A 72,089-nucleotide genomic window follows, 5' to 3' on the forward strand; every position below is an offset into this window, starting at 1 on the left:
GACGAGCACGGTGAAGAGATAGCTTTGCCTGCCATATGTCTCGGCCATGTACGGAAATTCAAGTCAGGGGTTCGGGTGACATATTTCATGATGGCATCCAGTGAAACTCGTCGTCAAGACAGGCGTGTGGCCAAACCACAACATTTGTTGTATATGACAATGAAAGTTCATCGCCTTAGAGTTTCCGAAGGCTTGCAATTCACTTTTAAGTGCACGGGGACCGCAAACTTTACACGTGTCAACCTTAAGGACCGCCTTATTCATCGAGCAGTGCATTGAGCGAAATCTATCCTTCCTCAAATCAATACCGATGTCAGTACAGAATTGGCAACAAAGGAAGAGAAATTTGTTCACCATGATGCGACAATAGGGAAAGCCTACGATGTTCCTCACACTCAGTGCAAATGAGATAAAGTGGCCCCATTTTTTGAATCTCCTACATCGATTGTCTGCACTACAAAGAGCAACTCTGGTCAATGATGATCCAGTATGCTGGTTGACACGATTGAATTTCAGCACCGTGGAAGTCCTCACGCGCACATCTTGCTATAGCTGAACAAGGATCCCCGGGAAGTAATCAGTGAAAGTATGCCAAAAACTACAGGTGCAACAGTATCATGGTATTCATGCCTGTACTGCCATCGGCCCTTTTCAGGGCCACCAAGATTTTCCAAAAGAGTTAAGTTTCTGAACATGTCCCAACTAAAATTCATATCAAAGGCTTCTTTTCAGGGCAATCATAGTCATACTATAGTATAAACAGAGAGAACCCCGCTCAAATTCCTATTCCAACACAAAACACAAATTCCTGCAAATAACATTTATTATATAAGATCAATTAGTCCTACGTCACCATTGCGTACAACCCAAAGGGCTGTCCCTACTTTTTCAAAAGTTCTTTCATCGATTTATCATTGAACGTAAAAAAAAATATCACCTCCGACTAAAAAAATCCGTAGAAATCCGTAGATTTGAACAAGTCTACGGAATTGCGTAGAAATAAATCTGGCATCTCCGCATCTTTTCCATCGAGCACTGGTACGAAACGTAAAACCCAATGCTCTTGGTGGTGTGTTTGTAGACAAAACTGTCACCCGTGCAAGTGTTCAGTGTTTTTACCATGGCTGGTATGAAGGCGGTTCTTGTCAAGCGCGCAGCGTTCGAGTTTTGCACCTCGTACTTTCCGCGTCGTTCCCGTCGAGATCACTGGCTGCTGGTAGCAGCGTCGCCTCGATGGCGCAAGCGCTCCTTGGCTGAATGATAACTACAAATCTCGATTACTTTTTCGAAAGGACATGTCAGCTTTTGTAAACAACGCATTTATCGTCGGTTTGGCATAACTAATAGCTCACCCCACATACTAACACCACTATATCAGGTAGGGGAAAATTTCCTCTATCTCATGGTAGTGTTAGCATGCGTGGGTGAGCTACCCGTTACGCCAAATCGACGATCAAATGCGTTGTTTACAAAAGCTGATACGTTCCTTCGAAAAAGTAATCGAGAAATACTTCGTGGGCTGTGTACCAATTGCCGAGTTTTTTATCGAGACATTTCGAAAGTTATTTTCAATGTTCGAAAATGCCGGAAATTGATAATTTTTCAAACAGACCTCAGCCACGGTTACCAAAATTTAACTTCTAGTCAGTCCGAAATAACCACGCTCGTATAGCATGGTTATTCGATAACTCATCTGTCACTTTTAACCACGAGTTAAATTCAACTCACCCATTGCGACACAGCCTTGGAAGTAAAATTAGGGCCATCCATAAATTACGTATATTTTTGACCAATTAACCCCCCTTCCCCCTCGGAGCGTGTTTTGCAATACACCTAATACATGGCTGGTCCCAACTTCTGAAACCCCTCTCCTTCCTCAACTACTACGTTATTTATGAAAGTTCCCTAATAATTGGGAAACACTGAAAGACAGCAGCACACACCACACAAAACGGGTTGGACATTAATGCTAAATTTCGGTATTGATAGTCAATATTTCGGGATCAGAACATTTTAGCTTGAAATCCCTCCATTTAATTCTAGGCACATCTTTAATCTATTGATTGAATTAAAAAAAAAATCTCAATATGGTTTTTTTAAGATTTCGTGCGTTTTGTGAACGCACATTCATTATTTTGCATAAAAACGGGAACGGGGTGTTTCTGTGGTGATAAAAAGGATTTTCCTACACAGATTACAGTTTTCTGTACCAAGCACTGAAATTATCTGACGGTATCTCTATTTATGCTCTTAGATTAGCTATGAAAGTCCCTCCTACTTTGAAAATTATGCTATAGAACGGTTTATACAACCCGTTTTTTTTTGCATAATTCTTCAAGCAGGAGGGACTTGCACTGCTTATCTCTTAGCATAAATAGAGGTACCGTCGAGTTTTTTTCAGTGCTAGGTTCTGAAATTCGACAGTAAGCGTTCAAAAGGGCCTACTTGTAATGTTCGATTCTCTTCATCGATTTTCTGTTTACACCTAAGCGAAACAATTAATCATTTTGTCAAGCTTCTGCATTCATGTTCCATCAGATGTCACTGCTGTTATTTGCAGTGACATGTATCGGACACTGCACACAATCTGTTTTCCGTTAATTGTTCACAGAGGACACTGCAGTGCAAAACATGTCTGGTACCTCTATATCAACTTGGTCTATACAAAGTGTGGAGATCTAGCCCTCACGTATGTGTTGGTAGAGGGAAAAAGGTAAACATTTCGGGAGAGGATGACCACGACGTCATAGCAGTCGAAAACACATTTGTGAAATCTAGATAGAGCTGGAATTAGGGCGTAACAGCTTTTGTAAACAATGACTTCTCTCGATGAGTTCTCGAAAGTTATGGCTCTCGCTGGCAAATCGACATTACCATCGAGTAGGGGAAGACTTTCCCTACCCGATGGATATGTTGGTTTGTGTAGGCGTTTGTGTAGTTTACAAAGGCTGTTACGCCTTAATTCCAGCTCTACCTAGAAATATGAAGTACAGCAAATTCTAGATATGTTTGCATGATTATTGCGCTTGCTTGTATGCTTTTGTAAAGTATCCGGGAAATATCAGTAGGCGTTTTGTATTTTTATAGTAACTCCTTGCTTGGAAACGGGCAAAAACTCACCAGCAGGCTGCTTTTTCATGGTTTACAGTGTGCTAATAAAATAATCAATACATTATCTGAACATTCAGTGGAAAAACATTCATAAATTTTTGTTATGACGTAACTACGAGCGTGTTTGAGCGTACGAAAGAAGCAAATCGTGCGAAGCCGACTGAAAGCCGAATGAAATACGAACTGCACCAATACGTACAGGCCATCAATTCCACACCTTGTATAGACCAGGTTGCCTCTATATATCCATTTAGATTAATATTCGAAGTCCCTCTTTTTTTACACATTCTGCACACAAAATAGCTCACCCCTCACAGAATTTCCCGCCAATTTTTATGAATGGGGCGGGGCAGAAAGTATCTTTTGCGGAGAATATGTAAAAAAGGACGGACTTCAAATGTTAAAGTAAATGCGTATATAGAGGTACCATACATGTTTTGTAGTGTCAGGTACTTTATTTTGTAATCTGTGAAAGGGAAATGACAAATCGAGTGTCATCAAAATACAGGACATGTTGAGAGATTGAGATCGTGAGAGCAAATTTTCTCTCTCAAATTTGAATGTTTTGACTCTCTGGGGACTGGTAGGAACGCAGGTAAAACTGTATGGGGAAAAATAGTTTTTTTTAGTTGTAGCTTGTTTAACAATAATTTCCGGGAAAAAAGTGAACGACTTTTTTGAACTCAATATGCACCGAAAGCGAATTATTTCCACTTCTCTCAATTTCTATATGGGGATTTTTATCACTTCCTACCAGCAGAACAGCGCCATCTCTGTGGAAAGTGTTCGGACGAAATGATTAATTCAAGTTGAATATTGCATTAGGTCCTAAGTAACACTGACAAGATTCTCTTCGTCGACTTTCTCCTTGAATCCACTCGGCCCAGGTATTTTCAGTACACATATCGATAAAAGAAGTTTTTATCTAGCATCTAATACGACAAACACAACAAGAAACGATTATGTGCTCAAGTTATTAAGGCTGTGTTCCATTTGGTGAATTTTTACTTAAATTTGACAGATGGAATTTTTTTTTAAATAAGCCTGCTATTCTAGCAGACTTATTTCTGACAGACAAGGAATCAATTTGACAGACGCTTTCTTGAAAATCGACCGATCTACAACAGAGGGATTTTCGAAAATCTTAATTTATTTTCGAAGTGTCAAATCTAAGTGAAAATTTTTCAAATGGAACATAGTCTTAGTATTTTTTTTTATTTGTTCAATCGGTACATAAAAGATGTACCGAGAATTTATTGGCTAATTGATATTCCGATCAAATATGAAATTTTGGATAAAATTGGTGCAAAATTGTGCACTCCGTTTAGCGTTTTGAAGTTGAATCGCTGAGGAACCCTTATTTCTTATTTCAATTTCTTCTACCACATAAAAATTTCAAGAGTACAGATATCAGCTCTCACAAAGCTTATAACAAAGAATCTGGTACTTCACGTTTGTTGCAGTCCAGTACACAAGGAGTTTCAATTTCATGAGTGATGTCGCAACCGTCCAAGATTTGTGTCCTAGAAATCTTGAAGTGCTAGGGAATATCAGCCATCATGACGGTCATTGTTGGACGCTTCAATGAATCACCTGAAGAAAGCCTTACTCATATCTGATTTTTTTTCCTCTTTAACGCTTCAGAAAAAAATAGTAAATACAAAGAATTTGTAGATTTTATATGTCATTCCTCCAATGAAAAAGGTTTCTTTCGAATGGTCCAAGGTAGAAGTCGTTACATTGAACCGTTTTCAAATGAGATTGTACCATAGAGGTAACTCTAAGACTAGAAGGTCTCGAAATAACGTGCTCAAATATTTGGCTCAGCTCTGGTACTCTCTTCGGTCCCAAGCTAATCGATTCACCCCTCGAAACATAGGAAAAACCAATAATCCCTCATTTTGTCTGTCAAACTTTCATAGCGAATCAAAACAAACATTGAGTAGTACTAGAATTTCGACTAGAATGGGATACGTTAATCGTTTGCTTGGGACCAATAGGCTAGTCAAGTAGTGAGCCAATTTAAAATCGTTAGTTTCGTATTGATTGTTGGTACAATCCAGTAGTAGTGGTGTTGCCATGTGGTACGCTGAAAAATTGCAATAGCAGGTGCGTCACCAAAGTTTTCGAGCCGCTCCGTCTGTCACTTCGTGTGTGGTTCCGGAGTGTTTGGAGGGCTCAGATCTTTCGGCACGAAATCGAAATCATTTGCCTTATACCACTCTAGCACGTCCTTCATGTAGTGGAATGATGCCAAATCCGTCCAGAAGATCGTCGGACCGTCGTCGTGAGCCTTCAGGAGAGGGAGAAATCGCTTTTGGAGACACTCTTCCAAATACAGCTGTCCATTCATGGTGCTTGCGGTAACGAAAGGTGTACTCCGCTTTGCGCAAGTACAAATCGCTTGCCAAATTAAGAACTTCTTGGCAAACTTCGAAATCTTCTGTGTCCGGAGGTTCTCGGAAACATCACACTTATCCTTGGCAGTCACATAAAGGTTTCCTGGTATCTTGTTGAAGTCCGCCTTCACATATGTCTCGTCATCCATTCCGGATACGGCTTTTTGCGACCGTACTCTGTTTCTCGCCACGGTTTGGGGACTTCTGAACCATAAACGTACGTAGCCCAGCTCGAGTTTTGGTATTCTGCTCACGTGCAACTTTTTAGCCACAAGGCGTTCAGTTTGCGTTTAAAGGCCCCAACCACGCGTTTGTGATCGTTCTCGTTAACCTGACGGTTTTTTTTTTCCCAGATCTTCGCTTCCGATCAACAGTCAGACGTTCTACGAACCGTTTTATAATACCAGACACCGTGGAATTCGCGATTCCCAACTTTTTTTTCCGATGACACAATGCGACAGATCCTTATTCTCAAAGTACTCGTGCAAAACTTTTTCGCGAACGAACTGTTCTTTCGTCGCCATTTTGAAAACTTTTGCGCACCTGATGAAATCAAAATTTTCAAAATTTCAATTAATTTTACCCAACGGATCAAAAGTTAGAGCAATTTGAGTGTGCGCGGATTTTAAATGTACACCCTTTATATCAATAGATTATAATAGATTTATAATGTCTCTAAATAATATTACGAAAACTTTTTTTTTCTTATTCCAATCGGCTTTCATTTGACAAGTTTAGAATTTTTGGCGACCACGTTAAATTTTTCCGCTAGTTTTTAAACCTGCCTTAATTTAAGGATAATAAAAAGGAGTTTTCTTCCATAATAACACTGCCGGACAGTGGGGGTTAGATTGTACACACACACACACACACCACGTTAGGATTAAGGGGAGGTTCTCGTTCAAATGGCCAAAAAGTAAGCAAAGTTTGGCATTTTTGTGGGACAATGAAAAAACACAGAAGGACGCGGTTTTGAAATTCAAAAAGCTTAGAACCAACCGGTGAAAACTAACGTTTTTAAATTGGCTCACTACTTGACTAGCCTATTGGTCTCAAGCAAATCGATTAACGTACCCCAGTCTAGTCGAAATTCTAGTACTACACTATGTTTGTTATGATTCGCTATGAAAGTTTGACAGATAAAATGAGGGGTTCGTGGATTTTCCTATGTTTCGAGGGGTGCATCGATTAGCTTGGGACCGAAGAGAGTATCAGAGCTGAGCCAAAAATTTGAGCACGTTATTTCGGGACCTTCTAGTCTTAGAGTTACCTCTATGCTCATACCTTTAAAAAAATGCAATAATCAAAAAAACGAATTTTTGAAAATTTTGGATGAGAACCTCCCCTTAATGCTTCTAATATCAACCAAAGTTTCCCTACTATTGGGTCCATACATAAGGAAGACAAGAATTTCTTATACATGTACTAACTGATCATCATTTACAGGGGATACTCAAAATAACTAGGATAGGCAATTTTTTGGTCAACTTTCGAGTATAGTACCTTCGTCAAATATGGTCATATTTTAATTCTTCTAAAAGCATACGGCTGGAAAACTAATATAGTTTGGTGTAGTCACAAAAATAACCGTGGTCACCGGATACCGGAGATATTAAGGCTTGTCCAATTTGCTAAATTTATGATGAGATTTTTTATAGGATGCCGGTTGAAAATCGATATTTTCGGTCAATATATAGAAAAAAGAAAGCGAATGATATGCCAAAAACTAGAATCAGCCTATAAGGGCTGACTGAAAGTAAATTGGTACGTACACAAAGACCTGTAATTCGTGATACAATAAGTTTAAAAAAAAAGTCCATTAATAGTTAGTTGCTTTACAGTACTTTTATTAAAACTTCAAAGTTACAGCATTAGATGGTTACATTTCTCCAGTTCGAACGAAATCTCAAACCTTCCTCTTGATGGAGCTCATCAGCGCCCGCACAGTGGAAACGGACGCGGAATCAGAGCATTTCTTCCATTTTGCTCGCATTTGCTGGATGTCCTTGACTGCCCCGCCGCTTCGTCAATGTCGCTGCTTTGAAAAGGCTCAGTATTTTTTCGATTGGTCAAAATTCCGGGCAATTCAGAGGATACATTAGTTTGGGAACAAAATCGATCTTGTTGGCAGCATACCACTCCAGAACCACCTTGGAGTAGTGGCAGCTGGCCAAATCGGGCCAAAAGATGACTTTGCCCTTATGCTAGCGGATGAACGGCAATACACGCTTTTTCAGGTATTCATCGTCGAGGATGTGACGAATGATTTCGTTTTCAGGCCACAACTGCAAATAGCTTGCCAAATCATGGCCTTCTTCGCGAACTTGTCGGCAAACACGAACTTCCCGGCGCATCCCCACGTCCAGTCGCGATGTAAACTTTTGACCGGGAAGCTGCGTAAAATCGAGTTTGACGTATGTTTCGTCATCGATCAAAGTGCAGCCAACCGGTGAACACTCGTGTTTATTTCACTTATCGTGGGGACGTAATTTGTGATTAGCCCCGGTCCCTTTCAAATTGTATCATTATTTATGTACGGTCCTTATATTTGAGATGACGATTCACATTCATCTAGGGATGGCCGATTTTCATTCGAATAATTGATTAATCGATTAACGAACCGAAAAGTAAAATATATGTAATCGGTTATATCGTGCCGATATAAGCATTAACATCTCCATAGGATCATCACCACCGATCGTTTCAAACATGTGCTGCACTCTCATTGGTTGAAAAATGACAGCACAGCGAACAAAAAATAATCGATTAGTTGTTAATCGAGTAATTGAAAAATGGGACATCTCTGATTTTGGTGTGTTTGTTTTGATAAAAATGAGCGCAAAATTTCATCTCTACCAAGGGGGCAGCAAAACCAAAAAATTACCTTGAATACAGGTGGTATTCATGGGATGAAAGGGACCGTGAAAGAGGACACTAAAATAGAACGTTTTTCTTCCGACAGTTTCATCTTAGTATTCATCTTTGGTGCAGCTCTTGTGTTTCATCAAAACACGATCGTACAAGAGCCTTGCACGCTTTTTGGCCACGGAATTCTGCTTCATGTGCCGGTTCGGATGTTTACTAGCTTTGTACGACTTGCATTCTTCCCTGGCAAGGATGTTCCGCACCGTTTTAAAATTGGCGCTGTACCTTCTGTCTACATCTCGGATCGACAGACCGGAATTGGCTTCAACGCACTTCAACACCTTGCTGCGCAACTAGCGATCCCTGGTTCCAGTTTTTTGTAGGTCCGCTGATGCCTTTTGATGTAGGTTTTGAGCACTCGACAAACTGTTGTTTTCGGCATCTTCAGCACTTTAGCCAGCTTGGAACCGGACCACTTCGGATTTTCCAGTTGTTTGTGCACAATATGTTTTCTTCTTTCGAGTTCAATTTGACGTTATTTCTGAACGCGATCGACTACTTTGATCAAACTTGCACTAGGTGTTCTCTATAGAAGTGTAAACAAACCGCTGTCAAAAAATTTCGATTCCCAACTCTAGAGACGTGCTAGCGGCGCGCGAGGGGCGCACAAATTAACTTTTAATCAGTCTTTAATCAACCGAGATATGGTCATTTCTCTGGAAACAGTTCCGATGGAGCGTTCTGAATGCGGTTAGTAATCTTTCAAAGCATGCCGTGCGACCGCTCTTTCTTCGTGGTTTTTAATCAATAGGCTTTCGATAGACTTTAAATGCATTATTGACCCTATACGTCGCTCTCGGAACCTCCGGGATGCAAACGGGGGAACCTGTAGCATTCTTCATAATTTTTTTTTTCTTGAATAGGCTTTCCATAAACTTTAAATGGATCATTGACCACATTGACCGCTCTTAGAGCCACGAGATACCCCCGGGGGAACCTGTAGCAGGAGGCAATTGCAAGCTCAACAAACAGTTTGAGCTGAATAAAATATTAAGCTGTAGAAGTAAATTGTTGCCTGAATAAGCTCTTATTCTGCTTTCATTGTTTGTTGGGAGTCTACGCCAAAACATGCCTTGCAACAGCTCATTCTTCATGGTTTTTCATCAATACACTTTTCATAAGCGCCCATTACATGTATCAATTTATTGACAAACATCGTATTGTCAATTTTCCTTACAATATTATCAATACATAAATATTGACAACATGAATGATAACACGCTTGAGCGCTCATTACACAGATCAATATATTGACAATAAATTGACATACTGGCAATATTATTGAAAAGGTAATATTGATGACGATGGATTGCTGACGAGTATTGTTGAAAAAGTTATTTGCATTTCACTTAGTCAATATTCTTCCCCTCCCCAAGAGGAGGGAGAACGTACGTCATTTAGATCGACTGACTCACAAAGCAGCTTCGTGCATGCAGTGTTGCCTTTTGTTTAAATCTTCTTGTGTGATATCAAATCGATTTTAAACTAAATAAAAAATGCGAGGGCGACACATCTAAATCTCAAGTCTAGATGCTCAACAAATCTCACACTAGTGAATCAATCTTCGAAAAATCTTCTTTCATTTCTCGCATCTACTTGCATCGCGAATCATCTTTTTGCAGTAAATCTTCAGAATCGTCATAAATCTTCTTTCTATCTACTCAGCGTGCGCACAGCTAGCCACAGCAAAACACAATCTTTTCTGCATCGTAGATAGAGTCGTCTCCCTCGAAAAAATGTATCTTTTTACAGTCACCGATCACCCAGGCTTCGTTTATATGGATGTACATTTTCTACAAAATCACAAGCATAATCATGTTATTTTTTTACTTTAAAATAAAATAAATACTACCAGCGTTTCACATACTTACACGTAACGTAAATTAATTATTATATGCATGATTTTCATTTATGAATGTTTACCAAAACATCAGCATGATAGTTTCTATTTGGGAAACTGCGTACCGTGAACGTGGGTTATTCAATTGTAGTAATTCCGCGCACTCGACAATCGATTTGATTAAATTCGAACTATTTGGAAGTACATGTCATGTGATCTGTGGTTCTGTGCATTTTCTGTGTCCTGTCAAACAGTTACAATATTTGGAATTATTTATTATTGGTTAATTTGCTTAACGACGTGTTCTGGGTATTATCCAAACCATTTATGGAATAGTTCAATGATTTGGGTTATCGTTCGTTTATGGTTATTTTTTATTAGGGGATCCATGTTTCTTGTGTGGGGAAATTGAGACAGATAATATTGACATTAATACATGGAGGTAAAAAGGCTTCTAACGTATTGCCATTAATGTTGTCAATATTCGTATATTGATGATATTGATGGCGAAATTGACTGTTTTTTGTCAATTCATTCTGAGTATTGACAAAGTGAAAATTAAAATCAACTTTTCGTCAATACTTGTCATCAATCATCGTCTTCACTATCACCTTTTCAATAATATTGTCAGTATGTCAATTTATTGTCAATATATTGATATGTGTAATGGGCGCTATAAACTTCAAATGGATCATTGACCTTATTGGCCGCTCTCGGAACATCCGGACTGCTCCCGAAGGAACCTGTAGCAGAGTAAACTTGCGTTTTTACACCAAACCATGCCGTACGACTGCCGTACCACTTATAAGTTGGCCAAAAATTGCCTATCCCAATTATTTTGAGTATCCCCTCTAGGTGTAGGCGCTCACAACCTGCATCGCTAGTTTGGTTTGCCGGCTCAGAGGCATGTTTTTCTTTTGTTGATTGATACAGTGCTGCTACTGACCAACCTCTCGATTATCTCGAGTGCGTAATCAAGGAGCGTTTTAAAACAGAAGGATAAAGTCGTCGGTCGTGAGCGCGAAAGCAAATGATCAACCGACAGGCGTATACCGGACGAGTAAGATGAAGGTAAGCTTGTCACGGTATCTCTGACAGAACGCCATTAAAAAAAATCAGTACCGCGGATCTGTACAATTTCTTTTTCATTTGAGCATAATATCAAAATTTTCCATCATTCTATCTAAATTTTCCTTAAATTTTGTTGGGCCTAAAAATTAGTGTTGGAAGTGATTTACACTAAAATATTCAAACATATTAAATATCTTTCTACACCCTACGATAGACCGAAATATGAAAGGGTGAGCCTACGCTTTCGTTTGGTAGGTGTTTCAGCGAACACAGATTTTTTTAATACGGTTCTCTTTGAGAGACACCTTGCTTGCGCGATGGAATCGAGAAGAACTCGAAGAAGATAATCGAAGGTAGTTGATTGAAAAGATTTTAATATTGATTCAAAACTATTGTTGATTCAATAGAACGGTTTGTAGAATCATCAAACGATTAATTTTTTCTACAACCGACGTTTTGGTTCATCGACTGTAATTAAATGAATTCAATTAATTACCGCAATCATTACTTTGATTACACACTAAGAGTACGTTCAATGCTCTTTAAGTTCATTGAGGCGAGGTTTCGTTATTTAGAACAAGCGTTCCGGAACGCCCGCACCAATGTTTAAGGCAACAGAAGTGATACCATTGAAAGAGACCTGGAATGTCTTGTCTGAGAGATTATTTTCAATGATCTTCACAAGGAAGATTTGAAAACCGTATCGTTGTAGTTTGTACACGAGCCCATCATTGTCCAAATATCTCATATTTTCATAATTTCGAACAGTAGTATTTTAGCTGTAATGAATATGCTCAGCCCTGCTTGAGCGTGAAACAATCGATAGAACTGTTTCCGCACATCGAAGGTACGTGAGCAAATTGGCGATTATCTCTCAACAACAGGTCAACAGGCATTTTCAAACTATATACTATGAATCGACTTCAGAGCTATTCGATTCAGAATACAAGTGTTCAAAAAATTGAAAACTAGACACTCTAAACACCGGATTAAACCGCTCTCAAAACAGCAGAAAGTCAACATGAGCCAAAAGCACTCACCACGTACAACGAATTGTCAAAATTATCCCCCTAGTCCGACCGTAATTCAATACGTCTTACTTTCAAATCCAGCTCCATCGCCAAAGGGCATACCGAGCTTTGTTTGGCCGTGGACTTTAATCTGCGCTCTCGCTATCTGCCGCAATTACAAAGTTCCCAACCACGGGCCCCAGCTCAAAGAGAGTGATTGTTTTCATTTAACCGGAAAATTACTCCCAAGAAGCAAACAGCGAGTGCTACCGCTGCTGCTATCACTCGCATTCACCGCCATCGCTTGATCGGTTGCTGGCGGCCTTCAAGACCAACAACCAACTTCTGTGATAAGTGACCCCAAGGAACGAAACATACCGCACACCAAAGATCAGAGCAATGTTTGCAATTGCTTCTTCTACCATAGAAATTAAGGTCAACATCCCTGCCTGGAAAAGAAAAAATAAAGAAATACGGGTATCTTACTCTCTTCCCGGCAATCTCGAGTGCGCGATCTTTAAAGTTTAAAGCCCGCGGGGAGTGTGTTTAATTTCCCGCAATTATTCTGTGGAAGTGAAGTTTAAATCGTTTAAAAAAAACTATACTCAGCGCGTTTACCAGTAGCAGAAAACGATGAAAAGCGGACAAAATAAAAACCAAAGAAGAACAACATAGCGAAGAGGAAGAAGATAGGTCTAGGTATAGGAAGAACAGGAATAAAATTAGGCGAAACTGATGCGTAATCTGGAAGATGAAAAGAAATGGATGGAGAATCTGGAGTCGTTTTTTTGTTTAATCATCTCGCACGTTAACCCTCGGTAGGATACCTATCCCGTTCCGACGGACCATCTGGTGCTGCGTGCCCAATTCGTCCCCAAGAGTGGCTGCCAACGCCAAGATGCGTCTGTACATTATAAAGATCATTAATCATTAATCCGTTGCCCCGCCTCATCCTTCTTCTTGTTGTTGTTCTTCTTCTTACACTCCTGCCACAAATCCGAGATCCCGTGGTTGATCAGCAGCATAGAAGCATCCCTCGGGCACACGAAGCACTAGAAGAAGGCAAAGCAGAGAAAGAAATTGGTCATGTTCTCCCCTCTGTGGGTTTCCTATGCTGCTGCCACGACATGAGCAAAACATACAACAGAGCAGGAAAGTTGATTAAACTTTGAGAAGACGCTCCTCTAAGCAAAGCATCTCTTCGGTTCAGTCGTAAGGGTTTTCCTATGCGTGATCATCCTAGTCTTCTAAGATCCACCATTGGCAATGCGAGGGGGGTTGGCGGGTGTGCGTGCGGTGCGGGAAACAAGTCGTGCGACTAGATTTCAGCTTCTTTGTTGTGGTTCTTGCTTCTTGCATTCTACTACTATTCACAGCTTTCATTCGCGTAAAACCGCTTATGCGCGAAAGCCGAGAAGGTTGATGAACCCACGTAGGGAGTTGTGTAGTTGGTGCTGGCAAAGAAGCGGCCCAGGGCACTATTCCATGCGACGACCGTGCGTGTGTTTGACGACTGGTACGCATAGAAAGAGGCCCTAATTCGCAATCCGGTTCTCCGTTTGGCCTCTTCTGAAGGTTTTTCTTTCTTTCTACTCTCTGTAATTACTAGGTTGACCTTTCGGACTACAAGATGAACCGAACGCATTCGATTGACCATTTTTACAATCATGTTACGTTTTTTTTTTTATTCACATCCGCTGTTTGAGATGGTAGAAGCGGTATTTGGAACTGAAACTAAAAGGCTAGATTTTGAGTAGGTATTTTTGCGGCCGAAACATCGATTTGAAATCCGGTCGACTAGCGAATTGGCTGCCAGGGCTCGAAAACGTCGGCGTACTTTTTGCGTTCTGTAACGAAAGATAGAGCAAATTTAATGGTAAGTTTTATGCTTTAAGCCAAGAAAACAGAAATAGGACAGTACATACTAAAATAATATAGCGTTAATTTTTCGATTGAAATTTGTATTTGAGGAGGTTAGAAGGAAAGGGGTGTGAGTGACTTTGATCGATTCTCTTCGCCGACTTTCTCTTTCGTTAATAATTCAGCTGCAAACACATTCCTTGATTCGTGTGCCATTCTGGATGCTAGATGAGAACCTCCTATATTAAACTATGTGGCAAAAATAGCGAAAAATCTGTGGCTATCAAAAGAGAATGTCGATGAAGAGAATCGATCAAAGTCACTTACACCCCTTTTCTTCTAATTCATGATTTGGCCGGGTTTTCCAAATCTTAATATAAGACACAATTAAAAGAGGTGGAATTTCTTTCGAAATTCTCGGTTCACAATATATCTGAAACCGTGATTTCCCTGGGCAATATTCAGATTAGCGGGAATGCCAATAATTGTAACAATTCAAGCTGAACATTGCATTAGGTCCTAAGTAACATTGACAGATTCTCTTCGTCGACTTCGGGGCTGGTAGCAGGTCACTTTTTAGTGACTTGGTTACTATTTTGAAGCCAGTCACTGCTCGAAAAAGTCACTAAAGTCACTATTTCCCTAAAAATAGTCACTAAAGTTACTTTTTCAAAAATATCAACAGAATGTTTAAATTGGGTATGTACTTGGCACTAAGAAAGTCTACAGTAGCTTTAACAAACTGTACATATCTGTTAAAAGATTGAAAATTTGAACCAGGGTGACCAGTGATCCGCAAAACTTCAGAACACCAGGAAAACTATTGAGAAATGCCTTCAATTTTGATTAAAAATCGGGGAAAATATAAAGGGTGTCCACGATGAAATTGCCACACACAAAATTGATTCGCAAAATTCGAGTTTTCATCCGATTGCCATCAAATTTTCAGGGATTGAGAAATAACTATTAAACTTCATTTTACCATTTTACTCGTATTTTATTTACAGTCCATACGCAAATGCCTGCACCTTGGCCTTAACCCCGGCCATAAGATTCTGCACAACCTGTGAATCAACCGTTTTTTGCATGTAAACCCATACTTTCTTCAGTTCCTCGACTGTCTTCACTACCTTAGGTCGTTTAAGAAGGTGCTGCTTCATAATCGCCCAGTACTTCTCGATGGGGCGGAGCTCCGGAGTGTTGGGAGGGTTGAACATTTTCGGCACGAAATTGACCTTATTGTCCGCATACCACTTCAGCACGTCCTTGGAGTAGTGGCATGAGGCCAAATCCGGCCAGAAGATTGTTGGGACGTTGTGGGCCTTCAGGAGAGGAAGCAGCCGCTTCTGGAGGCACTCTTTTATGTACACCTGTCCGTTCATCGTGTCCTGGGTCACGAAAGGTGCACTCCGCTTCCCGCACGTGCAGATGGCTTGCCAAACCAGGAATTTCTTCGCAAATTTGGACATCTTCTGAGTGCGGACATGCTCCGGAACGCTGAACTTATCCTTGGCCGTGAAAAACAGGTTGCCGGGGATCTGTTTGAAGTCGGCCTTCACATATGTTTCGTCGTCCATGATGCAGCATTCAACTTTCGTCAGCATGTTGAGGTACAACTTCCTGGCACGGGTTTTGGCGGACTTGTTCTGCTTCTCGTCGCGATTAGGGGCCTTTTGTACCTTGAACGTTCGAAGCCCAGCCTTAGTTTTGGCCTTCTGGACAAAACTTCGGCTTAGGTGCAGCTTCTTAGCCACATCCCTAACGGAGGCGTTCGGATTTCGGTTGAAGGCCCCAACTACGCGGTTGTGATTTTTGGTGTTGTACGGAATACTTTTTCCTTCACTTCTGGGCTTCCGATCGGTGGTCAACCGTTCCTCGAACCGCTTAATCACTCGCGACACCGTGGAATTCGCGATTCCCAACGTTTTAGCGATGGAACGATGCGAGAGATCCTTGTTCTCGTGATGAATGCGCAAGATTTTATCACGCACGAGCTGTTCTTTCGACTCCATTTCCGCGAGTTTGGATCACAGGACTTTAAAACTTGCAGGATGTAAATAATGCACTATGAACTAAATCCACCCAAATTTTCATTAAATTCTACCCAACGGTTAAAAAGTTAGAGCAATTTCATAGTGTGGCAATTTCATTACCTCCTTTGTGATTGATTTTCAAAAGTCTTTCAAGGATGATTCAGAACTTTAAAAAATCCAAAGTAAGAGAGAAGAGAATTTTAAAGGATTCTAGGGATGACACCAAGATATATCATATATATCAGAAAAGAATACCAAAGTACAGACTACGAAAGTCTCATGTAAAATTAAGTGCTCTGAGGACCGATTTCTTCATCTCCGCTTAAATCTTAAGCCAGGTTTACCTCTATGTATGGTTAAACTTGGCTTGCACATACGAGCGTCGCTTTTGATTATTGTTTACATTATTAGAGACGCAAAATTCAGCTCCGAAACAATTTTGTGAATAAATCCAATAGAATTGATAGAGAATTTTAACGAGAGTTCTGAGAAGAATGATTGAATGAGGATTCTAGGTCTAATTCTAATAAGAATTCAAAATTAGTTCTGGAATGATGGAAATTACATGAAAACTCCAAAGATGGTCTATGCGGATAGTTTTAAAATAAATCTGGAGTGATTTCTGAAGATACTTCCAAGAGAATTCTTAGGAGTTCGAAATAAATTCCGAGAAGAATTCCAATTGAATCGAATTTTGAGGGTTCAATCTCAAAGGAATTTTGAGAAGATTTTCAAATTTATTCTGAGATGGATTTTTGCTTTGAGGATTCTGATGAGAATACGAATTGTATGTCCAATTGAATGCAGGGGAGCAGTCCAAGATTATTCTAAGCAGAAATTTATGAAATTTCTGAGGTCAATTGCATGGAAATTCTAAAGAGAATTCAAATAAATTTAAAATGGATTTATGGAAGGAGCCTTCAGGGAGTTTCTAGAAGAATCAATAAAAAAGAAAATAATCTAATTAAACTAATCATGTGTTATTACTTCATGTGTGAATTTAACGATTTACATAGTCCGAGATGCTTAACGTCAAATATCAAACTTAAAGTGGAGATTTTATGCGATAGATGAGGAGATTAAATTATAGAGTTGATAGTTCTGTTATAGTACGGCAGTGTGAAAATTGTATATACAAAGTAGAAAGCAAGCAAAAGACAATTTTAAGGAAGGTACGAATCGGGTAGTTGTTTACGTCAGATGGCGACTTGAGTGTGAAACAATCGATAGAACTGTTTCCGCACATCGGAGGTACATGAGCAAATCGGCGATCATCCCTTTGCCAGTGATGGCAGGGGGAAACACCCCTCATCATCCCTCATTAACGGATGAGCTTGGTAAAAGAAATGCTCTACCCGATTCGTACCTTCCTTGCTTTATACTTTCTATATACAAATTTCACACTGCCGTACTATAACGGAACTACAGGGCTGTTACAAGATTTTTTTAAATTTGATCCGCGAAATTCGCAATTTCTCAAAAGAAATCCGCGACTTCAAATACTAATCCGCGACAAAAAAAAAACTGTTTTCATTGTCTAAAAATAGAATTTGTATACTACTACATGGCATTGCAAACCTATTGCTTATTCAGTAGCATATTAGATTTTTGCCTGCTCTCAAGTTAGTGTTCTTTGAAGTACTTTCACATTTTAATTGAGAGCTTTCTATGCCTGTACCATCCTATGCCAAAGAAAGTAGAGACATTTTCCAACCCGAAAAATTAATAGACCGGACGGGAATCGAACTCAGTCGCCTCCAGCATGGACTTGCTCTGTAGCTGCCCCTTTACCAACTGAGCTAAAGGAGTATCGTTTGTGACCTTTGATTTTTTTTAATAGCATTTATCATCTTCAGTTATTTATGCATAGTTTAAATTCTGAGTAATTAGTGAACATAATAAAACACCCTTACATTATGAGATTTTATTGAATAATACCGGTCTAGATTTGATGAAACATTATTTAAAAAAAAATGCATTTTCATTTGCAATGCATTTTTTTTTTAAATTTGCGTCTCTGACGTATTTTACTGTTCTAAATGTTGTAGTTAATTTGGCTCTAGTTTTCTCAATTTTTGACCGATTCAAACCATATACGCTGCACATAACCGAGAAATTACCAGAGTTTCATAGGTCACACATGTTGTTCACGTCACGTATTGCGTTGTGTATTTACACGGATATTCCTTGGGTTCTGTTCAATGGTGAGACATTTTCATGACTTTTTTTTTATTTCTAATGTGAACCTAGTACTTTTTGTTGTCAAATAATAACCGAATCGTATATATGTGACTTTATGGATCATGCACGACTTATTACTATGTATACCGGAAAGTATAGGTTTTCCAAATCGTCCAGGACATCAGTTGATTTGTTCTACTAGATCAACCAAGACTACAATAATGTCTGTAGTATCGAAAAATGTCCATTCATATTCAAAGTGTCTATGTGGATCATGCATGATCTATTTCCGAGTAATCCAGATGTTCAAGGTTCTTCAAATCGTCCTGGAGTTCAGATAATTTGATCTAATAGATCAACCGAGATTGGGACAATGTCTTTACTATCGAAATATTTCCAGACGGATGCACAGTAGAGTGATGCAAAATTTGAAATTTTCACTCCACAATAGATAAACGATTCCAAATCGGATCCTGACTAACCTCTCAAAATTTGAACCCATTTGGTGAGAAACTGAGATGGCACAAACCATTTGAAGTTTGTATGGGAATTACTATGGTAAAACCAAGATTTTTGTTCATGTCTATCTAATAATTCACCATATCAGTCTGCTTCAAAAGCTTTTAACTGCACTTGTAGGAAATTTTCTCAGCTACAACTTTGCTGAAGGCCACTTTTTGATTAAATGCAAGGATCGAAAGTTATCAATGGTTCAATGCGCTGATGTCTTATGATCATGCTCAATCAACTGCTCAGCAGGCAACATTGGTGTTTCTGGGGCGTTGAATAGGAAACAAAAATCATGGCTACTATGCCACACTGCAAAATACAGTGTTGCCTACATAGCAGCTGCTTGATCATGTAATAAGTTTACCAATCTCTTAAATAATTAATAACTTTTTCCTGTCTCGTTTTACATAGAAACGATCTTCAGCAAAGTTGTAGCTGAAAAAATTTTCTATAAGAATGGCTATCGAACTGTTTCGCAGCTCAATATGGAAAAAGATTAGAAGGCAATGAACAAAAAGTTTAGATTTCCCATAGTAATTTACATGTAAACTTCAAATGGCTTGTGCGAAGTCTGTTTCTAACCAAATGAGTTGTAACTTTGGGAGGCTAATCAGGACCCGATTTGAAACCATTTAAGCACTGTGGAGCGAAAAAGTCAAAATTTGCATCAGTCTAATGCACAGTGTATATGAGGATCCTGCATGAACTATTGTCATGTATACCAGATGTTTTAAGTTCTCCAAATCGTTCTGGAGTTCAGATGATTTATTCTACTAGATCAACCATGACTGTGATAAAGTCTGTAGTATCGAAAAACATCCAAACAGATTCATAGGGTCTATATGGATATTTTTTAATTATTTCCACGTATACCAGATGATCTAGGTTCTCCAAATCGTCCTGCAGTTCAGATGATTTGTTTAACTAGATCAACAAAGACTAGGATAATATCTGTAGTATCGAATTATCGATTTGGAAATCCTAGAACATTTGGCATACACGGAAATAGGTTGGCATGATCCACATAGACACTGAAAATTTGTTTGGGCATATTTCAATACTACAGATATTGAATTAGTCTTGGGTGACCTAGTAGAAAAATAATCTAATCTCCAGAATGATTTCAGAACCTATAGCATCTTGTATACGTAACAATAGGTCGGATACAATCCACATAGACACTTTGAATCGGTTTGGACATATTTCGATACTAGAGACATTATTGCAGTCTTGGTTGATATAGTAGAACAAATCAACTGAACTCCAGGACGATTTGGAGAACCTAAAATATCCGGTATGCATAACAATTACTTGCATATATACCGTGAAGGTACCATATTGTGCGCAGTTAAGATGTTTTTGTGATTTAAACATTACATTAGACATTTTAAAGTGACATTTAAATTAATTATTTAGTAGAATGTATTGCTAATATCTATAACAATCGAAACAATATATTAATATTATAGGTAACCCGACCATTGTGTCAAAAGCGATCATTTTATACACCGATGTTGGGTGCCTAATTATGCGCACTTTATTGCGCATGTTCCTAATTGTGCGCACATTTGTTCCTAATTGTGCGCAGCTAAAAAATAGCAATAAATTGTTGGAATATAATGGTTATTGCATGTAAAAGGAAAACAAAATGTAATTACACTGTATATTGAAGAATTTTACAGATTCTTTTATGGGCACAAGTCGAATTGATGTTTCATCCATATTGAAAATTCGGGTCGGATGCTTCATGACATCTTTCAAGCTAGCTTGTTCAATATGCCGGTCGACTTCTTCAAACCAGCTCCTAATTTTACCTTCAGTGACATACATACTTGTTTCGAAAGGGCACCTGGGATTTTTCGGGAAATGTTGGGATGCCGTTTCAAAAATAGTGTTAACCATTTTCGACCAGGAGAATGCATTTTTTGGAAACTTGAATGTCCTGTGGATTTAAGGTAATATGCGACCAACGTTTTCAGACATTGGGAGTCCACCGGGAAGCCAGCCCTAGCCATCTCGATTATCCACTGGATGATGCGGTCCTCCTCTTGCTTATTTAAAACGGTTGGTCTTCCTGGACGCATTGCTTCCGAAGTGCCAAGGGCAATTTTTTTTACGAAGAGTGCTCTCAGGGATTCCATGGACTTTGGCGGCTCGACGAACCGAAAATCCTCTTCTGACCATATCCATGGCCAGAACCATGTGATTTTGATTGTACTGCACATTCTTCCGGCCACGATTCATCTTGGAGCACTCTGCGCATGATTAGAAACATAAATAAAAACAATGGTGCCTAATTCTGCGCAATAGTAAATCGTAATTTTGCACAAAAATTATGTATGTAACCGCTAGTTTTTGAGTAGGATACGATTAATGCAAATATATCTTACCAACTGCGGTAAATATTCCAATTCTTTTACTGGGTTTCACTTCGAAATTTAAAACAACACTTCGAACGCGGTGCAAACGTTCAAGCTAACGGAGCTGATTTTTTAACGTTTTCAGTGTTGTAGATTGCGTTTTTTTTTTATTTTGTTCACTTAATTTCTGTAAAATACAAATATTATTGTGAATTCAGATATGTTATTCAACAGTGCTTCAAAGAAAAATAATATTGTGGTGATAACAATGAGTAATGTTCGTAAAATGTAGAAAGAATGCTTGAAATGCGCACAATTAGGAACTGCGCACAATAAGGGGCGGTCACGGTACGATTCGTTTATGATTTGACCACGAAAAATGCTATGTTCATATTGAAAAAAAAAAGGAAAATGTCTCAGATTGGACAGACCTCAGGGAATTTCCGTGTAAATCCGGTGTGACTTATGGAATTGAGATAATTTCTCGATTATTTGCAGGGTGTTTGAGAGCCAAGTGAACAACAAAATTGATGACAGTAAAATAATCCGGGACGGAAAGGTTACAATGACTTCCACAATTTTTGTGACAGCACATTAGCCCCTTCGCCATTTTCGCGGCATCATTTAATGTTTCCGCGATTTTCGCGACTGAAAGTTCAAATCCGCGACAAATCCGCGCCTGTTGTAACAGCCCTGCATTTCCTGTTGCTGACGTGACAGGCATGGTCAATTGATAATGGCTGGTAAACCACATGGAGGAAGTGATCGATCTGTATATTTCAGAAAACCATGTAAACAATAACTAGGCGGCTTTGTAGTACCATATTGGCTAAGGTTTTTGTTATTGATTTACTATAAAAAAAAAAGTTTGTGGAAGTTATGAAATCATTAAATCTTCAGAAGATATTTTGCACTTGTTAAAAAAAGTTAAAAGAAGAGATTGTATAATAAGTGGTTGACACATGAAACCTGTCAGTTTCACTTTCAGAGAGTGACAATTTTATGATCGATGAACATTCATTCTTCATGAAGAGAGTATATTTACCAGGGTTGTGGCCATTCGTTTTCTATAAAAACTGGTTTTTTAGCACAATGAAATCAATTGATTTTATGCTTGTAATTTACAAGAAGAAGTTGTGATTTATATATTTGGCACATGATAAGAACTGTTCATATAAAACGTTCATTTTTCATTGCATCCGTCTTTTTTAATCAGTATTTGTATTGATTACGATAAAACATAAATTCGTTGCTTTAAATAATGATGACCAGCCCCATAGCTTCAGAATGAACCATCAAAGCAAGTATTCTAAAAAAATGCATTTTCAAAATACAAAAAAAATAATAATCCATCTTTTTGTTTTTTCGCGTAAACGAACAAGGTTATTTTTCATTTTCTTTTCTTTTTTCAATGAGGTCCACTTTATGCACTTACGTTGAAGTTTTTGGGTACAAAATAATAACCATTACATTTGTCAGATCATTTAATTGGAACAAAATGTGATAAAAGGTATGTTGACAAAATTTATAATCAGAACGAAATTTATTGTATGTGTTTCAAATGATCTGCTTCAAAAATATCGTGTATTATTGTTGCTATGTTGCTTATAAGAAGAGTTTAAAACATGCCGATGAAAGCTTTAAACTAAGTAGTCAAATAAAAAAAAGTTGGGACTGGTAGTGTGTGTCCGTTCTATAACTTGAACAATCCTTAGTCTCACAAGAAAGTAGGTTGATCCGCAATTATTATTACAATGAACATCAAAAGATCATATACATGTACTTGGTCTCTGGTTATTTCCTGTTAGTAACTTATGTTATGAAGACCTCTAAATTTTCAATAAATCCAGTCATGTCTCTTGGAAATTCTCGCAAGAGTAGGTTGATCTGTATCTAAAGGAAGTAAATGCATCTAAAGACCTTCAGAAGATCATACACCTGACCTATGGTATCTAAATATTTTGTGAATTCACCTGGTTGATGGATTGATGATGCCCAGCGAATCCAAACACATAAAGCAATCAACGATACAGACAAAATCGGTTGCTACGACTACCATGACAATCTCGCTCTGTAACATAACTAGATCGGAGTGGTAGAAGTATAATGATCAAGGAATCAAAAATATCTCCAAATGACAAAATGACAAGCGATCAACGAACCGAATAATAACGCTATGTTAGAGAAGTGGAAAGCAATAATGATATAATCTTCTTCGTTCTTTTTCATGACAAGCAGCCCGTGCGACACAACTCACTCGGGGCGGTAGAAGGAAACGAGCAAATTGTTGGCAAGCTGCTTCACGAAGTAAAGCCGAAGATGATACACGTATGTTAATGGGAATTTTTTTTTGTTTTGTCTTTTCTCGATTCATATCAAGCTATGTCCTCATCCGCCTATATTGCAACAAAGCAGGCAAGCAATATATCATGGTCCTTCTACCACTCGGATCGAGCTATGTTACAGAGCGAGTTTGTCATGGTAGTCGTAGCAACCATTTTGTCTGTATCGTTGGTTGCTTTATGTGTTTGGATTCGCTGATAATTATATAATGCTTGCCTGCTTTGTTGCAATATACACGGATGAGGACATAGCTTGATTTGAATCGAAAAAAGACATAACAAAAAAATAAATAACATTTGAATAAAAAAAAAAAGAAGAAAGAAGATTATATCATTATTGCTTTCCACTTCCGACATAGCGTTATCATTCGGTTCGTTGATCGCTTGTCATTTTGTCATTTGGAGATATTTTTGATTCCTTGATAATGCCTCCTTATATCTGGAATAAATTGAACAGGAATTGTTTCAAAGACCTTCAGAATATCATGGACCTGGATGTTTAGGTAAATATTCTCGAGATCTCTTATTGTGCAATATATGAACTCATGACTCTTAGATATACTAGCATGAAAGTAGATTAATCAAAATTATTCCAAACCACTTGCTGATCTGCATCCATCTGCACTTAGGTCTATGGATATTCCAAGTTCGTTATTAATTATTCTGAAAACCTCTAATTTCTCAATAAATCACACCAGGACTGTAAGAAATTCTCGCAAGAGAAGGTTGATCCGGATTTTTTTCCAAAGACCTTCAGAAATTCATTGGCCTGCACTATGGTCTCTGGATATTTTGAAAATTATTCTGGTTGATTGATAATTCTCCTGAAATCTCTTTATTGTTCAATAAATCAAATCATGCCTCTTAGACATTCTAGCAAAAAGGAAGTTTCATCAGAAATTATTTCAAATACCTTCAGAAGACCCTAGACCAGCATTATGTTTTCTTAATATTTTGGCAATTTTTATGGTTGATTATTAATTGTTTTGAAGATCTTTAAACGTTAAATAAATCAAATCATGTCTCTTACATATTCTTGCTAGAAAAAAAATGATGATCCGAAATTATTTCAAAGAAGATCAGAAGATCATAGATCTGCTATGGATGTTTGTTTGTGTCTGGATATTTCTGGTTAGTCACTTAATATTCTGAAGACTTCTAATTGTTCAATAAATTAAATAATGTATCTTAGATATTTTCGTAAGAGTAGGTTGATCGGGAATTATGCCAAAGACCTTCAGGAAATCATAGACCTGCACTATGGCAATTCTTCTGATCGATTGGTAATTATTTTGGAGATCTCTTATTGTTCAATAAATGAAATCATGTCTTTTAGACATTCACGCAAGAAAGTAGGTTGATATCTTTTTTTTTCATATATACTTTCAGAAGATCATAGACCTGCACTAAGGTCTCTCGGTATTTTAGAAATTCTTCTGGCTAAATGATAGTTATTCGGAAGATCTCTAAATGTTCAATAAATCCAATCATGACTATACGATACTCTCGGAAAATAGTAAGTTTATCAGAAATTAATCATAATCGAGAAGATCATAGACCAGCATAATTTTCTGTGAATATTTTAGGAAATCTACATGTTGATTAGTAATTATTCTGATAATCTCTTATTGATCAATAAAGCCAATCAAGCATCTTAGTCATTATCGTAGAATAGGTTGATCATGAATTTGACCAAATTTCTTCAGGAGATCATAGACCTGTCCGATGGTCTCTGAATATGTTGGCAATTTTTCTGGTTATTTGGTTTTTATTCCATAGATCTATTATTCTTCAATAAATCAAATAATGACACTTAGATATTCTCGACGGGCCTCCCTTAGCCCAGACAGTAAAAGCGCAGCTACAAAGCAAGACCATGCTGGAGGTGGCTGGGTTCTATTTCCCGGTCCGGTCTAGGAATGTTTCGGGTTGGAAAATTTCTCGACTTCCCTGGGTATAGAGTATGATGGTACAATATACACACAATTATACTAATGCGAAAATGGTACAGGCATCGAAAGCTCTCAATTAATAACTGTGGAAGTGCATCTAGAAAACTAAGTTGAGAGCACGCAATAAACTAATAAACAATATGCTTGAAATGCGAAGAAAAAGAACATTATTTTCTAAAGAATTTTAGAAGATCATAGACCTGCACCATGGTATTTTTTTTTATATTTCTGGTTATTTACTTATTATTATGAAGACCTCTAATCTAATCTAATATCGCTCTCACTCTTTCGCAAAAGTTGGTTGATCAAGAATGTTTCCAAAGACTTCCAGAATATCATAGACCAGCACCAAGCCGAAGGAGTGTTCCACCCTAATTATTCTTAAGATCTCTAATTGTTCAATAAATATTCTCGCATGAAAGTAGGTTAATTATAAATTTTCGCACAAGCACAGCAATCATTTTTCAAAGCTGAGCGATATGGTGATATGGTCAGAAGGATATGAACAAAAACATGTGATTTGCCCATAGTAATTTCCCTATGAACTTCAAATGGTTTGTGACAAGTCAGTTTCTTACTAAATGAGTTCAGATGTTGGGAGGCTAATCAGGACCAAATTTTGAACAGTTTGAATACTGTGGAGCGAAAATTTCAAATTTTGCATCAGTCTAATGTGAACGTTTACGTCAAACCGTTTTGTCTGCTTCATAAGGAATAAGTACACCGAAGAGAACAAATGCCATTTGACTTAACCCAGGGCTGATAGCACCAAATATATCCAAAAATAGTGATTTTAGTGACTAAAATGAGTAAAAAAGGGACCATTAAGTGACTAAAATGAGTAAAAAAGTGACCATTAAGTGACTTTTAAGGCACAAAAAGTGACCAAAAAAGGAGACCCAAGTAGAACTTATTGAGCTCCAATTTAAAAATGTATAAGAAGATTTTAAGCATTTTGTCAATATTAGTAGTATTTGTTCTTGTATGATCGGTATCTGTTGTAAACAGACATGAGTGATTGATTTTTACACTAGCCTGCTGCTGGCTACTCTTTCATTTTGTTCAATTTTCAAGATAAATCCTTTTTTCAGTAAACCTGTTCCAATTCATAATTGTTGCCCAAAATGTGTGTTACATTTTAAATATTATGCTATGAAAATTCATTATAATTATCGTTAATAAAAACAATCGCTATTGTATGGTTTTTTGCGTGTTTTATAATACAACAACCTATATAATCCGTCTTCATCTGCAGGAAAACACATCTAAATTTCAGCTGTTCGATGGAACACAACGTACCAAGAAGACTGGCAATTCTACTAGCTTTCATGCGCATCCATATAGTATTTCATTTGAACAAATACCCTCAAGCTTAGAGCGTTGAATGGCGAGACTGTGACCCTCGGTTGGTATTGTATACAAGCACTTATATGTTGTCAGTTTTCTTACAGACAGGGCTGCACATCAGTCCCATATGAGTTTTTGTCAGCTTTGAGTTCGCAATACTATTCGTTATCTAATGGCATCTCCTAATGCATTACGCCTCTTATTAAATTTGACCGCTTCGTTTACTGCACTATTGGTATTATTGTAATTGGTCAGAAAAACTGGAGCAATTATCCGGTAAAATCCATTTCCTTTCACAACTCTTCAGTATCTATTTTATGAAAAATATTGATTAAATCAAACGGAAAATTACCAATTACGGAAGCACAGCAAAATCTAACATATAGTCAGATGTTCCAAATTAAAACCCTAAAGCTTTCAGCATCCCATAGTGAACCACTTGTTTTAATTAACATTTTTTGCAAAAAAAATGTAAAATGAATGTCTATTTCTGGGTTGAATTTAATGTGATTCTTGTGCTTCTGTGCCGAGATTAGATTCTTTGATTAGTATGAATTTCTCCTTGTTTTCCAGTAAAAGTTTGTTATCATCCATCATCAGAACGTAAACAATCCTTCAGCGAACACTGAGTGGTCCACAAAAACGTAATGATGACTTCAACTTTGAATGCAGATTGCATGGAACCAATATATTTGACTAGTTAAAGTATCAGGTTAACGTTCACCTTATTAATAAACAGTTTAAAATCAACAATGAATAGTACATGAATCTAGTGACAGCTAATAGAGGATCCAAAATAGGGAAATTAGTACTACTTCTTTCCGAAGTAGTTAGTTATAACAGTTGCTTTCTTCTTGTTGACTATTTCCTCCATGCTGTCAGCTGCTCGTTTTTGCGACGCTTGCTTTTTGCGTACTGACTCGACACCATCAAGCATGGCTTGAGCCAGCTCTATTTCAGCCATATCCTTGTTTTTGTATAATTTTCTAAAAATTGAAGTTTGGACACACAATTAAACACACAAAAATCACAAATCGCCTCGTTATTCAACAATGCTCCATTGAATCATTGATTTTATACATGAAAAAGGTTGAACATAGCCACTTCACACAAAAAAACACATAAAAACTATTAATATGGACTCAAACTATTGAAACGAAAACAGGTCTTTTCGTGCAACTCACTTTTTTTTTTACATATTTCTGATTCTTCTCTTAACTCAAGTAGGTGTCGCTACCGTACAACAACATCCCCGTATTCTAAAGATATTTTATTTTGTTGCAACAATTAGTTTTTCTCAAAAAACAAAACAGTTTAGTTATACTTAACCAATTATATTACTTACAATATAAACTCACTTATATTTTTCTCACTGAGAAGATGAATAATCCTTCATTATGTGAAATTCATTTTTTTTAATTATTTAATAGCTTTATAAATGTTCTTATTTCTTAGACTTCAGTAATTCACTTCAACGAAACATGCAGTACACGACAATTTTAGAGGGAAGCCCTCAGAACTTTATAGAAGTACTCATCACTTCAAGAAGTTCCATAGATATTAATGAAGTTCAGAGAAGATCATTGGGAGAACTTCAAAATTATTTAAGAACCTTGCGTCAGTTTATTTCAACAATGTATAGTTTAAAAAAAAATCTCAAAAGTTAAGAGCAATTTGAAGGGTTTATTGAGAATCCTACAGCATGTTATCTTAACTCAAAGCCTTAAGAGAAGATCATAAGTTTTCAGAAAGTTTTAAAGAACTTCAGGTAAATTTTGAAAATTTTAAAGATTTTCTTCAAATTTCAGAGAAGTCCTAAAAACTAATGAATTTTACAGAATTTTAAAGAAGCTTAAAAGTTTCATAGAAGATCCTAGAACCACAGACCAACAGACATAACACATTGAATATTTATCACTGTAAAACATCGTCGCTAAAACATTACCGCCATCTGTTGAGTACACTGTGGAGGGTAGTACGCTGAACAGATGGCGGTAGTGTGTAAACGTCAAACGCAAGGGAATTGACTTTGCGCGCCACAGGTGGCGGTACTACCAACTACGATACTTTTCAATTGACCGTTAAATGCTTGTTCGATGAACAACTTGCGAGTGTTATGTCTGTTTGTCTGTGCTAGAATATCAGAGAAAGTTTAAGAATTTCAGACAAGTTTATATATTGAGCTTCTAAAAAAATTAAACAAGTTTTAGAATCTGCCAGCATTTCGAAGAAGTCTAAACTTTTTTTTTAATCCTTTGGAATTTTTTTATAATTTCAATAATGTTCAAAGCATATAGGGGAATTTACGTATTCTCGTATTCTAAGCAGCGTCTGCATTTCTACTAGCATTTTCTCAGCGTCACGCACATATATGATGTGTCTGTTTGTTTACATTCATCTGCTGCTTGTTTCTCTATCCATTCCAATCGACAGAATTTTTCAAAACGTTTTGAAAGCGTTTTTACAACGCTCCAAACTTCTCAGGTGAGTGTGACTATTGTCGGCAGCCTCTTTTTCTTCGGCAACCTTCCCATTAGAACTGCGTGTTAACCAGCTGTTCTATTATCGGCAACTCGAAATCAACCCCATTTTTTAGTGCGTATGCTTTATTTGAAGAAAAATGTAGCATTACTGGATTGCTCGATCGTTCAAATATAATCAGATTGAAGCTGAAAGGCTAAACAATCGTTTGGACACATTCAGGGAAGTGCGTTGATGGGAAAACATAGTGAAATTAACGTTTAAATTTTGGTTGCCGAAAACAGTCAATGGGTGCCGAAGCCAACATTTACCCTAAAAAAGTTCCCTGAATCTCAAAGAATTCCAAAGAACAAAATATTTCAAGACCAAACTAACTAAAGAGAGGGTTATAGTTTTTCATTAAATATCGCAGAACATCAAGGAAGTTTGAGGAGCTTGGCAGAATATGTCAGAAGTTCAAAAAACTCTTTGAGCTTCAGAGAAGTTTATTGATTTTAAGGACGAAGGGGTAGTGGGTATTGAATTATTAAAAAAATGTACGCTAGAGGAATGCTCCTTTAGAAAATGTGAGAATTCAGGAAAAGTTCATAGAACTTTAAATTATTTCCCAGAACTTCAGATAGTTTCCTTGCACATCAATTTTGTTTTTCGGATTGAAGTTCTAGTTCAATTAGTCCAAATACTTAATATAAGAACACCAAGCTTCTCCAAAGCTGCTAAAAAATCAAAAGAAGCTCCCAGAATTGTAGAGAATACGAAAAATCTCACAAGAATATCCCAGCATTTTAGAGAAGTTCTCAAAACGTCATAGTACCTTCAAGTACTTCAAAGGATTTTCCAGCATATACCAGGTTCAAAATAATGCACAATATATCTAGCATAAAACAAAATTTACAACACCGGTGTTTGTGGTTTTTTTTTATAGTTCAAAATAAACCGAAACCAGGATTTAGGACTACGTTGAAGAAGCCCGTAGAAATGATGGAATCGAAAACAACCAAAAATACACTAACGAAAAACCAAAAGCAACATTTCGAACGCTAGGCGATTTCGAAGAGATGAAGAGATGAACTAGCCTTAGGCTAAAAATCTCTCTAATAAATTTTTCGCCAGAAAGAGTAAGAATAACATTAATCTCACTCATCTTCATATGCTAGAACTCTTTACTCCTTGTGTGAATCATTCGTATTCATTCACTCCACAGAAAATCCCCATAAGGATCTGTCAACCTGTGCGCCATATTTCGTAGGCCCGAATGGAAGTGAACTTCAGTCAACATTTAACCTGTCAAAGCGAAAAAGAAATGACCGATATTCCTAAACAGAGCTGAGTGCTATACATAGGTGCACTAAAAAAGATTTTATGGTTGAAAAAAAAAAATTTTCAAGAAAAATATTTTGCGTTCTTTATTTAGCGCCTCCTTCGCTTCAAAAAAATTAACTTTAGTGACTTTTTGACGAAAATAGAGACTTTGAAGTGACCACCTTAAAAAAAGTGACAAAGTCACTAAAAAGTGACCCGCTATCAGCCCTGCTTAACCGCGCATTTTTATCAGTCTTTTTAATGGTTTGGTGAGAAATGAGCAATATTGCCTCAAATATCTTAGTTTGAAAAAATTATGTTGCATTTGATGTAATCTGTTGGTACCGTAATGATAAGTTTTTGCAACCATTTGAGGAACCTATGCGATTTTTGCTTCACAAATGAATGGTAATGTTGCATCGTTGGCCTAATAAAAGGTACAATCGACAGGGCAGCTATGGCCTAATAAATAACCATCATCATTATCTAAACTACATACCTGGAGTTGGGAAATCTTCCGGGTGCAGTTCTATGTAGTGACGCAGGGTAGCGTCCTTCTCGGCAAGGTACACAGTCCTCCACTTATCCACCGTCAGTGCCAGCGCTCCGACACCGATAGCAGCAACGACGTGCTTCTGGATACCTGCAAAACGGACGGGTGGAATACGAATAGCACAATCAACATACTCCAGAAGGTGTTACATCACAACACTCTCGTGCAACGAGAAAATCTTACCGCTGAACAGTGGTCGTCCGGAACCCCAGTTAACGTAGCAAGCACCGAGAAAACCAAGCACTCCTCCGGCGGTGGGAGCCCACTTGTCGTGCAGCCACGACTTGGGTTGGGATCCCGACAGCAGTTCCAGGGGTGTCTTGCCGCCGTACATTTTTTGGTTTTTCTTATGCAGGGATTTTACGAATCGGCACTTCGCAGCGCACTGTCTTGTTTTGATTTGAACTGAGAAACGTCAGTCTCACGATTTCAGTGCCAACATTTCAAAGGGGCGTAATTGCATTTGTAAACAATGGCTTTAGCCATAGATTTCTCGCAAATAAAAGCTCACTCATGAAAAATAATAACACCACCAGGTAGAGGAATGTTTCCTCTACCATCTAGCATTGTAATTTTGGAGAGGTAAGATATCATTCACGAGAAATTGACGGCTAAAGTCATTGTTTACAAAAGCAATTACGCCCCTTTGAAATGTTGGCACTGATTTGACAAATGGAAACGTCAAACTTGCGCCACAAAATACCACAGTTGATTTGCATACACTGAAATAAAATAAAGCGTTTCATTCGTAAACAACGCGTAATCGGATTTCTAGACAAACATTTCAAAAGATCCATCTGCTTTGATCGATTCTCCTCAGCGGCTACCTAACCCGAGCGGCTACCTGCAATGATCGATTCTCTTTATCGATATTCTCGACTGTTATTATCTATGCTGGATTAAGCAAAAAGCAAATGTCTTATCGATCAACGTAATTCATGCTTACTTTTGACCGATATAAGAAGATCAGTCCAGTGGCAGACGCGGGCAACATGTTATACAGTGACAGTGGGCCCAGCACAGTAAAATAAGTAATTTGAGCCCGGGACATGCTGTCTACTGTCAAACGCTGCTGTTGGTATAGGCCTTGTCACTGGCCTGGAGTAGACCCTACTCAAATTATAATTGAGGGGGTCAGAAGGAGAGGGGTGTAAGTGACTTTGATCGATACTCTTCATCGACTATCTCTTTCTTTAATAATTCAGCTGCAAACATATTCCTTGATTCGTGTGCCATTCTGGATGCTAGATGAGTGGCTGTGAGTAACTGGAAGAATATTTTTTATTAACTGTTCCAGGTGCTTGTCACACAATACTCAAACGCATTCATTGATTGACATAGAAAAAGTTGCTCCTTGTGGCCATCAAATTCGTCGTCTTGTTTTTCGACGGACCCAAGATGCATTCACGCCCTGACTCACGCTTTTTACGTGCTTTTAAAAACGGCTTGATGCCATTTGTTCGCACAATATCCACAAGATCCAGAATGCACAGGACGAGGCACAGGACGAGGCACAGGATCTTCCTCTCCAATCTCCATAAAACTAAACTCATGTGGTCGATCCGCGTACCTCCCATACAAGCTTTCGAGAGATGGTCCACAAATGGCTGCCTTCACTGTCACGTCCTGTGCCATCTCTCGCATATCCTTTTGAATGAATTTGTCATAGATGCAAAACTACTGTTTATAAAAATAACAATCGAATGCTTGTAAACATCCATGACTGTGGTGCCAGAATTAAAAGAAAATACTGGTGGAAGTGTGTTTGGAGTAAGTTGAACAGTGTTTTTGGAGTGTTATACCATTGACAGACATATAAAGCAGTACCGTTGTACTCCTTTAATCGAGTACCTCAAAAGGTAAAATTTGAGGTACTAGCTTAAAGAAGTACAACGGTAGTACAACCATAGAGGTAACTCCATAGAGGTAACTCTAAGACCACTGGGTCCCGAAGAAAATCATTATTATTTTTGGCTCACTCAGTACCAGAACAACGGCCCCAAGCAGTCCCAAGCTATTTCACTCACCCCTGCATGTTCTGCATGAATCCACACACCCCTGATGTTATCTGTCAAACTTTCATAGCGAATCAAAACAAACATAGTGTAGTAATAGAATTTCAACTAGAATAGGGTACGTTAATCGTTTGCTTGGGACCAATAGGCTACTAAAGTGGTGAGCCAATTTAAAATCGTTAGTTTCGTATTGATTGTTGGTAACTCTAAGACTAGAAGGTCCCGAAGAAACGTGCTCAACTTTTTGGCTCAGCTCTGGTACTATCTTCGGTCCCAAGCTAATCGATTCACCCCTCGAAACATAGGAAAATCCAATAACCCCTCATTTTATCTGTCAAACTCTGCGAATCAAAACAAACATTGTGTAGTACTAGAATTTTGACTAGAATGGGGTGCGTTAATCGAATTGCTTGGGACCAATAGGATAGTCAAGTAGTGAGCCAATTTAAAATCGATAGTTTCGTATTGATTGTTGGTACAACAGTGTACTTTGTATGTCTGTACAAGGTATTAAACACAATGTGGTGGAGTGAGTTACCCTTTGGTAGTGACCGGGCAACTATTGATTTGATAGTTGGCCAATTTTCGTTTTGAAAGCTAAACGCTTTCTACCAAAAAAAAAAACAATGTATACTTTTAATTCTACACTGCAAAAAAAATGTAATATCGATCAACGTAATTCAAGCTGATGTATGAAATATTGATGTAATAGCAAAAAGCAGATACAATATTACATCAATGAATGTAATTTTGTTCGTAAAATCGATGTACATCGTACAACCATAGAGGTAACTCTAAGACCAGAAGGTCCCGAAGAAACGAGCTCAACTTTTTGGCTCAGCTCTGGTACTATCTTCGGTCCCAAGCTAATCGATTCACCCCTCGAAACATAGGAAAAACCAATAACCCCTCATTTTATCTGTCAAATTTTCATAGCGAATCAAAACAAACATAGTGTAGTACTGGAATTTATACTAGAATGGGATACGTTAGTCGATTTGCTTGGGACCAATAGGCTAGTCAGGTAGTGAGCCAATTTAAAATCGTTAGTTTCGTATTGATTGTTGGTACAACGTTATATTACACCAGCAGCGGAATAACCTCTGTGCAGCTGTTTGGATGTAATATTCAACAACTTTTTTATCTATGTATCAATGGTTTTTTTTTTCAACGATTTGACACAGATAAAAAAAGTTGTTGAATATTACATCCAAACTGCTGCAACCGTGTCAATCCATCGGTTGTGTAATATAACGATGTACGATGTACATCGATTTTGCAAACAAAATTACATCCATTGATGTAATGTTGTATCCAAGGGGGGCGACACATCTTAATCTCAATTTTAGATGCTCAAAAAATCTCAGACTAGCGAATCAATCTTCGAAAAATCTTCTTGTATTTCTCGCATCTACTTGCATCGCGCATCATCTTTTTGTAGGAAATCTTCAGAATCGTCATTAATCTTCTTTCTATCTACTCAGCGTGCGAGCAGCTAGCCACTGCACAACACAATCTTTCCTGCAGCGTAGATAGAGTCATCCCCCTCGGTTGTATCTGCTTTTTGCTATAACATCATTATTTCATACATCAGCTTGAATTACATTGATCGATATTACTTTTTTTTTTGCTGTGTAGCTGCTCCATCTTCACTGCTTCACTCATTGCCATTTTGAACTTAGGAAAAAATGATATCAGAACCATTAGAGTAGATTCCCCTCATCGGAGCAAAACCAGTTTACTCATTTTTTGACAACTCTATACAGCATGGAAAAATGAATGTGTAAAAGTATGGACGTCTGTCAAAATGCCACCGCTTTGCTCGATTAGAACAGCTCTTTCCAGTTTTGTGGTGACAGTCGTCTATACTTTAACCACCTTTAACTAGAAGTCTTTAGATCTACCCAGTCACTGAGTAGTCCCAAAAAAGCGTGTATCACGCACGTAACGTATTTACAAATTTTCATACCACAGTAGATTCATTGTTATTGTCATTGTCAGTTGTCGACCCAGAAGCGGTTGTTTTGAGTTCGATTGTTCCGGTAAACCCGTTTTCCGTTTTCGAGTTTTTAAATTATTATTTTAAAAATTAGAATTTTCCTCAGATCAAAATGTTCAACATCGCCAAAGAGCACGCTTTTGAGGTGGACACAAAGCTCCGCATTCTTCGCAAAAAGACCGCAAATTTCGCTTGCGGTTACATCCAACAGGACCCCAACAAGCTCGAATCCGCCAAACAATTCATCGCCGTCAGCGGGGACTCGTTGGAAGAGATCGAAACCAGTTGTTTGGGGTTCACAGCCGGAACGGACGAACTGGAACGTTTACTCGTGGAAGCTGATGAAACGGCCGATAAGATATTTGCCCGACTGAGCGAATTCTACGCCGATTGTAGATATGACATGCCACCGGTTGAGGATGAAGAACTCCCCGTTGGGATTCCGTTGGCCAAATTAGTCTTAGATGAACCAGAAACTACGGACGAATCTCAGGATGTAACAAACAGTTCAGGGTTACCGAATGCAAGCGAAACGGAAACAGATGACGAATTCAAACCGAATGTGTTCATTAGTAGACCGTCGGATTCGGGAGGGCCACCGAGCTGGACACCGATGATCAAGGCGAGGAAGAATATATTTTAGGACTTATTTAAATATTTTCTCACTAAGATTGTAGCCATGTTTGTATATAAAGCGGAATTTATTGATCATTATATCATACCATTAACGTAAAAAAGATTTGTTGCTAGAAAAGAACAAAGATATCATTCACGGCCATTAGCCCCATTCCATTGCCGTCCGTCAACATAGTCCTGCTGCTGAAGTTGCATGAGCAATAGCTCGGCCGTTCGCACGCTAATAAACGCCATTGATGCTACTATGCATTGGATTATTATTCGCTCGGTTCTGGATCCTTCGCCGGGGGTTATCGCTGGTTGTGATCTTCTCCGCTTCCAACCGTCCGGACAGAAAAACTGCTAAACGTTCCTAACGGTCACAAATAGGAAAAGCAAACATACACACATGCACACAAGCAGCGGTTCTCAACGTTTAATTTAAGCCAACTATAAAATGATTTATTATAACACAACAAAAATCGAACTGCAAATTACCAATTTCAGAAGCATCCAATAAACTAAATCACTATGGTTTTCAATTTTAACCAATGACAGCCGACGGTGCTGATTTAACATAAATTTGCAAAAGCACAATTGGTACACAATAGCAAGAACAACATCAGATGGTTTATTGGATTCTAATTGCTGAGCAGAAATTTTCGAAACCTTACCAAAGCCAAATTGGTTTGATTCTGCAGGTCCTCATAGGTATGCTGAATTCGGTGCATTAGCCCTGTTGCTTCCGTGATGGTTGCATTCTTAGCCTTTTCCAAGTGGGCAACCTAGAATCGAAATCATCACTCCGTTAACAAAATATTCAAACGTCCACTATCACCTGATCAAACCTTAATCAATCGATCGGTGGCAAAAAGCATGTGGTGTACCAGTTCGCGAGTCTGCGATCGAACAATGTTGGGAACTTTCGTGGCCGTACCCGCGGTGAAGTTGATCAGATGGACCATCTTTCGGACGGATTCTCTCGTCAGTAGCACCATCAACTGTTCGAGCGTTTGGGGGCGGGCTTGATTTTCCGGTTCGTCAGCGCTCAGATACTTCCACAGTTCGGCACCCTTCTGCATGGCCAGCCGCGGATTGGTAGCGATCAGCTCGGCTGCGTAGAACACCACGTGCACGGCTTCGGTACTTTGCTTCTTCAGGGCGCTCAACTCCTGGCGGGTGCGGAACGTGAGCCGACGTTTCAGTTTGCGCGAAATCTGCTGGCCACGGTGGATCGTTTGGATTACGTGTGTCTCGTGCGAATCGTCCGACTGGGGCTGCCCGGGATTAGGACCTGAAAGTTACCGGGAACATGGGATGTTAATGCGATAGTTTTATATGTAAAAACTTAGCAGCTAACACGCGAACAGATAAGAGTGTTTAGTATAGGTACGGAACAACATCGCACCGTCGAGATGTTAAATTTTTAGCGTTGCACGACATCACGATACAGCATAAAATGTTGTCATGCGACATCTGATTCGAGATACGCAACATATAGCGAATTTGATTTTGATTCAGTTCCAACCTGGATCGGGTGTCAAGATTGGGTCTGCTTGTTGCCTATTAAATGTCAGTGCTAACGTTTGTTTTTGTAACCTGGCTCGGCACTGAGGTTCGCACTGACAATAAGCTCGGGTTCGCAAGGGTTGAAACTGCTTCCAACCTGGATAATAAACAAATTCGATAATAGAATGTACCTTACCTCTCTTTGCAAATGCTTAGCTGAGGTTGTTTCGGTTTAGCATAAATAGTAGAGATGCATTGGTTAGTGCTATTACTACTAGGTTAACTAGGTAGGATATCAAATTTACTAATTAAAATCAACAAATATGCTTTCCTTAAAAGCAAAATGTAAACTATAACAATGTAAAACTAAAATCAAACAGTAACTTGTTAAAGACATAATCACAAAAGATGAAGAGCTTTCGGGTTAAATCAATTAAAATGTACAATAATTGTAAAGCACAAGACAATAAGTAAATAAACAAACATTGTTAGTGCTAGTGTTAGTTCTATATTCTTTGCTCGACTGTTGAGCTGTTCAGTCCGTATTTTCGCTCGAGTTCTCGATTCGATTTTGTTTCGTTTTGTGCTGTCACGTTGCGCCTTGGAAGTGTCGCCACTTTCCCGCGTTCTGGCAAGTTTACTTGAACTTGCAAACACGAAACAAATGGTGCGTAAACGTGCCAATGAGACAGCAGCGGGTCCTTCAAAGAAGGTGCTAATCAAGCCCAGCGCGTTGCAGGATGACGCCAGAAAACGGGTACTGCAAGCCAACCAGTATGCAGTACTCCCGGAAGAAAATGGCGATGGTGACGCCGTTCCCATTGCAAGAAGAGAGCGGATTCCCTCGCTTTTCAGCTGGGTGCCGAACTGGCAAAACACAAGCTGCTGCCTCGCTTCAAGCTTTGCTGCATCGGTACCGAAATCATGTGCTCCAGCCTGGAGGAGTACAAACTAATAGGATGTTTCCTGAAGGACAACAACGTGGACTTCTTCACGCATGATCTGCTATCGAGCAAACCACTGAAGGTGGTTTTACGTGGATTACCGGAGCGGCTTGGGCTCAAGCCTGAGGCAGTGTACCCGATGAGCCGGCGTTCCAACCACAACACCAGCTTTCGTGATCAGTTGTTCCTGGTGCATTTAACGAAGGGATCCACCAGTCTTGCAACTCTGAGATCTAATTTCCGGGACCTGTTTCAGGTCATCATCAGTTGGGAGCATTACAAACCCCCATATCATGATGTAACGCAGTGTATGAACTGCCTCTCATATGGCCATGGTAATAAAAACTGCCACATGAAGACAAACTGCGGCAAGTGTGCTGGAACTCACTGAACTGCGTCCTGTGAGCAAGATGATGACATCGAGCCAACGTGTGTCAACTGCGGTGGAAACCACCAAGCCTCCAATCGCGGATGTCCCAAGCGAGTGGATTTTATGAATATCCGTCGGAAGGCTACAATCAACAATTAGCCCGGTCGCCTCCGTAATCATCGTTCGCCTCCTGTACTCACGGAAGTTCAGTACCCAGCTCTCCAGCCCCGTCGACATGTTCCGAACCTAGCCCCGCTTCCACTCAACAACCAACAAGCCAATCATGCGAGTATCCAAATGGTTCCCAACAGTCGGACAGTTCAGCATCGTCTCGCTGCTGCTGCGGCCCAGAAAATTCCAGGTTCATCCACCGCCCCTGGTTTATCATACGCTAGTCCTGTCTCAGATGAACCTGTCGACGATTCTCCGTTCACCTCGGAGGAACTTGTGACGCTCGTGGCCGAGGTCATCATCATCATGCGCACCTGCAAGACTCGATCTGAACAGCTACATGCTGCCCTGTCCTTGTCACTAAGTATGGACCGTGAAGCCATCAAGATCGTAAATTGGAATGCTTGCTCCTTGAAGAGCAAAAACTTCGAGTTTGTTGACTTTCTCACGCACATCGACATAGCCCATCACCGAAACTCACTTGAAGCCCGAGCTGAACGTCTTCCTTCCCAACTTGTGGCTCGTAAGGATTGACCGCACCAGCTCCGGGGGAGCGGGAGCGGCCATCGCTGCGAGACGGAACATCAGCTGCCGACAGACTTGGTAAAAACACCGCTCGGTGCGGCTCGGTGGCAACCTACTCACAGCACTGGGTTTCTTCGATAAAGCACCCGGTGTCGGTGCAACATGTTGGCACGCCACCGAACCAAAAGAGAAACCCAAACGCGGTGCTACGGGCTTCGGCTCGCCACCGTGCGGCACGGAGCCAACGGAGCTCATGATTTCGTATCGTTCGTTGTTGGTGATGCGCTATACTCGGTCCCATTTGCGTTTTTGTCAAAACTAAGTTTTTCAATGGAAGTGGTAGCAAGTAGCTCATAGTTTAATTATACTCGATGAACTCAAGAAATTTGTTCTGAAATAATTTAGAAAAATGGGCAAGTACAGGGGTTACTCAAAATAACTAGGATAGGCAAATTTTTGGTCAACTTTGGAGTGTTGTAACTTCGTCAAATATGATCCGATTTTTAATCTTCCAAGAGAATTTGACTGGAAAACTAATATTGTTCTACGGTGTAGCCACGAAAATAATCCTGGTCACCGGATACCGGAGATATTCCGGGTTTCCGGAGGGCTTGTCTAACTTGCTAAATTTTTGCTGAAATTTTATATATGATGCTGGTTTTTTTTAGTAAATACAACGAAAGAAGAACCACTTTTAAAGCAAATCATATGCCAAGAACTAAAATCGGCTCATAATCAACCGAGATATGGCCATTTCCCTGGAATCGGTTCTGGTGAAGGGTTCTGAATCAAGGTTGCAAAGACTCATTTCAGCTAAAACAATGTTTTTCTAAATTATGAAATAATTAGATGCCATGATCAAATTTTGAATTGGTAGGATACAAGAAGAGGTTGCAAAGAATGTTTTTGACATATTAAACCTGTTTATTTCACTTCATGAGAGTCACAATCAGAGATTTTTCACAAACTCACTCACTCACTCACTCACTCACTCAGCGATCAGCAAATCGCTGATTGTGACTCATAGAAAGCAAAATTTACAGGTTTTATGTTTCCAACGCATACTTTGTAACCTCTTCTTGTAAGTTACAAGTAAAACATGCCATCATACCATCTTTTGGTTTTATTATTCCGAAAAACATTATTTTAGCTGAAATGAGTCTTTGCAACCTTGTTCTGAATGCGGGCAGATCATTTAATCACTTTTAAGAGATGAACCAGCCCAAGGCTGAAAATCTCTCTAATAAAGCAAAAAAAAAAAAAAAAAAAAAAATTTAATCACTCAAAACATGCCGTGCGACAGCTCTTTCTTCATGGTTTCTCGTCAATAGACTTTCGATAAACTTTAAATGCATCATTGACCACATTCGCCACTCTCAGAACATCCAGTATGCCCCCGGGGGAACCTGGAGCAGGGGACAATTGCATTTTTACACCAAAACATGCCGTGCTACAGCTCATTCTTCATGGTTTTTCAAGAATAGGCTTTCCATAAACTTCAAATGAATCATTGACCACATTGGCCGCTCTTGGAATCACGGGATACCCCCGAGGGATCCTGTAGCAGGGGTCAATTGCGTTTTTACACCAATACATGCCGTGCGACAGCTTTTTCTGCAAGCTTTTTCATGAATAGGCTTTTGATAGACTTTAAATGGATTAGTGACCACATTGGCCGCTCTCGGGACCTCCAGTATGCCCCCGGGGAACCTGGAGTAGAGGACAATTGCATTTTTACACCAAAACATGCCGTGCGACAGCTCATTTTTCATGGTTTTTCATGAATAGGCATTCATTAAACTTCAAATGGATCAGTGACCACATTGGCAGCTCTCGGAATCACGGGATACCCCCGGGGGAATCTGTAGTAGGGGGCAATTGCGTTTTGACTCAAAAACATGCCGTGCGACAGCTCTTTCTTCATAGATTTTCATGAATATTCTTTCTTTAGACTTAAAGTGAATCATTTACCACATTCGCTGCTCTCAGAACCACTGGGATGCCCCGAGAGAACCTGTAGCAGGGGACAATTTCGTTTTAACTCAAAAAGTGCCGTGCGAAAGCACTTTCTTCATGGATTTTCATGAATATTGTTATTGATATTAAAGTGAATCATTTACCACATTGGCCGCTCTCGGGAAAGTTGACCAAAAATTTGCCTATCCTAGTTATTTTGAGTAACCCCTGTAGGTTTTCCATTTACATAAGAATCCATGGTGCAAAGCAAACTTAAAACGCGTTCTTAATTGCGTCCGTCATTTCTCTCGACAGGAACAGGGTCCGTTCGGATACGGTTGTGTTGGCCATTTTGAAATGTTGAAAATTATGAATAACCGGGTGAAGCAAAATGTCTAGATCAACACAACGCTTGGTCCAATCACCATCATCGCGGTCTACTGCCCCAAGCAAACCAACGGCTTGGCCGCAGACCTCCGAAGAGACATCATCAAGCTAACACGACGGCGACAAAATTGCATCATCGCTGGTGACCTGAACGCCAAGCATCAAGTCTGGGGCAATAGTTGACGAAACCAGAACGGCACAATTTTGTACAACGATCTGCAGGAAGCCCACTACAACATCCTTTGTCCGGACACTCTCACCCGGTTGAGTCGATCCGGAGCTCATGCCACCATCGACATCTTCATCAACAACATTGGCGATAACATCTCTCAACCTATCGCCTATCAGGAACTGAGCTCGGACCACTATCCGTTGGTGACCGAAGTAGGTTCCTCTGCCAATAGATTTCAAGTTTCCCGGCGAAATTACCATCGTGTCAACTGGCAGCAGTACCAGCGCTGTGTGGACACAGCAATCGACTATGACGTCCTACCGGAGTCCTTCGAAGAAGTCGATCGGTGTCTGCAAACCATCAAAGAGGTGATATCCCGTGCCAGGGAGCAACACGTACCAGCATCCAGACAGGTGAGTCATACTCTGAACCTTGATCTACTTGAACAATGTCCTCTCTGATACGTTGGGAGAGTTGTGCTAAGTGCCACCACCTCAAGCTTTAGAGAATCCAAAACAAGATCCTCAGAATGATCCTTAACAGTCCACCGCGAACTCGTAATTCTGAGATTCACCACCTGGCCGGTCTTTAAACACTCGAGGAGCGAAAGACGTCCACGCTGGAAAGGTTCAGAGTCACCTGTCTGCGATCAAACCACCAGATCATTCGTGATTTGGCAACCTAGTTCAAGTAGTTAGGTAGATTCCTGTGCTCAAGTAGGTAGGTTATCAATTTTTTAAATTCAAACGAAAACAAGCCCTTAAAAGGGTTTCGTGTAAATTAGCGCTAAACGCAATCATCACATTAAAATAATTAATTAACTAGAACAAAAATGAATAGCCAAAGGCTAGCCAATTGAAATGTAAAATCAAATGTTAGTGCTATAGAGATTGCTAAAGTATGATTGTGTCAGTGATTTGTTTTCATCGGGAAAATTTTCTGCTATGAAGTTTTTTTTTCCCGATGAAAACATTTTGCGTATACGTATACGTGACGTAGTGTGCGTACGATAAACGTCAGCAATCTCTATAGGCTGATGAGCTACCAGCGGTCAGATTTGAAAAAAAGAGCGTGTTTGCAAGATATGTAAACATGCGAGCCGCCGGTGTGCTTAGTGCGACCTTCTCTTACGGTGGGCCCCTCTGGTATTTTATACATATTTTCTTTGCGCACTTCGAAAGTATTTATGTATTTGGAAAAAGTGGAACAAGAACACGGAACGCTTACTTAGGTGAAGAAGCAAAGAAGTACAAGGGTTGCTCTTCATTAGTTTATTGTTTTAGACGCAATTTGAAATTACATCAGGCTAGAACGAGATACCACACAAAGTTCACATAATTACTACCCTGAGGTCTCCCTACTGCTGACGACGTAATTCACCCTAAATCGGTTAGAATGTTACAAATCAACAGAGTCGGAAGAAACGCGAACAACTCATACGCCTATTAGTTAAACAATTTTGGGAGCTCTTTAGAATACTCGGAATGGGATTTCGATGATATTTTCGTCAAAAACTGTCTACTAAATTTATGGACAACCCCTGACCTATTCGTGGAGAAAACAGACTTAATATCAGAAGCCACCGCAATCATTGATTTAAATTCAAATGATTGCTTTTGGTGCCACCGGATGCAATGATTCCCTACAGAACATGCACATCAGAAACGCAATCAATTTCAGCAAACCTCTCGTCGCACCGCACAGCGCTCAGATAACACGTGTCGAACACCACCAATATCACGGCTCTGCAACATACCCGTCCAATCAGTAGGTTGTCGGGAGTCAAAAGTTCAACTTTTGCTGATTTCGTCCAAACATAAACAAAAAGAATCCACTATCAGCATCCAGCCACAACGGCGCGCGCGCGCGCGGTGCGAGGGATTTCATCACAACTCACAACAATTTTCAAATATATTCAATTAACACTCTGTCGGGTGATGTAGTTTCGCCGTCAAATTATATGAATATGACATAAAATCATCCTTATCATCAGCTTAGGGAATTCCCGTAATAAATGGATGTAGGAATATACTCACAATCCGGTTTATCGACGGGTTCCGGTTCCGCCGGAAGGTATAGGTCAACGTATTTATCGCATACGTTCAGGGCACCGTCCAACCGATCGGCCGCGTAGTTCGATACCCGTGATTCCAGCACCACATGGCCGAGATTCTTCATCGAATTGGCCCGACTCAAGACCGGCTTCACCAGATGGTCGGACATGTACTCCTTGGTGTTCCAGTACATCTGTTTGGTGAAAATGAGACCCGTTAGTGATGGAATTTGACGACTACTGACAATTCAATTGCGAAACTACAATAGAACTAGCTTGTGTGACGCGATCGCCTGTCGGTTTTATACACCATTTGAACAACCCATCCAATTGTTTACTTCGAAATTATGCAAAATGCAAAACAACCTTCGATCACGTGTTTTTACACGTTGTGAAAGCTACGTCAATACTCACCATCTCCGGTGGGAGATACATCGAAGGGACTTTCTGTTCGACAAAGTCCAAACTTTTACACATGAAATTGTCCAAACGATGCAGTGGCCCTTCGACCAGCTTTGCGGCCGGGCGGAGTGAATCCACAAAAGCGTATGTCATGGCTTCGGCCGTTTCGAACCCCCAGGTGAACAGTCCATTACTTTCCTAAAAGCGTACAAATCATTCCACTAATCAACTCCTCGATTCGGCATTCCCTCGCACATACCTTAACCCGTTGATAAACCGTGTTGGCGGTTTTGATTCCGGTCTCCACGACCGGAATACTGCCGAACCGCGAAATCGACTCCATCCGCGGGAGTCCCGAGTTCTGGCGCTTCAGCTTCTGATGCACTGTGACGAGAAATTGAACGGTTAGACAGTAAACGGTCGTCTTAACTATAATCATATCGTCAATGTAAATGATGGACAAACAAAACGTTTCAACAACTGGCTCGCACATGCAACGATAGTTAGATATGACGACGAAATAAGGCGTGCTGACACACCAACCAACTGACCCATTGTTGTTGTATTGAGTGTTTGAACAATAATGACCCTCGTCGGGGGCTTTCGGGAGTGCACACTCTACGGGCACAACGGACAACACAAGCACGCACTGTACGGTAAGAGCACTTTTCACGTTTCACTCGACTCGAAAGAAGAAAGCGATCCGATCACTGCAACGGCAGCTTCCAGACTGATCGATCATGCCACGAATGTTTATATGCGAGTGTAGTAGACTAACCGCGAGCGCGCATTCCCCGTCTATAGGTATTCATTATCAGTTAGTCAGTCCGGTGGAATTGAGGAATCGTCGAAACTCTGTCTATCTTTGGCGATTAATGCAGGGCTCTAGCTAATCAGGTTTAAGACTCCGGTCGTACTATTTTACTGCTATGACGAATTGCGGGTTGGCTTGACCTTCGGACGTTTGGGGACGTGCCTATGGATCCTATACCAGGAAAGTTACATATTACCATGGAAGTGTGCGTGTGATTAACCGTGTGCATTATCAACCAGCAATGTGCAAACAAAAACATTTGATATGATTTCACATAGGGTTTGGCCGTTTGGCATTAAGCTGCGTTAGACTAGGCAAGTGAGTTGAATTTAACATTGCATTGAAAGCGAATAGAAAATTTGAAAATAGAATTGAACGTCGGATTGAATCGTCTAAACCTACACACTTAGATTTTTTGCCGAGATGGGCACCACCGAGCAGCTCGGCATTTTATTTTGCTGGAAATTCAGCAAAAATATGTTTGTTAGCTGAGATCTCGGCAAAATTCCCGTTTGTTAGCTGAATCTGAGATCCAGCAAAATAAAATGCCGAGCTACTCGGTGGAGCCCATCTCGGCGAAAAAATCTAAATGTGTAGTAGCTTGGCATAAAAGTCATCTTACATAATGGACGCTTGGCATACCCATGTAATCAACAAGTAAGGGACCGATAAGGGATCTTTTTGCAATGTAAAGCTGATATATGGTTGATATAGAACTAAAAATCGAATTAAAAATAATGAACTTTCATTTCGTTCTTCGCGCGATGGTTCTAGAACATTACCCCGATTTCCACTACCCCAAAAGACCCATAGTTCTGAATACCATATTCAGAATTTCATTAATATGAACACAGAGGAAGATTAATCGGAGTAGGCTGCGCTGCTAAATTGACGTGTGATTTTCTCGTGAAAAAAAAATTATATTTCAAATAACTAATGATGTGAAGTAAATTTGTATAGTGGAAGTGTTAGTGGTTTGCGTAACGATTACCAAATGATTTTAGCAATTGGCATAGTAGAGTCTTCCAGAAAACAGCCTCAGTATGTACACGCAAACCAAAAATCTATTACAATGAATGTTAGTTCCGTTTCCTATCATCCTCTGTTCATGAACATCGCAACGAATGTTAGAAATTGACCATGCAGGCGATGTAATGATTTTTTTGTCTTTTTTATTTCGTGTTCTATCTACGCTTTCGACTATACCAGTAAGCTTGTAGAACGACGCACATTGTAAAACATTGTAGAACGACGCACACACTTGCCTCGAATCTCTCCAGCAGAAAAAGCATACGAAGTCGAGTATGCGAGAAAATGAGCGCTTCATGTTTGCTTTTAGGCTAACCATATTCAGAAGCATGGAGAGAGCAGTGGACAAAGCACAGGTCTGATTATCGCAACGTTCGTGGTTCGAGTCCAGCCGGCAGTCTATTTCCAATTTTTTTCGACATAACTAATTTACCTCACTAATACACTCTACATTTTTCGGCCTTCAATTTTCTTGCATTGGACTGCAGCTAGGTATATCGCATCCTCGGTTCATGCGGTCTCCACTAACATCCTCAGATGACGAATCCCACATAATTGTAAGCGAATCTTACATAACCCGGTTGGGTGTACCAGCTGTAGTGTTACCATATCAGAAACTTGAAAAAGAGGACATTTCATTTTGGGCTTGGAGAATAAAGGAGGACGATGTTTCCTTTCCTTAACATTAAAGAAGGACAGTGAGTTTTTATTGAACGTTTTAATAATATGTACGCTATCACAACTACAGCATCATCAACGTGCACTGCCTACACGAAGGGAGACCCGACGACGAGAAAGAAGCGTTCTATGCGCATCTGGAGAAGGTGTACGACGGCTGTTCGCAACGGGACGTCAAAATCGTCATCGACGGCATGACCGCTCAGGTAGGACGGGAGGCAATGTATAGACCGGCAGCCTGCATGCCGTATCGAACGACAACGGCCAACGATGCGTGAACTTTGCAGTCTCCCAGGGTATGGTAGTTCGAAGTACCTTTTCCCCCGCAAGGATATCCACAAAGCCACCTGGAGACCACCTGACCAACACACAGAAAACCAAATCGATCACGGTCTAATCGACGGGAAATTCTTCTCCAACATTATCAACGTCCGCACGTACCGCAGTGCGCACATAGATTCGGACCACTACCTAGTTTCAGTATGCATGCAATGAGGTACTCACACAGCTTAACCGATTGCTTCACCTCGGTAATCCAGCTCATTGGTATGCATGCGCTCAAAACTCGACGGTGCGTAACACCCGTCGAAGTCGAACGCCGCGACCCAACATCGAGCAATTACGGGACGCCGGAGTTGCCTAGGACTACGCGCAGCAGCTGGAAGTTGCACTGCCCACTACCCAAGCAGCTTGGCGTAGCTTCTCTTGAAGATGCCTGGAGGGACATCCGTTCCGCCATAGGTAGTACTGCTGCAGCGGCACTAGGTACCCAACAAACAATCGTCTTTTGAAGAAACGACTTCCAACTGCATGCTTAATAATACTTGTACAATTTTTAATAATAACTTCTGTTCAGGCTTTGTTCACGCAAATCTGGAGAATTTATTCAACCACAACATAGTGTTGGTTTAAAGTATGTCGAAAAGCTTTTATTCGGCTTCCATGATTTGTTTTTTTTTGTTTATTAATTTATTTGGTAAGGCTCAACCGAATTAACTTTACAGAGCCGAGGATTCTTGGTCACTATACAATACATCTTAAAAATATAGTCAAAAGGTACAACACAATAAACACTTTATCTTCCGCTATCCAAAAAGCCTCCTCCATCAGAACTGGAGCCGCTTCCAGTAGTTTCATTGTATGGCAAATTGTTGTACGCCAACGAGGGTCAGAGCGCGTCCATTGCAGCAATGGACGCAAAACGTGGTCAGCACTCACACACTCATCACGAAACGGTTGCTTTCCAAAGTCGACGACGCATCGACCGAAAGAACTGCTGATGAAGAACAATGAGGAGGACCACACAATGGTTGCTGCCGAGAAAACAGACGATCGCGTAGCATACATCGAAAGTGGTCTGCTTTTGTCGACAGCCGAGTGAACACTGAGTTCCATGATTTGTAACAGAGATAATTCGATCATTTTTTTTTTATTCAGCGTTTATTGGACATTTTTACTTCATTAAACAGCGATGATGTATACGCTAGATTATCATGTGAAGTAAAGTTTAAATTAGACACTATTATACATTTATTAAACAATTGTTCAACTGCAGGAAAATTAACCCGAAAATAATGAACGGTAGCTACAGACAGAGTTGCGAGCAGAGTTGTCTTTTCTCATTAATGATTGTTTTCATTATTTCTGACGAAGCACGCACCACACACAGACTAGATTTTTTTTTATCTGAGTTATCCTAGAATACATTATATGGGCTGCTCAATATTCAATAAAACCTTGCTTGAAACTGAGTACCAATCAGCACTCCCTATCGTCCCAAGGTTCAGTGGGAATCATTAATTCATTCATAGTTATTTTACATGAGACCAATTCTACCTCTTCACCTCTCCAATTTCCAAGGAAAGGATGCTGGGTTATCTAACTAAATCAATAAATTTGTTGTCGTGAGTGAAGTGATCGATGATTACGATTTAGAACACAAATAAAAAAAAAGGTTGAGCTGGGGATTGAACTCGCGACCTTCTACCACAAACGAAGTGACAGACGACTAACTGGCAAAGAAATCAATTTAAATAATGTGGTTCGCTGTAATGGAATTTTCTTAGAAGCTTGTGCCATCATCCACCAGATGGGATAGTATTTTTGTTTTGATTTTGCTCAAAGTTGATTTTGTGTACAATGATTCTTTGACAGTGTGCAAAGAGTGTATCATTTTGTTATTTTATTATGAATTTCAGTTTTAAGTAGAGTGAAAGAGATAGAACCAAAACATTCTAGTACATTTGGTGAAAATGCTAGTTATGTCCAGTAGTAGTGTTGCCATGTGGTACAATCCAGTACTAGTGGTGTTGCCATGTGGTACACTGAAAATTTGCAATAGCAGGTTAGTCACCAAAGTTTTTGAGCCGCTCCGTCTGTCACTTCGTCTGGGCTTCTACTAGGAAAGCGGAAACGGTAACCACTACTGTATGTATGTATGTATGTGTATACTGTGTAAATCGGTCTGCTCCAATTGCCGGTTGCGAAAAAAGTGAATTTGAATCATCTTCGCCGGTGACAGTTAGTGGTGATGTACTAGATTGCATTGCCTTGTTTAAGTACTAGAAGAGCGTCAAAAGGAATATAGTAGTAGATAGTTCTTACTGCCCAGGGGTGATACCATAGACGACACTGAAAAACTTGTTTATGCGTAATAGGGTTTATTCAGCATTATTCATTCCTCAACATATACAATCCAACTTCCACTGTTCGGCAGTGTTTTTATGGAAGAAAAATGTTTGCAATATAATCTATTATTATCTTTTTCTTACAAGCATTGTTATCGATGCGTAGCCTTATTTCTGATCGATTGGTGATAAAATTATTGAAATTGGACCAGGGGCAGCTGAGTTATTAACGTTCAAAATCTTTCATAATTTGTTACACGTTCCATTTTCGGTTTTCACAAAGTGTACCCCCATATAGAAATCACAGACGTAGTCCTACATCAAAACCCACCAAATATGCAAACCCATTGCTCTTTGGTTGCGTTCAATCTTGACTCGCTGAAGTGGCTTCGTCAAACCATCTGCAACTTGGTCTTCGGTTTTGACGTAGTTGAGTTTGATAGTTTTCCGGTCCAACGCATCACGGATGTAATGGTGTGTTTTGTCCGGGGTGTGTATCCACCGTTCCGCGCGATACACATTGTACTCTGGTTGTCACAGTGCAACTCGATTGGATCTTGTTCGCCAAACTGCAACACCAGTCCTCGCCACCATGACGCCTCTCGTACCGCAGCACAGTGGGGCAGCAGACAACGCCATGTACTCCGCCTGACACGTTGAGAGTGATACGCTGGTCTGTCGCTTACAGCACCAGGATACTGCTCCTCCTTGCAGCAGGAATACGTATCCACTCGTTGACCTTCTGTCGTCAAGATCGGACGCCCAGTCCGCATCAGAATAACCAACGAGCTTCGAGTCGCCGGTCGCAGAATACATTAACTTCATTTTTGATCTTCCTTTCAGGAAACGGAGAAGGTGCTTCACTGCCTCCCAGTGCTTCGGTCCGGGGCAGTTGTTGAAACGACTCAAAAAGTTCACGGCGAATAGTATGTCTGGACGCGTACACTGTGCCAGGTACACCAAGCATCCGACGGCTTCCTGGTACGGAACATTCTTCATCCGCTCGGCTTCTTCCACAGTCTTCGGTGACATCTCGTTTGACAACTTTTCAGCGCTGTTCATTGGAGTGGCGTCCAGTTTGATGTTCCAGACCCTACTGGATTGCTTGAGACCATAGAGCACTTTGTTCAAACGACAAACCAGTTGTCGTCTTCCGGTGTTCATGAAACAAGGCGGTTGTTCCATAAAAATCTCCTCTTCCAGATCTCCCTGCAGGAACGCGGTGATGGCATCCATCTGGTCCACCTGCAGATCATACTTTGCGGCCAATGCAAACTGGTACCGCAGTGAACTGTGACAAACGACAGGAGAGTAAGTTTTGTCGTAGTCCACCCCCTTCGCTGCGAGTATCCCTTGATCACCAAGCGAGCTTTGTAGCGGTCAACATTACCACTTGCGTCGTGCTTCGTCTTGTAGACCCATTTACATTTGATGGCCGTCCTGCCTTTCAGTAGCTTCGTCAACGTCCAGGTTTTGTTGTTGATCAGCGCGTCGTGCTCCTCTTTCATCGCCGTCTCCCAGCGTACGGAGTCGTCTCTGGACAATGCCTCCTGGTGTGTCACCGGATCATCATCCATCCTCCATCATCCGTCGGCTTGAATTGCAGATTCCGCCATTCCGCTGAACTGACCCTGGTTGTCAGTGCTCATTAACGGCCCATCGCCGTCGAGATTGGTATTACGGGTGGTGCTCTGTGGGGGAATAATATGCGGCAGACCTTTGTGTGACAGTTGAAAATCATCATACAAGCCTGGTAGCCTGAGCTCCCGACCGCTGCGCCTCAACTCTTGTGACAGAGGTGGATTTGAAGATTGTCGCGGTGGGAGCACGGAAAACACGTCGATCTCGGAATCTGTGGACAAGTCGCTCTCACTGCTGTTGTCTTCATCGGTGAAACATTCTTCTTCGGACTCATCTGGCTGCGGTTGCAACGGGGCTTCGACAGTCCTGCTTCGAACAGCATGCACCGAGCACCGAGCTCCACAATCGATCGGTTCGCTCGTTCTGCCATGCCGTTCTGCTCCGGAGTGTAGTCGTTCGTCTTCTGATGCCGTATACCGTGCTGCTTCAAATAGCCTTCGAAACCACGGTTCACATACTCCTTCCCGTTGTCGGTTCGTAGCATCTTTAGCTTCATTTCAGATTGCCGCTCAGCCATCACGTGGAATTCCTTGAATGCCTTCAAGACGTCCGCTTCAGACTTCGACTTGAGAAAGTACACCCACATGCGCCGGGATTTGTCGTCTACGAAGACAATATAATAACGACTACCTCCTAGGGAACTCACCTCAATTGGCCCGCATATGTCGGAGTGAACGCTGTCGAGCTTCTCGGGAGCACGTTGCAGCTACCACTGTGCCGGCAGAACACTTCATGTTCTCCAGCAGGTTTTGATTCCGGGTCATATGCACGCTTGCACCCGAATCGAAAAACCAGTCATCCTTGTCAGTTGAACTGAACGTTGAAAGAACTGTGCAAAATGCATTTCTTTTTTGTGCACTTTTGCAGTCTTTCGCGATGTGCCCAAACTTGTGGCATTTCCGACACTTTGGTCCTTTCGGGGGGTCGAGTTTTTGACGTAGAACTACGTCTTTGTCGACTATACTGGGGTGCAAATCAAAAAATATGTGTGGTGAAGGAGTGTTAGGTTTTGAACGCTTGTAACTTTGTCATTTATAGATGAAATTAAAATCCAAATACGCCAATGGATAGGATATTACATTACGAACCTGTTGAAATAAATATTTTTCCAATTTTTCTGTAATTTAACTATGGAAAATGTATAAATGATAATTTTATCACTGATTTCATGAAATAAGCCTTTTTCCCAAACCCAGTCATCACAAACGAATACCACTTGGTTGCACATCATTCTGCTTAAACCTGAAAAGATATAAATCAGCGCTGCTCTCATGCCTCTGCTCATTACCGCTTTGGACGGCGTGGCACTAGGTCCTGTATCAAGCAGGAATAGGTCAGCGGCTAAAGGTGGATCACGGCGTGTCCACCACAATGAGGGATGAGACTTGAAAAAACGTGCATGTAAAACCCCCTCCCGCTTAACAACCCCCTTCCCCTCCCCCTTAACAATAACCCGAAAAAGACATGGACTTTGACGATCATTTTTTTTTGGGGAAAAAAATTTTAAGCAACCACTAATAATGTATAAACAATTAATTGTTTACATGCAGAGCCAACATTTTCAAAAAAAAACATTGCTTCATAGGAGACATACACTCGATGAATTACCAACAACTGACTGTAAAACATTTCTGGTACCTCTATATATGCAATTATATTGACATCCTAAGTCTATCCTTTTTTACATATTCTGCACAAAAGAAACTTTTTGCTCCGCCCCATTCATAAAAAACGGCGGGAAATCCTACCAGGTTCTGAACCTGAAAAGATATAAAACAACGCTGCTGTCATGCTTTTGCTCATCAAAAGCATGATTCTCTGCTTGATCGTCAAGCAGTTCAGTTCGGTGTTAGCTCGCTCTCTCGAGTTGTTTGAAAAGTTCATTGCGATAGTGTTCGCGCTCTCTCTTTCGCGGTTTGTCGTGCGTGTGTGTGTGCCCCGTAATGGGGAAGCATCGGTCGCGAAGCCCGGCGAAGGTCCAGAACCCCGGAGAAGGAAGCTCCGGTGTGCCTACCTCGAACAGGTTTGCTGTTCTCCCCATGGATGGGAATATCCAGCCAGCTGTGTTGGAAAAACGCAGTAAGAAGAGGAAGAAGAACCGAGGCCAGTCTGATGTCACTGCGACGAACATCAGCGATGTTGGAGATTTCGGTGACGCTGCCGAAACCGTGAATACTGCCGAAATGAGCACGGCAAAAGTGAAACTACCTCCATTGGTAGTGAAAAATGCCCATCTTAATGTGCTCATTGCGGATCTAGCGACGCTGGGTGTTAAAGCCGAATACAAGTTGGGCAGAGTCGGCACTAAAGTGATGCTCCGTACCAAAACGGAGTTTGACGTGGTCGTCACCCACCTGAGGACTTCCAAGGTGGAATTCTTTACCCACGACATTCCCGGTGAGAAGCCGTTCAAGGTCGTCATCAGGGGCCTACCAAACTTCGACCCGAAGTTTATCGAATCAGAAATCAGGGACCGGTACAAGCTGGCCCCAAGTGCCGTGTATCGAATGACAAGAAGAGACGAGAATGTGAAGGCGTATCCGGATAGCCTTTTCCTGGTACACTTCCAGAAGGGAACGGTGACGCTCAACGCACTGAAAGCCATCCGGTCCATCAATTCCATCATCGTTCGCTGGGAGCCATACCGTGGCGGCCATCGCGATGTGACTCAGTGCCAGCGGTGTCTGAACTTCAGACACGGTACCCGCAACTGCAACATTAAGCCACGCTGCGGAAATTGCGCTCAAGACCATGCCACCTCCGAATGTGCTGCGGATGAAGCTGTGGCGTCCACATGCGCCAACTGCGGTGGTGCTCACCAAGGATCCAACAAGCAGTGCCCTAAACGCGAGGATTTCAAGCGCATCCGAAATCAAGCGTCCACCAACAATCAACCAGCACGAAGGAAGGATAAGGCCCCGGCTTTCAGGACAGAGGACTTTCCACCTCTTCGTGGACAAGCGAATCCCAGGGTACGATCCGCGCCCCCTCAAGAAACGTCTGGATCTTCTGCTGGACAAAGCTCTCCATCCCCCCCTGGATTCTGGAGGCAACCAACAGCTCAAACAAACAATCCCGATCTGTTCTCAGCAGACGAACTGATGGAGATTTTTATCAACATGACCGGTGCTCTACGTAAGTGCCGCAATAAGCCCGAACAGATCCAAGTGCTCGGTAAGTTCATCATCCAATATGGTGTCTAAACCGCTAACCATCGCTACCTGGAACGCTTGCTCTGTAAGAGCTAAACAGATTGAGCTTGCCGACTTCCTCCGCAAGCATAGCATCGACGTGGGTCTTCTAACCGAAACCCACCTAAAGTTCGGTGACAGCTTCTGGTTGCCTGACCACAACATTATCCGGCTTGATCGCACCAGCTCCCCCCCCTGGTGGTGTAGCGGTCATCGTCAGAAAGGGAATCAAGTTTTGCACTCTGCCCCACATCCGCACTTCTATCATCGAGGCCATTAGTGTGGAGGTGGAATCACCAACTGGAAACGTCCGGTTCATCGCTGTTTACTGCCCACGCCAGTGTACCGCAAGCAACGGATTAGGAATCCAATTCAAGAAGGACCTGACCGCCATCACCCGTACTAGCTCCCGATTCATCGTTGGGGGCGACCTGAACGCCCGCCATGAAGCTTGGCGGAACTACCAGAGGAATCGAAACGGATGTCTATTGTTCGACCACGCACAACATGGATTGTACACAGTGCAATTTCCGGACGAACCAACTTTCATCTCTCCAGCGGGAAATCCCTCCACGCTAGACTTTTTCCTGTCAAACATCGGACTATCCAAGCCGGAGGCGCACAACGATCTCAGCTCCGACCACCAACCGGTGGTGACTGAAGTCGGTGTCAACGTGGTTCCTGCTAGAGGCTGCCTGCGTAAAGACTACCACCATGTCAACTGGGTGCAGTACGGTCGAATGGTGGACAGCAACATCGATGAAAATCCACTGCTCGACACCGTAGATGACATCGACCGGGCGTTGGAAGGACTCCAACAGGCCATATCCGAGGCTGATGAGACATGCGTTCGACAAGTTCCTGTGAGGGGTAAGTTTGTTGCTATTAATTCCCACACCCAATTATTGATTCGATTGAGAAATGTGCGTAGACGCCAGTTTCAGAGGACTGGAGACCTGGGCAAAAAACGTGAAATGGCCGATCTGAACAGGCAGATTGCTTCCAGAATGGACTCACTCCGAAATGAAAGTTTCGGGCGTGTTGTCCAGAATCTGGACGACCGCTCCAGACCATTCTGGAAGGTAGCCAAGGTCCTGAAAAATCATCCCAAACCCGTTCCACCTCTCAAAGTCGAAAATGATGACGATCGGCTTTTAATCACCCCACAGGAGAAAGCAAATGCGATCGGCAAGCATGTCGCTTCATCGCATTTGCTTGGCTCGAATATCCAAAGTCCACTCGATGATCAGGTTGTGCAATGCGTACACAACCTTGATGCCTCCCCTTGTGTCGTGCCACCGGCGGATATGATTACAGTACAACAAATTTGCTCAGCGCTGAAATGCACCAAGAACATGAAGGCTCCCGGGTTTGACGGTATATTCAACTTGATCTTGAAGAGACTCAGCATGAAAGTGCAGTCTCTTCTAACCGCTATCTTCAACAGATGTTTGGAACTGCACTACTTTCCAAGCATCTGGAAAGTAGCAAAAATCATACCAATCCGCAAGCCCGGTAAGGATCCAACATTGCCTTCAAGCTACAGACCAATCAGCCTCCTTTCAGCGCTGAGCAAATTGTTCGAGAAACTCATTCTCAATCGTTTGCTCAAGTTTGTCGAGGAAAATAACATTCTCCTTCCGGAACAGTTTGGATTCAGAAAGGGGCACTCCACCAATCATCAGCTAGTACGGGTGTTGAATAACATCCGAAGTAACAAAGCTGTATCCAAGTCCACAGCCATGGCCTTGTTAGACGTTGAAAAGGCGTTTGACAATGTTTGGCATGATGGACTTGTGTACAAGCTTTGTAACTTCAACTTTCCTTTACATCTTATTAAAATCACCCGTAACTACCTCCAGCAAAGGTCGTTTAAGGCATCGTTGAATGGTTGTCTCTCAGACACGTTTTCGATCCCAGCAGGAGTCCCGCAAGGTAGTCTGCTGGGCCCCTTGCTTTACAGCATTTACACTTCCGACATTCCTCCCCTCGGTGACGGTTGCGTGTTTTTCCTGTTCGCAGATGATACCGCAATAGCCGTCAAAGGAAGGATGCCTCGCGAAATAACGAACAAACTTCAACGATGCCTTAACGCCTTTGCTGATTATGCCACCACGTGGAAAATCAAAATCAATGCCACCAAAACACAAGCGATCATGTTCCTCCATCGGCAATCGCCCAAACTGAAACCGGCTCCATCTTGTACTGTAATCATGGATGGCACAAGGGTTGAGTGGTCCGCCGAAGTAACCTATCTCGGGATGTTGTTCGATGAAAAGCTCCTCTTCCGTTCGCATGTAGAGAAAACAGTAGTCAAGTGTTCGGCCTTGGTTAGGTGTCTGTTTCCGCTGATTTGCCGCAGATCCCGCCTCTCAAGGGTGAACAAACTGGCCGTCTACAAACAAATCATAGCACCTGCGATCCTCTACGCAGCTCCGGTGTGGGAATCATGTGCACAGACTCACAGGAACAAAATCCAGGTCGCTCAGAATAGAGTGCTGAGGATGGTACTTGATCGTCCTTTTGACACTAGAATAACAAATTTACACGAAGAGGCAGGCATTGCCAAAATAGATTCCAGAATTAACGAAATTAAGACTAAATTTACACAAAAATGTAATTTATCAGAACATGCTTTGATAAGCAATTTGTATATAGTAGTTGTAGGTTAGTTGTAGTTGTAAATAGTAGTTATAAGTAGTCTCCTTTTTCAAATTTTCAAACAAACCAATCCCACCAAGGTGGTCATTCCCTAAAACAGGCCTGATAGGACTAGGAACTGTAATTAATAATAATTGAAATTTCACAAGAACTAAAGTTGAAAAGACGCATCTGTGTCACTTGATAAGTTATACATGTAAACCACACAAATTCAAGAAATATAGATCATTTAAGTCAGTAAAAAAAAAGTCAGTGCTTTTGCTCATTGTCGCTTCGGACGGCGTGGCACTTGGTCCTGCAAAAAGTAGGATTAAATCAGCGGCTAAAGGTGGATCACGGCGTGACCACAATGAGGAAAAATAATGATGTAACCCCCTCCCCCTTTCCCAACAACCTCTCCCCCGCCCCCTTCACAACAATCTTTCCCCTCCCCTCAACAACCTCTCCTAACACCCCCCCCCCACTCATCAACAACCTTTCCTAGCCCCCCCCCCCACTCATCAACAAACTTTCCTAACCCCCCCCCCCTCATCAACAACCTCTCCTCAAATCCCACACATGAGTTGTTGCAACGTGATCAACAAATCGTGTCGGCCACATACTTAATATATGTACATATGAAAACCATGCGTGACCACACATACTATTCATTTGCGTATAAATTTCATGTGTACTTCTGAGTGGATTCTGTTTATGTGTGGTCAAATGAAAATCATGTGGAATTTCACATGGATATTTGTCAAGAAAAATGTGTAAATTGTTTTGAGTCATAACCGAAACATTGAAATACTTGAAATTTATAAGATAAAGTATAATAGTCAAAAGTGCATGAAAAACATCAATTTTGTGTGGTTCTACGTCATACTGCGGTCGTGTCTAGGACTCGTATGCTTACTCTCGTGCCTTCCACTGCGATTTGCTCCTTTGCTTGTGGCCAACACCGAGTCTAGAGATGAAACCTGTATCTCTTGAAGATGCTTCGTTTTTAAGGCATCTCCGGTGATGGGCGTTCCCGAGTTCTCGAGGCCCATAATCATGGGACGATACTGAGCAGGATGCCCGGCCAGCAACAATGTACGAACCCACTCCGCAGAAATCGCAAAACAATGCCATCCAGCTGGTGCGCTGTCGACACGATTTGGTTGACGTAGTCGGCCATGGAATCACACGATGACAGCTCCGTCTTGATAAGCTTGTGCAGAAGCACGACTCGTCTGGTTAGGCCCGAGTCCTCGAAAGCGGTCTCCAGTTTGGACCATACTTGCTGCGCTGTTTCTGCTTCCCGAACGAGGACGTTATTCAGCGGGTCCAGTAGTAGGATGACCTTCGCACGCACCTTCCGATCTTTCCCAGCGTCTATCGCTTCGTAGGTACCGTCCGCTTTCCGCTTCGGCTTCACCGCACTCCACAGGTCTTCGAGCTTCAGATACGTTTGCACCGCAAACTTCCAGGTGGCCCAATTCTCCCGACCGATGAGGCGTTCAATTCCGGGTGAGCTTGAAATTGACTGGACGTAACTACCGGCTCCGCTCGATCCGCTTCCGCTTGAAGACATCTTTGCGGTGAAATTTTTTTTTTGATCTTCTAGAAACTTCGTAACAGAACGTTCGCATACGGCCCACAACCTTTTGGGAGTAGGCAATGAGAACGTCTGGTTTGGTTGACGGTTAGAAGTAGAATGAATATATTTATTGTCGCATATAATAACTAGCCTACTAGCAGACACGAAAGACCATCACCTTGCCGTAGCCCCCTTCGAGATTCAAAGGGACTCGAGAGTGTCCCCGATACTCGAACAACGCACATCACTCGATCCATCGTCGCATTGACCAATCGCGTCAGTTTATCCGGAAATCCGTACTAGTGCATAATCTGCCAGAGCTTATCTCGATCGATTGTGTCGTATGCGGATTTGAAATCGATGAACAAATGATGTGTGGGCACGTTGTATCCGCGGCATTTCTGCAGAATCTGCCGAATCGCGAAAATTTGGTCCGTGGTAGCGCGGGCACCCATGAATCCCGCCTGGTATTGCCCCATGGACTCTCTTGCTAATGGTGACAGGCAGTGGCATAGAATTTAGGAAAGTACCTTGTAGGCGGCGCTCAGCAGTGTGATCACGCGGTAGTTGCAGCAATCCAACTTGTCGCCCTTTTTGTAGATTGGGCATACGACACCTTCCATCCACTCCTTCGGTAATATCTCCTCCTCCCAAATCTTGGTAATTACCCAGTGCAGTGCTCTAGCCAGTGGTTCACCACCGTATTTTAATAGCTCACTTGGTAGTTGATCTTATTGCTTTGTTGTTCTTGAAGATCAGGGGCCGGTAGCCTGTCGGTAGCGATCAAGTGTTCATGAATAATCAACAAAGCATTCTAATGCACTAGCAATTCCGCAATCTGATGCTATTGTTATTTTCAGCAACGTCAGGAATGCTCAAGAACCCCCGACATTCAGCCAGAAAACTTATTACTAATTCAAGGCATCTTCCAAATAAGCATGAATGTTCCATCCTATTACATCTCAAAATTAAACGCATTATTTTTCTTTGCAAGTGCTGTAATCTCGATATTTGTGTTGCATTGGCCAAAAATAAAATGGAAGGGCAAAAGTCTAGATGTGGAGAGATGATTGATTTGCATAGCTGTATTTTACTGGCAATAGTTAAACCGTTTTTCAGTCGACAAAGAGTTTCATACTTTTTGGCAATTTTCTTGATGACATTATCAATGGGAGGGTTGAACTTAAGTTTGTCATCAATAATCACGCCAAGAAATTTAATCTTCCGAACGCGATCAATAGCCTCATCATCAATTACCACGGAGACGTTCTCCTTTACTCCATTCCGTGAAATTACCATGAATTTAAATTTAATTCTATTCAATCTCAATTGCTAATACTTCAACCATCTTCTTAGATAATGCAAATCTTCATTCAAGTGTAAAACTGAGCGACTGTATCTAAGATGCAGGGAAGATGTTTTTGTTTTGCTGGTGCTAACTGCGCGAACGCTGAGTAGATAGAAAGAAGATTGAGGACGATTATTATACATAATAAAAAAGGGGCCCTAAAACATTTCCGTGGGGCACTCCTAGGTTATTCCCCTTGGGACTCGAAACAGAATCATGAACCCGTAAAGTACCAACACGAACGATTTTTTTTCAACATAGGTACTCGTTCTCAGCAATGCCTCATCCGATTTTCATAAACATGGATTTTTATTCAAGGGGAATATTTAGTTGAACTAACTTTTGTCGTAGGTCCCTCCTCGTTCTTGGTAAATGAAAATATGTCTGTGTTTTTTTTGTACTTTTTTAACCAGTTTGACCAAATGTTTTAAATTTTCATGCGAATCGGTTGTCTGGTGCAGCAAATGATGTCAGATAGATGAAATATGATTAGTAAGACTGAATTTAGATATTTCCATAACGTATGGCTACGATATTATCGGTTCCGGGAGTCCCGGAAATCGCTTCTGTAGGCAGGCAAAAATATCTTGTGGCATGACAAATCATGCCAAATAGGTAGAATCAAGTGAATGAAGATGATTTGAGATGATTTTGGCCAGTTTGGCATCGGTTCCGGAACGCGGATAATGTAATTACATTGAGGTTATGATATTATGCCAAAATGACAAGCTATGATCAATGAAATCAAGTTGTAGTGTATCTGATGACATATGGGCACATTGGCATCGGTTCCGGGAAATCCGTGGAAGTCGGTTTTATACCCCACAGTAACATTCGCGGGATAATAATCATGTTGCATATCAAATCATGTTAGTGTGATAAGATAAGGTCAATAAAGATAATTTGTGGTGATTCCTTCGGCATATGGTCACATTGGCATCGGTTCCGGGATTGCGGAATTCCATTTCATAGATTCCGCAATACGATACGTAATCCGGTTTTTTAGGCCATAGGGTAATTGATTCTGGTTGGACCTATCCAAAAACAGATGATGGTTGGACCTATTTTTTCAATCGCTTGTTTAGTCAATCTTCGCTAAGGTTTTATTTTCAAAGATCACTTTATTATCATAAAAAACTCTTTTTCTTCAATTAGCATGGGTGTTTTATTGAAAAAAAAACTTCAAAACAATTGAGTTTCAATGTGTTTTCAAAACAGTTCACTTTCCACGCATTAGCTCGTCATCATGCCTTACTTTCAAACATACAAAAAAGGAATATTTTTTACATTTATTTTTATTTTCATGTAGTAAAATACTGCAACGTTAGTACGCCATTTATCCATTGGTTTCACTCAAATGTTTGAATAATTGACGAAATTCGAATAGATAAATATGATCATGGTTGCACATGGTTGCGCATGATGATGGTTGGACCTATGTGTTTCCTAAGACGGCCGCTAGGTGCGCTTCGGTTTGTCTACATCCTTCATGCGCAGCTGATTTGAAATTCGATTTCGTTTTGGCCGAGTGATCAGTTTCTTCGATTGAAAAAATGGCTAAAGAAAAGAGTTATACGGTCGAAAATCTTCAAGAGGCTGTTTTATTAGTAAGAAATAAATCACTTACCGCGTATCTGGCACAGAAAAGGTACAATATTCCGAAAACGACGCTTCACGCAAAAATTAAGGGAAGCCACGGCAAGAAATATGGAAGGGAAATAGTGTTGAGTGTTGATTTGGAGAACCAGCTAGCGGATTGGGTTTGTATGTGCGCTGCTTTTGGCAGTCCCAAGACGACCAATAAGATCTTGGAAGCTGCTAAAGACCTTGCGTCACTAGTTGGGTGTAAATTTAAAGGAGGAATTCCATCGTCAGGTTGGCTGAAAGGGTAACCACCGATTTCCGAACTACCACGAAAGCGCCGAAAGAATCTGTTAATATGAATTAACATTAAGCACTTCTCATACACCTTCTGTGTGTGAATTAACTTGAAATAAAATGTTAACTCCTAGGAGAAAAAAACTATCAAACCGGAATTAAGTTCTGATATTCTGTCATTTTAAGCCACTAAATTCCCCCGGGGCACCCAGAACATGCCCGGAAGTGGCCAATGTGGTCCAAGGCACTCAATTTTGTTATTGACCTTGTTATCGAATTTGGAAGTAATGTGAATTGTCGCATGATAGGTTTTATTCCTTCCATGTCAAAATTAGGTCCATGTTCCATATTGGAGGCGAACCAGCCTAAGGCTGAAAGCCTCCTAAATAAAGCTAAATTAATTAATCCATGTTCCATATACCCTGAAACTTGTTCCGACCATATCTCCGGAACCAGTTGACCGATTCCAAAAATATTCGATAGCTTTCAATGGGACCACAATACCTATAGTTTGACGCTAAAAATTTTCCAAATCGAGTCCATGATTTCCGAGAAAATGAGCCATGATGAATAAAGGGTGTCCACGATGAAATTGCCACACACAAAATTGATTCGCAAAATTCGAGTTTTCATCCGATTGCCATCAAATTTTCAGGAATTGAGAAATAACTATTAAACTTCATTTTACCATTTTACTCGTATTTTATTTACAGTCCATACGCAAATGCCCGCACCTTGGCCTTAACCCCGGCCATAAGATTCTGCACAACCTGTGAATCAACCGTTTTTTGCATGTAAACCCATACTTTCTTCAGTTCCTCGACTGTCTTCACTACCTTAGGTCGTTTAAGAAGGTGCTGCTTCATAATCGCCCAGTACTTCTCGATGGGGCGGAGCTCCGGAGTGTTGGGAGGGTTGAACATTTTCGGCACGAAATTGACCTTATTGTCCGCATACCACGTCCTTGGAGTAGTGGCATGAGGCCAAATCCGGCCAGAAGATTGTTGGGACGTTATGGGCCTTCAGGAGAGGAAGCAGCCGCTTCTGGAGGCACTCATTTATGTACACCTGTCCGTTCATCGTGTCCTGGGTCACGAAAGGTGCAATTCGCTTCCCGCACGTGCAGATGGCTTGCCAAACCAGGAATTTCTTCGCAAATTTGGACATCTTCTGAGTGCGGACATGCTCCGGAACGCTGAACTTATCCTTGGCCGTGAAAAACAGGTTGCCGGGGATCTGTTTGAAGTCGGCCTTCACATATGTTTCGTCGTCCATGATGCAGCATTCAACTTTCATCAGCATGTTGAGTACAACTTCCTGGCACGGGTTTTGGCGGACTTGTTCTGCTTCTCGTCGCGATTAGGGGCCTTTTGTACCTTGAACGTTCGAAGCCCAGCCTTAGTTTTGGCCTTCTGGACAAAACTTCGGCTTAGGTGCAGCTTCTTAGCCACATCCCTAACGGAGGCGTTCGGATTTCGGTTGAAGGCCCCAACTACGCGGTTGTGATTTTTGGTGTTGTACGGAATACTTTTTCCTTCACTTCTGGGCTTCCGATCGGTGGTCAACCGTTCCTCGAACCGCTTAATCACTCGCGACACCGTGGAATTCGCGATTCCCAACGTTTTAGCGATGGAACGATGCGAGAGATCCTTGTTCTCGTGATGAATGCGCAAGATTTTATCACGCACGAGCTGTTCTTTCGACTCCATTTCCGCGAGTTTTGATCACAGGACTTTAAAACTTGCAGGATGTTAATAATGCACTATGAACTAAATCCACCCAAATTTTCATTAAATTCTACCCAACGGTTAAAAAGTTAGAGCAATTTCATAGTGTGGCAATTTCATCGTGGACACCCTTTAGCTAATGCGTGCAAAGTGAACTTTTTTAAAAACGAAGTTAAACTCAAATTTCTTGATTTTTTTTAAATAGCAAATTCATAAAAACTGTATAAAAAGGGTTTTTTCATTATACCAATAAGCTCTAAACAAAGTTTTTGAACAAATATGGGCTAACCCAACAAACAATTGCTTTTATAGCACCTTAGTTAAACTGATTGACAAGAGCTATATAGAACGTGAAATAAACGCATCAAAACAAACCATTGGGAGCTCTTATACAACACCTGAGTTGATCAAACGTTGAATAATAGCTTCCAGAGTTGTACAAGAATGTAGTTGTATTGCCTTTTTGGTTAGAAGCTTCAAAAGCTGCTTGGAGCACTCTTAAATGATTGTTTACGTTCGACCAACCACCAATCACAATTTTGTTGCTAAAAATAGCACAAGTGATAGGCACGTTTATATGACCATAAGGCAATGATTATTCGACTGCAAGAGAAGTCACTCAAGATGAGCTTCACATACTTCTCTCATATGATCAAAATATGTATTCAAGAATAGAGCAGATGGAAACAGAAGCGGCTGGCAATCCGGGATCATGAGTTCGAATCTTGCTTCGAGAAACCCTCGGTGGAGTAGAGGTAAATTATATATAGGTGTTATTAATAAATGCAAACATTAATTTAAGACATATATCATATAATCAACGATAACATTTCTAGATAAATTCTCTCAATTAATGATTAAAGATCAAAGATTAAACAGATGTTTGTTACTACTTCCTCCGTGATCACAGAATGTGAATTATGGCATAATTACATATTTTTTCAATGTGCACAAATAAATTAAAATTATAAAAACTATACAAGCAATTATTTTGGCGTACCACGACAATTGTTAAACTAATTTTAATCTGTGAATATTGTGAGTACTTACACAACGGTTATTAAGGAGTCATTAAAAAGTGCTATAAACGCTTTTCACCGCTTGCTGTATAGTAATTATTTAGGAGTCATAAAAGAGTGTAACAAACGCCTCTCAGGTTCAATCTCTAATACATTTCGAAACAGCTGTTAGGAGGTGTCTACAAACGTTGTATTAGAGCTTTCACCAAAACAATAAAGCTTGAGTTTAAATATGTATCTATAAACGTTGTATAAAAGTTGCTTCTATCCGGTTGTTAAGGAGTCATTGAAAAGTGTTATAAACGCTTTTCACCGCTTGCTGTACAATGATTATTTAGGAGTCATAAAAGAGTGTAACAAACGCCTTTCAGGTTTACTCTCTACTAAATTTCAAAGCAGCTGTCAAGAAGTGTCTACAAACGTTGTATAAGAGCTTTCACCAAAATAATAAAGCTTGAGTTTAAAATGTATCTATAAACGTTGTATAAAAGTTGCTTCTACTCCTATACCACGTATACATATAATGCTGTAGTTGAACAGGTTCTCCAAACCAGTGTAAACAAGAGTTTTACAGAAGTTGTAATAAACAAATTGTACAGTTATTATTCAGCATGCAGTTGAATAAAATCACAATGGAAGCGTTTCTTCAACAAGAAATTGATTTTGGATAAACGTTTTACTGAATACGTTAGACAACACCTTTGTGTTGCAGTTGTATAGGTTCTCCAAACCAGTGTAAACAAGGGTTTTATAAAAGTTGTGGTTAACACATTGTGCAATTATTATTCAACTTGCAGCTGAACAAAATCAAAACGAAAGCGTTTCTTCAACTGGAAATTGTTACTTGGGTAAACTAGCATTTGCAAAACTAGGTCCAACCATCATCATTTTTTAGGTCCAACCAACATCATAATTCTTTGCTGAATAAAAACGTTTTATAAAATCATTTGTTCATAATATTTAACTTTTTATGTTATTATTAGAAACTAGAAAGGTAGATCTTTCCCCTAATCACGCATTTTTTATAATTATATGTTGAATTCATAAAAGAAATACGACATGAATGTTGACGTCGTGTGAAACCGGCCTAAATAGGTCCAACCATCATCAGTTACCCTAGTCATAATTCAAGCAAATGAAACATACTACATATCAAATCATAGGATATGGCCATGAACGATAATTTCAGATAATTTCATTGTCATATAGACACATTGACATCTGTTTCAAGGCTTACAGTATCTGGTTCCGTAAATTCTGGATTATGACTAGAAATGATATATTTGAAACTATTATATCGCACGGCATGCTTGGCATGCACAGTTGTACACACCAACTGCTCATTTGTTAATAACTTTTCACTCAGTTGTTGAAATTTAGTGTTCTTTAAAGTTATTGATATATTAGGATCATAGTTTACTGTAGACATGCAAAGAGTAGGTAAATCTTATCATTTGAATCAACACCAATGAATTTTTACACTTAAGTCCGAGATGTGCAGCGAGCATTTCTCACTTCATTTTTGCAACGCAAAATCAAATACAGCTTATTACTAAAATTAAAATATCATTTTTTTACGTATTTGACCAATTCCACCGAGGGGGACGACTCTATCTACGATGCAGAAAAGATTGTGTTTTGCTGTGGCTAACTGTGCGCACGCTAAGTAGATAGAAAGAAGATTGATGACGATTCTGGGGATTTCCTGCAACAAGATGATGCGCGATACAAGTAGATGCGAGAAATGAAATAAGATTTTTCGAAGATTGATTCGCTAGTGTGAAATTTGTTGAGCATCTAGACTTGAGATTTAGATGTGTCGCCCCCCTCGAATTCCACGCCAAATTGGTCAGTCACCAAACTTGACTATCTTCGATCTGGATGATACTTGGCACATATTTTCAGTATGATAGACCAAGTATTTTCCGCAGGAGAGGAGACCCTTTTGACTCAAGGGTAATTTTTGAAAAGGGCCTATGTGTTTTTGCACACATACTTTTAAAAAAATGTAGTTCGAAAACAGTTGGTTGTAGAAATTTACTAAGAAGGAGTTGTAGGAAACTAATAAGGCTTTATAAAAAAAATATACACGGATTTTTTTTTGTTTTTTTACAAAAAAAAATAAAAATAAACCTCAAAATTTAAATAACAAAAAAACGTATTTTTGATTTTTTTTTTATATTTTTTTTAATAAAAACTTGAATAGGAAGCAGAAGTTTTGAAAACAACTCCAGGATGGACAAACTTTTAATAGAAAAGTTTTTCTAAGAGCAACTTTTAAGGCACTTTTGAAAATATATGATTGTAAAAATCATTTCAAGCGATAGTGCTCATATCGATAAACTTCCTAAATGTAACCGTTTTCGAGATATTTCAAATTTACTTTCATCATAATCAATTTTTTGTAGAAAATATGCCCTTTTCGTAAGTTATACGTGATTGTCCATCAAATATGATAAGTTTTGCAAGATATGCATGTACTTACCTTCAAGTTACCCTTGCACCAATAGACTATTGGAAAATTGGTTTTAAACTTATAAGATAAATAAGATAAATAAATAAATAAATAAATACCCATGCGTTTTCATTTGCATCTTACATTTATTACTTTCGATCGTCTTTAATAATAATAATTTGCACATAAACCTTTTCGTTGTAGATATTTTTATTTGATGAACTTTTGATTGGCATGTTTTTATGTTCAAAGTGTTTTTTATGTTACTTCATACGCGAAGTTAACGATTTTCAGAGTTGGTTGGAAATGCTAACATGAAGCTTTAGTGTGATGATTTATTAGCTAGAGAATGATCTTTAGAAGAGGGTAGGTGGATAGTTCCGTTAGAGTACGGCAGTATGAAAATTGAATAGAAGTCGAGTATTAGTACAAGACACTGAAGAAGTCTGCACATTGTAGACGAAATACGCGTATCTGTCAAGGATAAGCAAATAAAGTAGTGGAATTAAATGGAAAATACTAATCCTTCTCTCTCTCATTATTATATGGGATACCAGTTTATCCAACTTTTCGCAAAAATCGTCAGAATCCTTATTTGATCGTCTCTCGATGAACCTGAATCAGCAAATCTCTCCTTCAGTTGTCCGATCATCTCATTGTGTTCCGCAGCTTTCAATTTTAGTTGCTCCAGGTCATCTTCTTCCGCTTGAAAACCGAAGATGCGTTTCTTAATGCCATTGGTAATGTCCATATTTTTTCTCTGGGGATAGTTAACATTCTGGAATTTTTTTGTCGATATTGGCGATACGTTGATACCAGCTATGCCCTTGTTGAATAGCTAATTATTATGCGCCCTGGAAAATTGTTGCTATCCACTATCCTGAGATGATGCTTTTGTTATTGACGTAGTTGATGGTATTTCTTCGAGGCCATGTCGAGATGTAGATGGCTGCGGCTCCGCGATGTCCATGACTGACGGTTGCACTTCTAGTTCCAGATTTTTAGCACATGGTTCGATTCTATTTAAATTCAAGCGACACGTATCACAGATTGATAGAGATGTATCCAAATTAAATTTCCACTCTAGGAACTTATGTTTTTCAATCAAATTTTCGGATAATTTACGAAGCTTTGACGAACACCGTTTATTAGAAAACGGCTTGCAACACTCGACCTTCTTGAATTCCATATTCAAATTATACTTGTTCACTCAAAAAGATTTTTTTAGTGATGTCTGTTTTTCAAAAGGATGGCCATGCTTATATACAAACGTAGGTACCATTTGGATATTCAGGTATAAATATTGTTTTAGTATTGAAGCTACTCTAACAGAGAAGCTCTTTTTTTCATGAAAAATACCATGGAAGACATTATAATGTACCTAAAATAATAAGATGGATGTACCTATATTAACAACATAAATAGGATGAAACTACGCTTGATAATGAAAATAAGTGCAACTTAACTTGTGTTGGTTTCTATATTTAAAATAATATTATTTTCATTTCCCCTGTAAATTCTAAACGGGTTGTCTGATCGTTCAATCGTCAAAAGACAAATTGAAGGTAAATATATATATATGTATCTTGCTAAACTTATCAATGCAGATAAAGAATCACGTATAACTTATGAAAATGGCTTATTTTCTACAAAAAAATTATTTTGATGAAAGTAAATTTGAAATATCTCGAAAACGGTTACATTTAGGAAGTTTATCGATATGAGCACTATCGCTTGAAATGATTTTTACAATCATATACTAACATCAAACTGAACATTTTGCCGTAAATAATGAAATTTTCAAAAATGCCTCAAAAGTTGCTCTTTGTAAAACTTTTTTATTGAAAGTTTGTCCATTCTAGAGTTGTTTTCAAAACTTCTGCTTTCTATTCAAGTTTTTATAAAAAAAAATATAAAAAAATCAAAAATACATTTTTCTTGTTATTTGATCTTTGAGGATTATTTTTATTTTTTTTTTGTAAAAAAACAAAAAAAAACCCCGTGTATATATTTTTTTATAAAGCCTTATTAGTTTCCTACAACTCCTTCTAAGTATTTTTTTTCTACAACCAACTGTTTCGAACTACATTTTTTTTTTAAAGTATGTGTGCAAAAACACATAGGCCCTTTTCAAAAATTACCCTTGAGTCAAAAGGGTCTCCTCTCCTGCGTAAAATACTTGGTATATCATACTGAAAATATGTGCCAAGTATCATCCAGATCGAAGATGGTCGAGCACGATTTCAGGTTTTTCAGCTCATTCTGGATGGAATCCCTCATTTATAAGAAGCTTAAACTCTATTCTATCGGCTGCTTCAAACAGAACTACGTTTCGTCAACTGTGTGCAAAGTTATTAGCAAATGAGCAGTTCGTGAGCAAAACTGTGTATGCCAAGCATGTCGCACGGTATGTAAAATCATGCATGTTCAACCGAGGTGAATATTATTAGGGGTGATGCATATATAAGGTCACACTCTAAGTGAGGAGAGGGAGGGGGTTATGATTTTGTGACAAGCTATGCATTAGGTATAGGAAAAACGTGACAAAAGGGGGGAGGGGGTTAGTTTTTTCTCAATTTAGCGTGACATAATAAATGGATCACCCCTAATGCAAATAATCTGAGGATTTACTTTAGCCTCCATCCAGGATCTGATCCTGGTGCTCCGAAAGTCATTATAAACTAACGGTCCTAGCTGAAATATTGCAAAGAGTATGACCATCCACGATCCAGGTTCTCCGGAAATCATTCCAGGCCAATAAACGAGGCTAAAATATTTCATAGAGCGCAAAAAAAACAAATTACCATAGCAAACCCATGTGAATATTACAATGCCAATCATTCAGGAAATTGTGCACACATTCTTTCATACGAGATCTGATCCAGGTTCTCCGGAATTAACTTTAAACTAATGAAATATTCCATGGAGTGCAACATAATAAGCCCAAGTGAATATTACAATTCCACCGTTTCAGTCAGTAAGCAACTGTCCAGTCGCGTCTTTCATAGGCATCTTTGGATTCATCCTTGCTCCAATCAGACGTCGTGATATATCGCAGAGGAGGCGGATATCGCTGGTTGTTGCGGCATTCTCTACTTCGTCGCTTGTCCCGACTTTTTACTTTAAATGATCTTTATTTCTTGCGTTTGTGTGGTTTACATGTGTGAATTTTCAAGTGACACAGATGCGTCTTTTCAACTTTAGTACATTTGATATTTGAATTATTATTTACAGTTTCTAGTCCTATCAGGTCTGTTTTAAAGTATGACCACCTTGAAGGGATTGGTTTGATTTGAGTTGGTAAAGGCCACGAGCTGTCTTCGGGCGCGGACGCATTTGCATTTTGGTCCGCAAGTAATTTGTATATATATATATATTTTTTTTTTTTACACTTCGACAACGACGCGTGTGGGTCTCGCTGGCCATTTGTACCTTATAGTATCGCGTCGAATATTTAAAACATAAGCAGTTATGCCGTGCGGTGTAATATCATGCAGCATCAACGACGACCGCTTTCTATGGAAGTGCGAATTTTGCAACAAAAAATACCATGCTGCCTGTGTCGGAGTACAGCGACAACGGGAGCATTTCATCACGGCATTCATGGTGCCTATGTGTGCTGACTGCCAGCACATTTTACGGAAGGAAGCCGACGTGAGGAAGCTGCTTCATCAACAGGAACAACTTGTGGAAGCAATCCACTCTCAAACGGACGCGAACCACCGCATTGCTGCTGACCTAAAAAAATTCTGCTTAGTATCAGAATTATTCGACAGCATTGAGCACCTGCTAAATGACGTAAAAGAAACGTTGGCAGTAATAAATAAAAACAATAATAACATGTGCAGCGCGGTCGGCCAGCATATGAAAACGTGTGATTCACAAGCGCACGCGACAATAACCGGCATCAACGAATCAAATTCGTTGATGTCACAAAAAATTACAAAATTACTTGACGAACGGCTATCAAGCTTATCTAATGACATGGCACTTTCAATAAAAGGGGCCGAATCATCACCTCATCATCATCATCCAGAGCCGAAACTTCTGGAAATTCTTGAGGAAGTGAAATTTGTATCTGGGGCTGTTTCTAGTCTTCAGATAAATGCTGCAGAACCTCATCAGAAGACCTTGGAGGAAGAGTTAGCTGAAAGTCCTCCAGTACACAAAAATACAATATCTCCAAAAACTGACCATTCATCTCCTGGATGGCGGTTTTTAGGCAACAAATGGCACTGGAAGCAGGACTGGTCTAAATTTGACGCAAAACAACGGACTCGCAGGTTGCAGGAAAAAGCTGCTGAAAAATCCAAACGCAGCAGAAAACGACGAAAACAACAACAAATCCACACCAGCAGTACCAAAAACATCATCCAAGGAAATGAATACAGCCGCGCCAAGGGATCGGACAAGCAACTACTGGCCACAGCAAAAGTACAATTTGCTGGTCCGCCATTGACCACCGACCACCCAATTGCAGCCCTCTCGGTCCCAAAATTCATCAACTTCAGGAAGGGTGAAACCATCAACCAATACCGGACAGAAAAGCAGGTACAACACAACAACAAGACTGAAACGCCGTCATCATTGCAATCAAATACAAATACATCAAATCAAACATCTGGATGGTCACTCGACCCTATGCGCCCACCCATCGTAAGCTTGACGCAGCAATCAGCTGATGGGGACGGGCGTTTCCTGAAAGCACGACTACGGGACACAAAAATAATGTACATCGTTCGCCTTTATTTGGCATATATGCATGACAAGGAGCCATCGTTTTGCCATGAAGGAATGACCACTACTAGCATCAAAATTAATTTGGCATCCGAAGGACTACCGACTTCAGCGGAGGAACTTCGGAAAATCTTTTTCGAGGTGCATGAAGAACATGGTGTACCAAAACAGGCGGCATCTGACGATTTGGAATCCTATCGGCGTCATCTTAACAACCAGAGGATCCAACACCTGCAGCGTATAAGGGAAAGCGCCGACAAATTTCACAACCCGAATTTTCGGAAGCAATGACTCCTTTCGACGAGAAAGAGGTAAATAATAATACCAA

General features: G+C 40.3%; 3 protein-coding genes across 3 annotated transcripts; 1 reads left to right on the forward strand and 2 right to left on the reverse strand.

Annotated features, from left to right (window-relative positions):
• Positions 1-14,000: 14,000 nt before the first annotated feature.
• Positions 14,001-31,695, reverse strand: ND-B14.5B (NADH dehydrogenase (ubiquinone) B14.5 B subunit). Its single transcript, XM_065220153.1, has 3 exons — positions 31,461-31,695; positions 31,224-31,367; positions 14,001-14,203 (listed from the first exon to the last, which is right to left on the reverse strand). Exons 1-3 carry the CDS (start codon positions 31,609-31,611, stop codon positions 14,154-14,156), a joined length of 345 nt encoding a protein of 114 aa, XP_065076225.1. The 5' UTR covers positions 31,612-31,695; the 3' UTR covers positions 14,001-14,153.
• A 3,621-nt stretch (positions 31,696-35,316) lies between these two features.
• Positions 35,317-36,250, forward strand: LOC135699805 (uncharacterized). The gene is made up of 2 exons (XM_065220151.1): positions 35,317-35,334; positions 35,398-36,250. The coding sequence occupies exon 2, from the start codon at positions 35,404-35,406 to the stop codon at positions 35,932-35,934; it is 531 nt and encodes a 176-aa protein (XP_065076223.1). The 5' UTR covers positions 35,317-35,334; positions 35,398-35,403; the 3' UTR covers positions 35,935-36,250.
• Positions 35,974-45,106, reverse strand: Lsd-1 (lipid storage droplet-1). The gene is made up of 7 exons (XM_065220147.1): positions 44,947-45,106; positions 44,655-44,779; positions 44,408-44,593; positions 43,977-44,187; positions 36,755-37,200; positions 36,581-36,691; positions 35,974-36,279 (listed from the first exon to the last, which is right to left on the reverse strand). Exons 1-7 carry the CDS (start codon positions 44,948-44,950, stop codon positions 36,148-36,150), a joined length of 1,215 nt encoding a protein of 404 aa, XP_065076219.1. The 5' UTR covers positions 44,951-45,106; the 3' UTR covers positions 35,974-36,147.
• Positions 45,107-72,089: the final 26,983 nt, after the last annotated feature.

Source organism: Ochlerotatus camptorhynchus, unplaced genomic scaffold (genome assembly GCF_037179485.1).
Source record: "Ochlerotatus camptorhynchus isolate MF236.1 unplaced genomic scaffold, CSIRO-AGI_Acam_v1.1 ptg000116l, whole genome shotgun sequence".
NCBI lineage: Eukaryota > Metazoa > Arthropoda > Insecta > Diptera > Culicidae > Ochlerotatus > Ochlerotatus camptorhynchus.

Bases quoted from the DNA above. Each gene is read 5' to 3' on its own strand.
- ND-B14.5B (XM_065220153.1), bottom strand. From the start codon at position 31,611: ATGTACGGCGGCAAGACACCCCTGGAACTGCTGTCGGGATCCCAACCC. The intron at 31,368-31,460 runs GTAAGATTTTCT...TCCGTTTTGCAG, and splicing joins CGGACGACCACTGTTCAGCG to GTATCCAGAAGCACGTCGTT. The intron at 14,204-31,223 runs GTATGTAGTTTA...CTTTCGTTACAG, and splicing joins GGAAGATTTCCCAACTCCAG to AACGCAAAAAGTACGCCGAC.
- LOC135699805 (XM_065220151.1), top strand. From the start codon at position 35,404: ATGTTCAACATCGCCAAAGAGCACGCTTTTGAGGTGGACACAAAGCTC.
- Lsd-1 (XM_065220147.1), bottom strand. The intron at 44,594-44,654 runs GTATGTGCGAGG...GTACGCTTTTAG, and splicing joins CGGTTTATCAACGGGTTAAG to GAAAGTAATGGACTGTTCAC. The intron at 37,201-43,976 runs GTGAGTATATTC...GGTAACTTTCAG, and splicing joins ACCCGTCGATAAACCGGATT to GTCCTAATCCCGGGCAGCCC.